Below are 72089 nucleotides of genomic sequence, written 5' to 3'. Positions count from 1 at the left end.
AACACAACCCACATGCTCATTGGCTACTGCAATTGTTGAACTATTTTTCAAATGAAATGAAAATAGTTTCCATGAATATACTGTGTATATCCTGTATTTTGTATATCCTGCTCTGGCTCCAGTTGTGTTTCTTTCGTGAATATATCTAAAACGTTTCTGAACAGGCTTTCGATCACCAGGGGTTTGCTCATCCTCACTCTGTTCCTCACTAAGCTTAACTTCAGCCTTCATCTCCAACCTTTTGAGCTGACTTTCTATTCTATGTGTCCATCTCTGAAGCACAAATGCTCCCTCTTTGTCTTTCTCTCCTGCTAAAACTAGCTGTTCTTTTTTCTCTTTCCTCTGCTAACCCTATCCATTCTCTTTCTTTCTCTTCTGATTTTAGTCATTACACAAACTGATTCTTTTGCGATTGAAGTGTAGTCATCTTTACAGATCTTTACTCGAGTTTCCAGCAAATTGGAATGATGAGCTACTGTTGCAATCATCTCATTTTTCCTCACATTAGGAGGTAGCTTCAACTCCAACTCTTCCACTAATTCCCGCAGCTTTGACTTCATGTGCATTCTGTAAAAATCCCAAAGTTAATTCTTCCACCCGTCAAAAAATGCTTGATGACTGCAAGTGTCTTTGTTATCCGAAGGTCTGTTTACTCGACCAAATCAACACCCAAAATAAGTATCACGAACACCTGCCACTAGCCGATTATATCCCATAAATAGCCCCCAATCAGTCATGGACCAGGCCCGGCCCCCCAAAACATTTTAAGCAGGTAGCCCAGACAGTAACTTTGCTATTTTTTGTAGGTTACTGTATCATGGATGTTCCCGGAGTGAATTAACTGGTCAAAATGCCGAGTTTTAAACAAACAGAATTTAATTACCAAATTACCGAATGAAACACAAGGAAGCGAAAATAGAATACCTGAATAACTAATCCTATCCAAACTCGACAGGGTATCCCGACTTAAGGATGCTGTTACAAATTCTTGCAAAATCCCAATAAACAAGGCCCTTAGCACAAGGAGTAAATCTGATGCAAAAAAGACCTTACAGTTATGAGGTCAGAAGAGCCGAAGAAGGGGGAGAGCATCCAGTTTCAACAGTGACCCTGACTCAAATAACCCCCAAACCGAACCAACCTGCCCAACTAGAAAGCTGACCTCATCCTCTTGATTATACAAGTCTTTTTTAAAGACTTGAACGCCTACTGCCAGAGGCATTACCTGCTCGGTATAAATAAAAGGCACCCAATGAACATTTCAAAATTCAGACATAATGGAATCATGGATCGTTTAGAACCTCTCTGGCAAAAATATGATCAAGGAAAACATAACCTTGTAAAGGGACCGGCTTTGTGACAACATGCAACATTTAACTTTGGACTGAATTTTTAAAAAAAGTTAGTCTTAATTCATTGAAGCAAATAAAGTGTATTAAAATGTTTGTGAGTTTATATAAAACAATGCTGAAGCACATTCTGTGTTGGATTTACTAAATTGCCTTATTAGATCAATTAGAGAAATGCCCAGACAGAGGCACACTTCCTCTGTATGATCAGGGCAAATATGTCCACTGTAAATCTACTGGTTGGCACCTGTTCTAGTCGAGGAGGGATCAGCACGGTAACTACATCTAGATTGTGGTTTTTGGGTGTGATGGTGGTGGGAGTTTCAGGCTGTTACAACATTGCAAACCAACAACACAGCAGATTCATCTTGCCTGCGATAAGAAACCATCCATCATTTTCCCTCACAACCAACGTCACTAGAGCAATTGGTAATGGGAGATGTGACCAATAACTAGCGATACCAACATTCAATGCAGGCCAGTTGTTATTGTGATCTGAAGGTACTATACGGAAAGGAGTTAACTGGATCTGTTTGTTCAGTGACTGTAATTGATGACAGTCTCCATGGATCCTAATTGTGTCACTGGATGGTTTCCCTCTTCTATTAGTAAGGGGCTTCTTCAATGCTTTGTCCCATTGTAGCAGTAGATGCATCACCTCCACATTATCAGGGATCAACAGCTGCAGAGCCAGGAAGAGGAGAGATAATCATCTGAGAATAGTCTGCAATGTTCCATTAATGGATCAGAATCTGAGAACAGTAGACTGGAATGCTGCAACGATAAACAGGAGTTTATCCCTTGGTCTTTTGTATCATTCCTGGGATTGGCCGACATTGCCAGAGCGGATATACTGTGTACTGTTGATTATCCAGGCAGGTTACTATCCCTTTCTCGCTATTGTTGGTGTTCCTGGTAAGTCTCTCCATCTGTATCCATTTATTAAGCCCATAAGCCATGGTGAAACTCATTGCTATTTCTGTTTTCTATATTTAGCAAAGACGAAACCTATTGTCTTCAGATTCAAATGCAAATTCTATTCATTACCGACAAATTTCAGAACCACCCACACCTCCAGCCTCACAAACATCTCAGAACAAGACTGTTCACAATCCCGATGTACCCTTTTCCCCTGAATTCATTAATGTCGCGGTATTCTATCCATCCCTAAATCTATCCACGACCAGCTCGATTCTACCCCCAGTCCCCACCTTGGCGTCAATGCTGATGTTTAATAAACCATTATCTGTGCCTTGGTAACATTCTGACTTCATGGTTCCAACTCTCCTGTAGGCACTCTTGCAGTTGCAACTATTTCGATAACAACCTTATTCTTGGCTCTAATGTAACTCATGACAAGGACACTGTGTCAGAGTATTGGTATTGCAAGAAATGTAATTCAGAGGCACAGGTTATTACACATAAAGGCACTGTTTCACATGCACCCATAGATGATGTCAGAACATATATTCAAATGTGTGATTTGGGAATAAAAACGAGTTTCACTAATAACATCCATAACATCACCAGCATTTTATCAATAATTTTATCTATTTCACTGATGTTCTTTGGTAAAGAAATCTAGCATTACAACGTGGTCTGACTCAGACCCACAGCAATGTGCTGGGCTCTATACTGCCTGAAAGAATGACCTCAAGTAAAAAACACTTGGCCTTGGCCAACAAATGCTTCCCTTGCCAGTGATGCAGACATCCCATGTAATAACAACATGAAAGGTTAAATAAAACAAAGAATGATGCTCGAGATCAGAAATAAAAATAACACGAAATTGCCACAGAAACTGAGCAGCATTAGCAGCTTCGGGTAGAGAGAAAAACAGAATTGGCACTTCGAGTCCACTGACCATACATCAGAACTGAACGTCACTGTCAAATAGTGTAATTGATGTTGGTCACAGGGACGTCTGTTGTGAGGAGCGAAGGAGTGATTCGAATAGATGTAGAAAGAGAGATATAGACAGAATGAAGCATACAACGGGATTGTTGATGATCAGCTGGAATGGAAATATAAACGAGATTAATCTTATTTATTTTTCTCCTGTTCCCATATTACTGAAAATCCTGTCCATTTAGGGTATACATCAATGTCCCTGTTTTAAGTGGGGCATGCCCCTTTGTCTCTCTTCATTGAGTGCGATCATCTTCCTTTATTCATTAATGTATACCGAGACAGTATTTAATTCCCTTTCCTCATTGCCCTTGAGAAGGTGTTGTTGATCTGCCTTCCTGACCCACTGCAGTCCGTGGGCTGTAGGAAGTCAGTGCTTAGTTCCGTACGGTTTCATTTCTTTGAGAGGTTGTAGTGAGTGATATAACTTAGCGGCTGGCTTGGACATTTCAAAGGCAATTGAGTATCAAATGCATCGCTGGAGTCAAGTGTGTGCCCGACCAGCAGAAGGTGGTAAATTTTATTCCTTGGAGGGCATTAGATTACCAGGTAGGATTTTCTGACGATTTACAATGGTTTTATAGCTGCATTTGATTTTATTAAATTCAAATTCCACCATTTGCCGTGGTGGGATTCGATTTCCCGTGGGGATCAGTACCTGGGTCACTGGATTAATAAACAAGAAATAATACCACAGAGACATTGCCTTCCCAGCATCTCCAAACATCAGCACTAGCAATAGTGGTATTGCTGTGGGCGTGGCTGTGCTTGAAGCACAAAAGTTCGCGAGGCTAAGGAATGATTTTGCAAAACACTCCATCCTTCGTAATTTTGTCTTTATTAGAAGTTTAGAACATCAGAAGGGCCCATGGCGAAAATGAGCTGGGTGTCTTTGGTCATGAGTCACTAACAGAATTCATATCAAGCAGCAAGTAATCATCACAGTAAATTGGATACTGTCTTTCATTGCAAAATGATTAAAGTATAGGAGTGAAGAAAACTTCCTGCAGTGCTACAATGTTGTTCAGAAAGTACTTGGGGCAATGTGTACAAATTATCCCTCCTTTATAAGGAATGATCACCTTGCCACAGAGAGGCAGTGTAAAGGGATTCCGCCAGACTAATCCGAGTGGTGATGGTATCATGAGGAAACAGTGAAGGAAATAATCAGTATCAGTACAAAAATAAGATGATTGTATTACAACTTGAGGTTTTTGGACAAGCACTCATTATTTTCAAACCAGGACATTTACAGTGTTATCTAAAACATGTGTTTTTTCTGCAATATTAGGCAAATATATAAGTGCAGGGAAATGAGGATAGCATGGATGGACATTTTTTTTTAGATTAGATTAGATTATATTAGATTACTTACAGTGTGGAAACAGGCCCTTCGGCCCAACAGGTCCACACCGCCCCGCCGAAGCGTAACCCACCCATACCCCTACATCTATATCTATATCTACCCCTTACCTAACGCTACGGGCAATTTAACATGGCCAATTCACCTGACCTGCACATCTTTGGAGTGTGGGAGGAAACCAGAGCACCCGGAGGAAACCCACGCAGACACGGGGAGAACGTGCAAACTCCACACAGTCAGTCGCCTGAGGCGGGAATTGAACCCGGGTCTCTGGCGCTGTGAGGCAGCAGTGCTAACCACTGTGCCGCCCACATGTCCATGGTCAGCATGGACAAGTTTGGGCTGAACGGCCTGTCTCCGTTCTCTAGGACTCTATGATAACATACTTACTAGAGTGTAGTCTCGTGTTAGCTGAGAGAGAGTTTCAGGCTTATGAATGAACTGTCACTGCCTCAATGTGCAGCTGGTGTGTGACCCTGTACTGAGCGTCATGTTGTTCACAAATCTGTAAGCAGCCACACTCCGATAGAGTTCGCCATTCCCACCAGCCTCTGACCTCCATACAGAACACGAGCCTGTCTTCTCTGCGATGGGAGATGCCTCCTTGAGACTTGGCACAAACCATCCGTTGTCCCTCCTCACTGTCAGCAAACCACGGTATTGTTCATGTAACACGTGTGTACCATTAGCAATGGAGCCAAGAGGAACACCATGGAGCAGCCTTTCTATGCATTGTATGCTTCATTGATTTGTCGTGTTGGAGCATCAATGACATCCTCCTTTGTGTTACAGTCTGGAGGGGCTGAATGGTCTCTTCTCTTCATGCATTAGTGTTTTGAGGGGCTGAATGTCTTCCTCCTGGTCCCACTAAAAAGGCTAACGGACATTATTGGGCGACCCTCGGTTCCTGCTTACCAGCATGATATACTGACTGGACTCATTATCTTCCAGTGTAATAGTAGACAGGCAGGGGCATAGAAGAACACAGCAAGCCAGGCAACATTGAGTTCTCCAATTTCAAATAACCTCCCTTCCAATCCGCCAACTCCCTTCCCAGCCCCTCCTCCTCCCTTCCATTCTTCTGATCAACCCTTCTTCCATCTGCCAGCCGGATTCAGTCTTCCCATCGTCCAACCCAGTGGTACCCCTTTACCTGTGTTTACCTATTCCGATCTCACCAACTTGCCTCCTCCTCTCTCCCCCTACATATTTATCTGTAGCTCCATCACCGCTAACCCCTGTCCTGAAGAAGGGTTATAACCAAGGCCTTGTCTTCTCCACCTGCTGATGCTGTCTGGCTTGTTGTCACCTTTAGCCTCCTGCCTGTCTACTTTGGATTCCAACATTTGCAGATTTATTTTCAAAATCTCTTCCTGTGTAGTCAGCCGGAGAAAGGGAATGGGCTGTGTTTCTTCTTATCCAATAGTTTTGCTGGCCGAATGGTTTTCTCACATTCCTGTGAAACTAGCTTGAAATGCTACATGAACTTCTTTTATTTTATCATGAAAATGTGCAGGTTCTGATCGCACTGTTACATGAATGCTGCCGACACTTTAACAGCTGAAGCTTAAATGTTGTCGAGGTTTGGTACTTTGGCACCTGAGGAGATTACACATTGTTCTAAACATTGTGTGATCTTCATAGAACATCCCCATTTTGATCGTATGATGGAGGGAAAGACATTGATGAAGGAGCTGACGTTGTTTGTGCTGAGAAAGTTTCCCCGAGAATTCCCCACAGAGATATCCAGGCACTGAGAGGATTAATCTCCACCTGTCACATTGTATTCTGAATGACCCAACCAGTGGGGAGTTTACACCTGCTTCCCATTAAGATAAATCTTGTTCAGGCGCCAGAACACCTTGATCATTCAAATTCTGCTGTGAGGTCAGGGCAAAGTCACTCTGACGCTGTGTTCATATCTTTTGTTCATGTCAATAGGTCAGGGTATATGTTTGGGGAGTGTTTCCTTCTCTCAGAGAGTAATGACTGTTGGTGCCTCTCTATCCCAGATAGCTACATCGATTCTCCTGCCCCTCCGCTGCTGCCTGACCTGCTGCGCTTTTCCAGCACCACGCGTTTCGATGTCTACCGGCCTGCCCTAGTCAACCTTCCTGGTCACGTTACCAAGGAACTTTAACAAATTCATCAGGCGTGAACTTCCACTCACAAAGCCATGCTTACTATTCCTAATCAATCCCTGTTTTCCAAATCCATGTACATATTATCCCTCAAAATATTCTCACATAATTTACCTACCACAAATGTTAAGCTCATTGGTCTATACTTCCCAGGCTTTAGTTTTCAGTCCTTCTTGAATAAGGGTGAACATTTGCTTTCCTCCAGTCTTCCAGAACCTCACCAATTGTAACTGATGATCAAAATTATCAGCGAGGGCCCCCGCAAATTCTTCTCTAGCCCCTTGCAGCGTCCTTGGATATATCTGGTGAGGACAATGTGATTTATCCAACATCAAACATTCTAGTACCTTCAATACCTACTCTACTGTGACATGGACTGCCCCTAAGATATCACCACTAACTTCCACAAATTCCCAAGTATTCATGTATTTCTGCACGGGAAACACAGAGTAGAATTTCTTTTTAGGACATTGTCCATCTCTTATGATTCCACACTTACATGTTCACATTGGTATTTAAGGAGTCCTATTCTCTTTATAGTTAATGTTTTTCCTTTAATATACTTAAACTACCTGTTTGGATTTATCCTGATCTCTCAGCCAAGGTTACATCATGTCCCCTTTTCAGCCCTCCTGATTTCCTTCTTCAGTAAACTCCTGTATCCCTTTTATACCTCCAGAGATTCCCTTGATCCCAGGTGCCTGGACCTAAGCTATGCCTCCACAAATTTTCTGGTCAAAGCCTCAATATCTCTTGTTTTACAGGATTCCTCATTCCTGTCAACGTTCCTTTCACCCTCACAGGAACATGTAGATCTTGAACTCCAGCTGTCTCACATTTGAAGGTCTCCTACTTGGCGAAGGTCCCTTTGCCTGCAAACAGACTACTCCAATTAACCCCTTCGAACTCCTGTCTAACTCAATCAAAATACACCATCCCCAATTTAGAACTTAAATTTGTGGACCATTTGTTTCCCCCTCTCCATAACTATTTAACATTAATAGAACTATAATCAACGATCCCAGAGTGTACATCTACTGTAACATTAATCACTTGTCTTGCCACATTTCTTAGAGTTGGTCAAATTTTGCTCCTTCCCGAATAGAACCCTCAATATGCTGCTTGAGGAAACTATCCTGACGCACGTTATGGATTCCATCCCATCAAATCACTTAACGCTCTGGCATTCCCAGTCTGTTACAAAAATTAAAACCCCTATTACAACAGCCCTATTGTTCCTGCAAGTCTCCCCAGTCTCTCCATATATTTTTGTTCGTCTAATTTCTACTGACTATTTGGGGGTGTATAGTACAACCCCAATCATGTCACCATCCACTTCATATTTCTTAAACTCCACCCACAAGCTTCACTGGTTGATACTTTAGTTATTTCATCGCCAGTTAGTGCTGTGATACACGAACTTAATCAAAAATGCATCTCCCCTTCCCTCCTTCCACCAGCTCTGACCGTCATAATGCACTTTATCCTTGTACATCAAGTTACCAGTCCTATGCATCCCTCAACCATGTTTTTGTAATAGCTATACTATCCCAGCACCAATTACCTATCCGCACACTGAGTTCATTGGCTTTACCTGTCAGTCCTCTTGCATCAAGACAGATGCAATTTAATCCAACAGGCATTCCTTGCTCCCTATCATGTTCCAACCTGACCTGTCTCTTCACTTTACTGTTTTTGATTACTGTACCTACTTCTACCCACGCACTTGCCTCCCTGCTGTTGAGGATAACTGCTCCCGCCAAGTTGGTTTGAAACCTCCCTTGGTGTAAGCACGAGCTCAATCACAAGCAAATCTGGCTGTGAAGATATTGATCCACCTCCATTGTATGTGCAACTTGAACAGGTCAACACTATCACAGAAACTATCCAAATGATCCAAAAATATGAATATCTCCCCCCGCACCAATTCTTTAGTCACGTATTTACCTGCCATATACTCCTGTTCTTACCTTCACTAGCTCATGACACTGGAAGTAATCAGGAGACTAACATTGTAGAGGTCCTTTTTTTAAACTTTTCTCCTCACTCTCTGTAATCACTCTATAGGACCTCATTCCTATACCTACCTGTGTCATTTGTGCCAACGTGCACAATGAATTCTAGCAACTCCCCCTCCCCCTTGAGAATTTTCTGCAGCCGCTTGGAGATACCCTGGACTCTGACACCTGCGAGGCAACCCAACGTCCTGGATTCCCATTTGAGGCCACAGAACCTCCGATCTGTCCCTTTAATAATTGACTCTTCTATCTCTAAGAATTCTTTTCTTTATCCTTTCCAGTTGTGCCCCAGAGCCAGTCTTAATGCGTCCAACCTGGCTACTGCTGCTTTCCCCTGAACTGTCATTTCCTCACACCCATCTCCCCACCCCACAAAATCAATATCCAGAATGGTATATTTGTTTTCGACGGGAATGGCCACAGGGTATCCTTGCACTCTCTTCCTACCCCCTTTGCCATTCCTGGCGGTCGCCCAGCTACTCTCTGCCTGGACACAACTGGAAGCAAGAATGCCTGTTGGAATAAATTGTATTTAGTTAAATGCATCAGCGGTGACAGGTAAGGCTGATGAACTCAGGGCCTGGGTCTTTACATGGGACTGGGATATGACAGTCATTTCATAACCATAGCTAAGGGAGGGACGTGGGTGTGACCACCTCACTAAAGCTCTTATCTATGTAGTTCTCGGTATCTCGGATGATCTGGAGTGCATCCCGCTCCAGCTCCCGAATTCGGTCTCCCAGGAGCTGCAGCTGGGTGCACCTCCCACACACGTGTACTCAATAAAAAGTTGAAATCTCCCTGAACTCCCCCATTCTGCAGGAGGGACATGTGACTGCCCTTTCTGCCATCTCAACTGCTGAAAGACGAGAGTTAAAATAAGTATACCTGAGTTTATCTGCACCTTTTGCTGAGCTGCTTCTCACTGATATCGCTCAAATCAAAGCACAACGACCTACTCTGTTATTGACAGCATGTCTATGGACCGCTTCACATTTAGTTTTGGCGAGGGAAGGAGGGAGACACTATAGTGATGAAGTGTTCGGGCCTTAAGCACTCTTTGACACCAGGCACATAATGACCTTTTCGTCAGTGCAGATCACTGCTTAACCTTCGAAGGTGTCTTGCTGAGGTCTTCCTTCTGGTAGTGGTAACTGTGCTGATGCAAGTACTCCCCCGACATCCAATCCGCTTTGTCGCAGTCCTCTGGTCTTTTCTGTCTAATAGTACTGCATTTCTGAATACCTTGAGTCTATTGATTGCATGCCAAACTGTGTCTCACTCCCCAGAGAGAGAGGTTGAAATTCCAATTAAAACAGGCTATTGGAAAAAAAAGTTTACCATTGGACATATGAGCGACAGTATGCCGATCCGCTCACTGATTCTGCTTTTCCTTTCAATTTACGCAACTTTATTCTGATAATCCATAATTCGAATTTCCTGCATTTTCCCCGTAACCCTTGTTTAAAAATCTGTCCATCTCAGCCTTGAAGATACTTAGTGATCCAGCCTCAACAGTCTTCACAATTTTCTACAATTAGATTAGATTAGATTAGATTTACAGTGTGGAAACAGGCCCTTCGGCCCAACAAGTCCACACCGACCCGCCGAAGCGCAGCCCACCCATTCCCCTACATTTACCCCTTACCTAACACTACGGGCAATTTAGCATGGGCAATTCACCTGACCCTGCACATCTTTGGACTGTGGGAGGAAACCGGAGCACCCGGAGGAAACCCACGCAGACACGGGGAGAACGTGCAAACTCCACACAGTCAGTTGCCCGAGGTGGGAATTGAACCCGGGTCTCTGGCGCTGTGAGGCAGCAGTGCTAGCCACCGTGCCGCCCTACAATTGTTGCGCTCCCACTGATGTGAGACGTGGTGGTCTTTAAACCCATGGCTTTTTTTTTCTACCATGGTGTGGAAGTTGAACCTACATTAAATGCTGTCCTATTCGATCACATCACCTCTGTGGCCAGATGCAAAATAAAAAAAAAACACAAAGTTTAGGAGCCTGAAATCTCTTTCCTCATCTTCCACATCAGCCTACGGTACAGTTCATCCGGATCTACGGATTTGCCCACTTTTTATCCTGCATAAACTTCCAATTCTTCCTCAGCTTGTGTGCCAATTTGCTTAAAGCACTCTATTTGGGATTGACAGTGAATTCAAGAACTGCTTCTACAAAGAGAAGACCGATATGTAGTATGTGTTTAAAATATTCTCTGGCTCTGTGCACAAGCTGCTTCCTCGGGCTCTAATACTCCCTGTTCTTTCTCTTGTTAACTTCTTGCCCGTAATAAACCGATAAAGTGTCTTAGGAGTATTGAAGCTATTGCCCGCTAATGCTTTTGTTAACCATTATTTTGTTCTGCTACGAACCTTCTTGAGTTTAGCCCGACACGTTCACTGTTCTTCTGGCATCCATTTTTGTATCTGCTACGTATTGATATGAGAAGTTCTCTGGAATAAATGTCAAGACATGTTTCCACTCTTAAAAAACATTTACTGTCCTAATAAATGGTTGGAGTTGAAATGCCTGAATACAATGATTCTATTATTGGATTTACAAAACTCAATGAATTGCTTACATGTCTGCTCCTGTACACTTGGGGTAGGGGCAGCAGTATAGCTCTGTAACAGCCTTGAGGGATGAATTGAGGAACTACACATGGCTTCGGGCAGCAGTTGGCCATTTGGCTGTACCATTCAGAATGCTCATGGCTAATCCGCGTTTGTCTGTCCATCCGCCTCCTTCTGTTCCCAATAAACATTGACTCGCCTGTCCAGCAAAGATCAGTCAAGCTCAGACTTATGCACTTAATGGTAAGGTCCTAGGGAGTTTTGCTAAGCAAAGAGACTTGGATTAGAGCTTCATAGTTCTTTGAAAGGGGAGTCGCAGGTAGATAGGATAGTTAAGAAGGCGTTTGGTATGCTTTCCTTTATTGGTCAGAGTATTGAGTACAGGAATAGGGAGGTCATGGTGTGGCTGTACAGGACATTGGTTAGGCCACTCTTGGAATATTGCGTGCAATTCTAGTCTCTTACCTATTAGAAAGATGTTGTGAGGCTTGAAACGGTTCAGAAAAGATTTACAAAGATGTTGCCAGGGTTGCAGGATTTGAGCTACAGAGAGTGGCTGAACAGTCTGGGGCTGTTTTCCCAGGACCTTCGGAGGCTGAGGGATGACCTTTTAGAGGTTTACGAAATTAAGAGGGGCATGGATAGGGTAAACAAGAAAAGTCTTTTCCCTGGTGTCGGGGAGTCCTGAACAAGAAGGCATAGTTTTAGGGTGAGAGAGGAAAGATATAAAAGAGACTTAAGGGGCAACGTTTTCACGCAGAAGGCGGTACTTGTATGGAATGAGCTGTCAGAGGATGTGGTGGCGGTTGGTACAATTGCAACATTTAAGAGGCATTTGGATGGATATATGAATAGGAAGGGTTTGGCAGGATATGGACTGGGAGTTGATAGGTGGGATTAGATTGGGTTGGGATACTAGTCGGTATGGACAAGTTGGACCGAAAGGTCTGCTTCCATGCTGAACATCTCTATGACTCTATGACTCTATTAACGAGTCTTTACTGCTCTCTGAGGATGAGGACACCACAGGTAGCACAACACTAAAGTAAATGGGACGTCCTTATTTCTTTGTCGGACCTGTTATTTTAGAACTGAACATCAAATCACCACTCTTTTCAGAAATAAGGAAAGAATAATTAGGAATAAACTTAAAATATTCCGGACACCAAACCTGCCCTACATTGCCACTGACCCTTTCCAATCGAATATGTATCAAACCCAGCCTTTGCTGCTATCTCAGGAAGACAATACACCACATGAGAATGAAAAAGGTAGCAGAATGAGGACATCGAGTCTGATATGCTATTAAATCATTTCTTATATGTTCCTCCACGTCATTATCCTGCCTTTCCCCGAGAATCCTTGATCCTCTTATAAACCAAAAACTTATCTATCTGTGTTTGAATGATACTCGTGTCTGTGTGTGTACATGTGTGTGGTGGGCACGCGTGTGTGTTTGTGTCCATCTGCTTGTCATCTGTATATGCGCGCCTACGTCTGTCTTTCTGTATATCAGCCTGTGTGTTGTATCTGCGTTTGTGTCTATTTGTGTGTGACTCTATATGTCTGTGTGTATTTTTATGTGTGTACCTGCCTATCCTCTTGTAAGTATTGTGTTTGTTCGTATGTTGGGGTGATTACCAATAATTCCGAGTATTTCTGTGTCTGCATCTCTGTGTAGTGAGGTACCTGTATTTTATTTTTGGAGGGGGGAGTGAAAGGACTGTCGTTCCAAATACCCGTGTGTTTAAAGTGAGAATTGTCTTTCACTGAGCACTGCTCCTTAATGTGTCAGTGGGACGTGATGTTTCAGAAACTCCACACGAGATAGCCCAGTCCACTCCATCTTGCACTAGTATCTTCCCCACATGGCGGGGTGAGGCGGGTGAGGGAATGGATATTCGGAACTCCAACACACAGCTTGCCCATTTCTGTACTATTCTATGCTGTTTTTAGAATGTGAGAAAGGGATGGAGGGAGTGAGGGCAGGAGTCGGTGGCCCTGCTGTTAATGCTGGTGTAGGTGGGGGGAATTGTGAGGTGTCCGGAATGAGTCAGTCGACAGTTTAGAATCCATATAGTATTATTAGTGTGGGGTGTATTGCGTAGCTGATAGAGAAAGTGTGGGAAGGAAGTTGCTGAATTAAATAATGAGAGTGGCAGTGCATGAGCCGTATTTGGAGATAGAGCATGAGGATTTTCCGAGGGTTGGTGCTATAACAGATATACAGTGAGTGTGAGGTAGCAGAGAGACAATGGTGACCTTTGTCCTGACAGAGCCGGAAATTTATTGATACTTGCCCTGTATTGCTGGGCATTTATTCAGATCATCTCAGTGTCAAGGTGAGCCTCCCCGAATGTCTTGTTCAAGTCTATCACTAATAATGACACAGAGTTGTCCATCAGACTCCACAGCATCAGTTTAGGCAGTGCTAATAAATAGCAAGGAGAAGCAAATATTGCTGTTATATATCAAAAACAAAATGGTTGCAGAAAATCTGAGCATCATATGCTGGAAATTAAATATGCAAGTATCATGGATACTGCAGTCTTATTGGTTAGTCTCAAGTTGCATCGAAACTGCATTAACTAAGTGACTGCTCAGGCTGTGAAAAATAAATTCTGTAAAGTGTATATGAGGTGGGTTGAAGAGTATGTTGTGAAGTAAACTAGAGAGCAGGCTATTTTAGATTTGGTGTTGTGTGATCAGAAGGATGAATTCATAACCTTGCTCTGAAACAGCTTTTTTAGGAATAGTGACATTAATAAGGTGCATTTTACACGGTGTCTGCATTCAACATAGAACGCTTGAACATTCTGGTCAAACATCATGGTAGCCTGGAGGGTCACTCTCACTCCAGTCAATTGGGAAAGTACAATATAACATTCAGTGGGACACAAGCAATGGTTGTTCGAGTCACAGATTCTGACAGTACGGAGACAGGCCCTTCAGCCCAAACTGGTCCATCCGAACAAAATGTCCATCCACGATAACCCCATTTCTCTGCTGTTGTCCTGTATCTTTCTAATACTTTCCTGTCCTTGCATTTGTCCAAATGCCTTTTAAATGTTGGGAATGTTCCCACCTCAACCTCTTCCGCTGGCACATCATTCCATATGCGTACCAGCCCCTGTGTGGAAAGCAGTTGCTCCTCAGGTTCCCTTTTAATGTTTCCCCTCTGACTTTTAACTGATTCCCTCTAGTCCGTGATTTCCCAACCTTGGGGAAAAATACACTGAGTGCATTCACTCTGTCCATACCTCCCATGATCTTATACACTTCTATCAGATCCCCCCTCAGACTCATACATCTTAAATAAAAACTCCAAGCTTGCCCAACCTCTCCCTACAACGCAGACCGTTGGGTCCTTTGCTACATCCTTGTAAATTTGTTCTGCACTCTTTCCAGTTTAATAACATCCTTCCTATAGCGAAGTGATCAAAAGTGAACATTACACGACCAGTATGGCCTCACCATCATCCTGTGTAACTGCAATGTAATTCCCTAATTTCGATACTCAGTGATATACACTGATGAAGGCCAGTGTGCCAAAAGCTTTCTTTGCTGCCATGTATTCCTCTGAATCAAATTTCAGAGTACCATGCACCTGAAATCAAAGGTCCCTCTGTTCCACTACACTCCTTAGGAACCAACCATTCACCATGAACCTCCAACCTTGATTTGATTTTCTAAAATGCAAGAACTTACACTGATCAGTATTAAAATCCATTTGCCATTTCTCAGCCACTTCTCCAGCTGATCAAGATACTGCTGTATTTTCTCTAATTTCTGATAACCTTCCTCACTTTCCATGATGCTGCTTATTTTCGTATCATCTTCAAACTTACAAATCATTCCGATACATTCTCATCTAAATCATAGATATATGTAATATGTAGTGATCCCAGCACCAACTCGTGAGGCATTCCACTTGTCACAGGCCGCCAGTCTGACAAGCATCCTTCCACTTTTACCCTCTGCTTCCTACCATCAAGACAATTTCATTCGATCTAACCTTCCAGAGCAGCGTACCACTTGGAACATCAGTGAAGGACTTAGTGGAATCCATATAGCCTACGTATACCACTCTGCCCTTCTCAACGTTGCTGGTCACATCATCAAAGAATTCGAACAGATTTGTGAGCCATGATTTCCCATGCATAAAGCCGTGCTGAGTTTGATGATGGGCTTTTGCCTGAAACATTGATTTTCCTGTTCCTAGGATGCTGCTTGACCTGCTGTGCTTTTCTAGCACCACTCTAATCTTACACCGAATAACACCCTGTCTTTCCAAATGCATGAATATGTTATCTCTCAGAACCTTTTCCAGTAAGATACCTACTATTAATTTTAGGTTTACTAATCGATAGTTCCCAGGTTTTTCTTTGTAGCCCTTCTTGAGTAAGGGCACAGTATTAGCTACCCTCCAGTCCTCCGGGACCTCACCCATTGGTCAGAAATGATGCAAAAGTATCAGCCAGTGCTCCCACAATTCCTTCTCTGTCCTCCTGCAGTGTTCCTGAATATATCCGATCAGACCAGGAGATTAATAGAAATATAAATTCTGAAAAAAGCGTCTATTTATTTCAGGTGCAAACACCAAAGTACGGGAAAGTGACACAATGGTGTTTAACGAAACAAATTCGAAAATGTATTAATCATAGGAAGTGGCTTCAGAAGAATTTCAGTCATTGTGGAAACCTGAGAATTTTCAGAAATTCATTATCCAGAAACAAGGGCCATGAAACTGATAAGGAAATCAGAAAGAGACCATGAATGCGAACAAACAGGAACAAAAACACTGCATAAACCTACAATCTGTATTTCAAAGGAAACAGAATAAAAGCAAGGTCAAATATGGAAATTTGGGAAATGGTCAAGAAAATAATCAATTACTATGCATCTGTCTTCATGGCTTAAGATCCACAAAATCACCCAGTAATACCAAGTGATCATATATGGCTTGCGCAACTAAAGACATAAAGTCAGTTTGTATCAGTAACAAGGTAGTATTTGAAAAAGTAACTGGATTGAGCATTGCTAAGTCTGACAAACCTGATGTTCTTCATATGAAAATGTCAGACATAAATCAGCAATAGAAATATTAATTGTACCGTCGATGACTGTGTTTCATTTTCCTGTGCATTCTGCAGAGGCTGGAAGCCATTGTGGATAAATGCAAGTTAGTGAACGTGGTCCAAGCACTATAGATGAATGGAAGGGATCCAAGCATCTATAAAGGGAAGAAGACATAGTTTAGAGAACTGCCGACCAATTAACTTGACATCTGCAGGGAGACTGTTGGAATCTATTATACAGCGTGTGATATTGGCTATTGAGAAATTAACTGCAACAATGGAGAGAATCCGTATGTATTTCTGATGGACGTCTAACAAGGTATGCTATTAGATGTTAGACCCCATCTACGACCATCTAACAAAAGCAACAGGAAGTGACTTCACCACAGGAAATAACATCACCACAGGAAATGACATCAACAACCCAAAGAAACGCAAACATACAAATAGAAAGCAGGAATTTTCAGCATTGCTTCGCGTGAGGTCCACTGAAGATGTAAGGTAATGAAACGTCTGGAAATGAACCTTCCAAACCTTCATCTATTGTGAACAGTGTTGGTGACCCAATATGAGAAAGAATATACTGACCACTAAAAGGTGCAATGGACCTTCTCCAGATTAATGCCACAGATGGCGATGTTGCCTGATGAGAAAACTCGGCCTATGTTCTCCAGAGTTTCAAAAAAATGAGAGGTGGGTCATACTGAATTTCAGAAAATTCCCAGAACATATGACAATTTGGAAATTAACAGAACACTTCCCTGGATGTCTAATCCACATTCTGGGCAAATAATGGCAAGATATAGGATTGGCCACTTAAGTCCATAATAATGAGGAAATTCATCACTCAGTGAAAACTGCCTAAAACAGGGACATAAAAACCTGCTAGCAGGGTAAGATTAGGGACAATCCCTAGATATTCTGCAAGTGTGTCAAGCAGAAAAGAATAACAAGGGAACAGGTAAGAGTCATTAGTGACTTGACAATTTGCATCCAAACCAACTTAGTGATAGGAGACAGAGGGTAGTGGTTGAAGGGTGTAAGTGTGGCACTGCTTGTCAAGGATAGTTTTACAGTGGTGGAAATGACGATAGAGATAGACTTGCCATCTGACGTAGTTTGGGCTGAGGTTAGAAATAGGAAAGGTGAGGTCACCCTGTTAGGAGTTTTCTACAGGCCTCCTAATAGTCCGAGAGACGTAGAGGAAAGTATTGCAAGGATGATTCAGGAGAAGAGTGAAAGTAGTAGGGTGGTTGTTATGGGGGACTTTAACTTCCCAGATCTTGACTGGGAAAGCTATAACTCGAGTTCGATAGATGGGTCGGTGTTTGTCCAATGTGTGCAGGAGGGTTTCCTGACACAATATGTTGACAGGCCAACAAGCGGTGAGGCCATACAGGATTTCGTTCTCGGTAATGAACCAGGCCAGGTGTCAGACTTGGAGGTAGGTGAGCACTTCGGGGACAGTGACCACAACTCGGCGATTTTACTCTAGTCATGGAGAGGGATAAGTGTGCACTGCAGGGCAGGAGTTATAGCTGGGGGCAGGGAAATTATGATGCGGTGAGGCATGACGTAGGATGTGTGGATTGGAAAAATTGGCTTCAAGGGAAGGACACAAGTGATATGTGGAGCTTGTTCAAGGAGCAGCTATTGGGTCTCCTTGATAAGTATGTACCAGTCAGGCAGGGAGGAAAGTGTCTTGTAAGGGAGCCGTGGTTTAATAAGGAATTGGAATCCGTTGTAAAAGGGAAGAGGGCGGCCTATGTAAAGATGAGGCGTGAAGGTTCAGTTGGGGCGATTGAGTGTTATAAGGTAGCCAGGAAGGATCTCAAGAGAGAGCTAAGAGCAGTGAGAAGGGGACATGAAAAGTCCTTGGTTGATAGGATTAGGGAAAACCCTAAGGCTTTCTATAGGTATGTCAGGAATAAAAGGATGACTAGGGTAGGTATCGGTCCAGTCAAGGATAGTAGTGGGAAGTTGTGCGTGGAGGCAGAGGAGATTGGAGAGACACTAAATCAATACTTTTCTTCAGTATTCACTCAGGAACAGGACATTGTTGCTGATGTGAATATTGAGTCACAAGTGATTAGAATGGATGGCTTTGAGGTATGTAGGGAAGAGGTCCGGGGAATACTGGAAAGGATGAAAATAAATAAGTCCCCTGGGCCTGATGGCATTTATCCTAGGATCCTCTGGGAAGCGAGGGAGGAGATAGCGGAGCCGTTGGCCTTGATTGTTATGTCGTCGTTGTCTACAGGAATAGTGCCAGAAGACTGCAGGATAGCGAATGTGGTCCCCTTGTTCAAGAAGGGGAGTAGGGACAGTCCTAGTAACTATAGGCCAGTGAGTCTCACTTCTGTTGTGGGCAAAGTCTTAGAGAGAATTGTAAGGGATAGGATTTATGAACATCTGGATAGGAATAATGTGATCAAGGATAGTCAGCATGGTTTTATGAAGGGCAGGTCGTGCCTCACAAGCCTTATTGAGTTCTTCGAGAAGGTGACCAAGGAAGTGGACGAGGGTAAAGCAGTAGATGTGGTGTATATGGATTTTAGCAAGGTGTTCGATAAGGTACCCCATGGCAGGGTAATGCAAAAACTACGGAGGTATGGCATTGAGGGTGCATTAGAGGTTTGGATTAGGAATTGGCTGGCTGGAAGGAGACACAGGGTAGTAGTTGATGGTAATGTTTCATCTTGGAGTGCAGTTACTTGCGGTGTTCCACAAGGATCTGTTTTGGGACCATTGCTGTTTGTCACTTTTATAAATGACCTGGAGAAGGGGCTTGACGGCTGGGTGAGCAAGTTTGCGGATGATACGAAAGTTGCTGGAGTGGTTGACAGCGAAGAAGGATGTGGCAGGTTACAGCGGGATATAGATAAGTTGCAGAGCTGGGCAGAAAGGTGGCAAATGGAGTTCAATGTAGTTAAGTGTGAAGTCATTCACTTTGGTAGGAGTAAAAAGAAGATGGGCTAATGGTAGGCTACTTGGTAGTGTGGATGAGCAGAGGGATCTTGGTGTCCATGTACACAGATCTCTGAAAGTTGCCACCCTGGTAGATAGTGCTGTGAAGAAGGCATATGGTGTACTGGGCTTTATTTGTAGAGGAATTGAGTTCCGGAGTCCTGAGGTCATGTTGCAGTTGTATAAGACTCTGGTGCGGCCTTACCTGGAGTATTGTGTACAGTTTTGGTCGCCATACTATAGGAAGGATATGAAGGCACTGGAACAGGTGCAGAGGAGGTTTACCAGGATGTTGCCTGGCATATTAGGAAGATCGTATGAGGAAAGGCTGAGGCACTTGGGGCGGTTCTCATTGGAGAAAAGAAGGTTTCGGGGAGATTTGATAGAGGTGTACAAGATGATTAGGGGTTTAGATAGGGTTGACAGTGAGAACATTTTTCCGCGTATGGAGTAAGCTGTTACTCGCGGACATAGCTTTAAATTACGGGGAGGTTGGTGTAGGACAGATGTTAGGGGTAGATTCTTTACTCAGCGGGTTGTGAGTTCATGGAATGACCTGCCAGTATCAGTGGTGGACTCTCCCTCTTTCTGGTCATTCAAGCGGGCATTGGATAAGCATATGGAGGTTATTGGGCTAGTGTAGGTTAGGTAGACTTCGGTCGGCGCAACATCGAGGGCCGAAGGGCCTGTACTGTGCTGTACTTTTCTATGTTCTATGTTCTATGTGTGATTGGAGACCGGTGTCCAATAGTGTATCACAGGGATCAGTGCTGTGTCCCTTATTATTTGTGATTCGGAGGTGTTGGTGTTGGACTGGGGTGGACAAACCTAAAAATCACATAACACCAGGTTATACTCCAGGAGGTCTATTCAGAGGCACGAGCTTTCAAGTTGCACAACACCTAATGAAGAAGCAGCACTTCGAAGCTCGTGCCTCCGAGTAAACCTGTTGGACTGTAACCTGGTGTTGTGTGAACTATAACCTTATTGTTTCTGGTACTCATAAATGATGCAGCTGTGAATACAGATGGGGGTGGCGGGAGTATGACAACTGTATTTGTGTTTGATAGAAAGATTGGCCGGATGGTTCGCAGAGAGGAGGAAGGCCTTATGTTACAGGAAGATACAGATGGAATCATCAGATGGACAGATCAATACTTGATGGAATGCAATCGGATAAATATGAGGTGATACACTTTAGAAGAAGGAACCAGACAGGGGAGTACTCATTGAATGACAGCACAGGAGGATGCTCAGAGGGTGCTTCTCCACATATCCCTGAATGTAACTAAACAGGTTTATACATAATTTGAGAAAGCATCGAGACCATGAACATAACCAATATACATCAGGGCATAGATTATAAGAGTTATGCGGAACTTTGCTTTGGCCAAGATGGAATACTGTATGTAGTTCTGGGAACCACATTCCGGGAAGGATCAGATTGTGGTGGAGGGGGGCTGAGAGGAGATTCACCAGGATGTTACCAGGGATGGAGCATATCAGCTATGGAGAGTGGCTTTATAAGCTCGGGTTGTTTAGTTTGGAGGAGAGAAGACTGAGTGGCCCGTGATTCAGAAGGATAGTATTCCGACGGACATGGACAGGGTGGATAGACTGCAGCTGTTCTTTTTAGTCAAAGGACCAAGAACAGGGGAACACATTTTAAAGAGAAGAGTTTGAGATTTGGAGGGAATTGAGGTTTGTTTTTTCACCCAGAGGGTGTTGGGGTCAGGAATGGCCTTCTTGAGGGAGAAGTTGTCATGGTTACTTCACAACCATTAGAAAATACACGGCTGTGCACTTTACATGCCATAAGATTCACGGCAAAGGGTCTTGAGTCGGAAAGTGGGGCTAATGTCGACCATTCTGTATTGTTGATGGTACAAAGTCTATGCTTCTGTGTTTGCAGGTCTGTTGAAGGTCAATCATTGAGTAGCTTAAGATAGGAATTGATGGGTTTCTGAAGAGTATATTTACAAGGGTTTTAAGATTGAACTTGTAATATCTTCTTAAAATATGTCAATCGCAAAATTAAGGAAAAAAAGGAACAGCTTTCTAACAGTCTGTTACCAGAGAATTGAGGAGAGGGAAAAGGCAGACCTATGGAGCAAATACTTCAGTTATGTCTTCACAGAAGAAAAGAAAACAAAAAACAAAACTTCCCAACAATACTAGCGAACATTAGTCTGTTGAAAAAAAAATAGAATAGAATGAAATTAGCAACAGAACAGTTTTAGAGGAAGTATTGGACCTGAAAGTAATGAGCACAGACAAAGTCAACAGAGATTTATCAAATGGGAATCATATTTGAGATAATGACTTTTAGCATAATTATGGAGAAGCAATCAATGCAAAACGATTCGATTTTCAGGAAATTTTTGATAAAGCTCCAAGCCTATAATGCAAATTCAAATCCAGTGGGACTGGCACTAATATGGTTTTAGAATGGGGGAGCTGGCAGGAAGCAGTGAGTAGAAATAAACAAGTTTTGTTTCGAGCGGAACGCTTGGCAGATATAGCAGGACTGGGGCTTGGGCCCCAGCTATTCCAAATAGGCATCATATGTTTAGTTACGTATATCAAATACAATATTTCCAAGTCTGCTGATGGCACTAAACAACATCGGATTGTGAGTGGGTGAGCAGGATGTCAAAAAACTGCAAGGTGATTGAAACAAATGGCATGTCTGAGCAAATACGTGGCAGATGAAGTGCAATGGCCGGGCGGGGGATATGTGATGTTGTGACCTTTGATAGGAAAAACAGAACGGGAGCCTATTATTTGAAAAGGGATTGGTTGAAAAACGTTAATCTATAAAGGAACTTAAGCTGCATTTTTGTTTCCTTCTGTGCAGCCATCCGAGTTCAGTGCAGGGCAGTGAGATCTGAAACCAGAAGTCAATACTGGGAATGGCATTGGCACTTTCACCAGTGTACACAGACCCAACAAATGGGGACCTGTAACATTGAAAAGAATCTGGATCTCCCTTTACACCAGTCACTGAAAGCAATATTGCAGGAGCAGAAATCTGGCAGGCAGATAAATTGTGTATTCACCTACATTTTAGGGGGATTTGAATACAGGAGTAAGGGTGTTTTACTGTAGCTATACAGGGCCTTGGAGAGACCACATCTCGAACATTATGCAGTTTTGATCTCCTTACCTTATAAAGGACAAACCTGACATTGAGGAAGAGCAGCGAAGGATGACCAGACTTATCTCTGGGATGACAGGCTTGTTCTGGGAGCAGAGTCTGGTGTGGCTGGGCCTGTATTCCTTGGGGGTTAGGAAAAAGAGTAGAGATCTCTATGAAATACGTAAAATTCTGTCAGGACGAGACAGATTGGAAGCAGGGGTGATAATTTCCCTAGGTGGGACATCAAAAACATAGGGCCAAAATATTAGATATAGACAGGCAACACTGTATTGAGATGAGAATAAATGTCTGCACTCAGAGACTGGTGAACCTGGGGAATAATCTCGCAGATCAGGCTGTGTAACCAAGGCACTGAATATAAGTAAGGATTTCTATACAGTGAATGGATAGGGAGAGAGCAGGGATATGGTATGAAGTTAGAGGATCAGATATCTTTACTGTGATTCACCAAAATCACGGTAGCTGTGTTCCTGTGCGATACTGTGTTACAGAAAATCATGCAATGTTAATAATGGGGCCATTGGGAAAAAATGGGGAAGGTGCGAACTGCAAAATGTCAGTAAAAACCAAAAATTAATGTTAGTCTAACACACACACACTAGCACAGTCTAAGTAAACCTTTAAATCATATGTTGTAATGCAATAGTTGTCTTAATGTAACACTTTCACACCACAGTCACTGACTACAGCCCTGTACCTTCCACCAAAAGCTCTTCACCAGAAGACACGCAGGGCTGACTGACCACGTGATACTGATGGGGAATCCCAGTTCTACACAAGATTCTCTCCCGGTTTTAAATAAAGTTCTTTCTAAATATAGACTAATATTCCCAGTTTTAGGCTCAGTTTCAAGGTTTTCGGAGCCGATTACATTCCTGTTTTCTGAACAGATTGATTGTGCATTTTGCAGAAAGAGGATCGTGTGGCTGGGTTTTATTGGTCAGCTGGTGCCTGGCAAGGAATCGCGTCACTGCGAACGGGAGTTTATTTTATAGAAAAAGGTGCGCAATTCACGAATCACATTGCAGCGAAGTCATATTTGATAAACACGCGCTATCAGAGAACTGCCTGTATAGTGAATCGAGGAGCAAACTTGATGGACCGAAGGGACTACAGCAGTTCTTATTTTATATTTCACAGTGTTTAAACATATTGTGGGATATGAACACAGTGTCGGGAAAACTGCATTCAGGAGATTTTCTAGAATGGGGACGGCTCAATTTTTTGAATGGATTACTCCTTTCCTGGTGTTTCTGTGCAAATTGTGGTAAAGCTCTGTAAATGTTGTCACAATCCTCAGATGTGAGGAACAAGGCCTCTACAGGGTCAACAGGTCTGTGTTTCCCATTCCCTTTTCCAGTACCGAGGTTGGGGCCGGGTATTCTGTCCGGTTTTATCCTTTAAGAACTCGGAGCAGTTTGATACAATAGAGTGTCTTGCTTGGCCGATTCAGAGACCATTGAAGAGTTTATCACATCTCTCTGTGTCTGGAGTCACTTTTAGGCCAGACCAGGAAAGCACAGGAGATTCGCTTCCTGAAAGTACGATGGGGAAGGAGATCAAGTTTACAATCAACATTGGACACAAGGTCACTGTTACAATCACCAGATTCTCGATCTTGATATTTTATTAATTATTTTTAACTTACACCAGCTGCTAGAGCATTATCCTGTATTGGAGTAGTAATCCAGTGACATCTTCACAGCAGCACCATCTCCATCTAGGAACCTATTGGAAACCACATTGCACAGGCTATTTTTGTACTGCTTGACAGCCCTGTCAAAAGGAACTCCCAACAACTTGATTATCGTGAAGGCACTGAGGGAGTGTTAAATGGTCAGAATGTAATTATTAATCTATTAGTGGACAGGACATAGTTGAGAAATTTCCCACATTGCCAGGGAGATGTCAGAGTTGGAGCTGGAATGGAAAAGCTTCCCCAGGGTCACGGCTTGTTGTGCAGCACAAGTCTTCAGTTCCATTCCAGGAATGCATTCGTCGTATCTATTGTGTTCAGCTGTTTCTTCATGTCACGTGCAGCGTATCAAATTGGTTGAAGACTGCCATCTGTTATTCTGTGGGCATCATGACGAGGGTGACGTGGATCATCCACTCAACACCTCTGGCTGAGGATGGTGCAGATACTACATCCTTGTCTTTTTCATTGATGTGCAGGGCTGTTCCATTATTTATGATTGAGATATTTCTGGTGTCCTCTCCTCCAGTAAGTTGTTTAATCGTACACCGACATTTATGTCTGGATGTGGCAGGAATGCAGAGCTTAGATCTGATCTGTTGGTCTTGGGATCATTTCGTCCTTTCTATCAGATGTTAGTTCTGCTGTTTGGAATGAAACCACTCAAGCACCGTATCTTTGATGGTTTGTCATCAGCTTTAGGTACACATGGTTCTGACTCTGGCATGTTCACCCACACTCGTCACTGAACCATCACTCGGTTTGATAGTAATGGTAGACTGATGGAATATCCTGGGGAAAATGATACAGATTATGTTTAAATACAATCCTGCTTCTGTTGCTGCTGTTGTCAACAGCATCGCATGAATGCCCAGTTTGAGCTGCAATATCTGCAATTCAATTCTACTGACTGTCCCCCAGTTCACATAGAGACCCATTCACCCATCAGCCATGAACTCAGTGACCGCACCTGGTTTCTGATGCGGTAATATTTCCATTTTCATATTCTCATTCTGCTGAGGGCTCTCCATGGTGTCATGCTTCCAATTTGTTACATTACTCAAACGCTTCAACATATTCATCTGAATCTTTTCCTTGCTCGTCGTGCCATTTTCTGCATTTGAATTGAATGTGTTTTTCTTTGGTTTTCTCCCTGACCATGATTAAGAGCTCTGTGGTGTCTGTGACGCCAGCCTTATGCAGTTTCTGAACCAATGAATGTGTGCACTTATCATTATCGTTCAGTTCCCAGGGTACGGCGCTCCGTGTTGGACAGGGTGTTTGAGAAGCTTTCACGCACGTCAATGGAACTTGTTAAAACATTGCTGAAGAAACAAAGCAGGTCTGCGGGCGTCTTTTGTAGTGCATGCAGAGTTAATCTTTCGGGTCAAGTGACCCTTTTACGAAGCTCTCAGTTTCTCCAGCAATTTTTGTGTTTTTAGTTCCAGTATCCTTCGCTATTTCTTTAATTGAAAATGTGTCCTGTGCCTATTCGTTTCTGGAGAAACGCAGCAGGTCTGGCAGCATCTGCAGAGACAGAGAAGCAGAGTTAGCCTTCCAAGTCCATATGACTTGTTCAGACCTGAAAAAGTTTGGAAACCAGGCTTTTTAATCCCTTGCCGGAGATGGGGGATGCATGACAGGGCATGCAAAACAGATGGAAAACAGGGCATGGCAAAATATAAACGGGCTAATAGCAGTTGTGAACATGAAGATGATGCAAAATGGGTTTCAATTAAGGTGTGAATGGGAGAGAGGGGTTCTCTCTAACTGAGTGTAAGATAAAGAAAACACAACCACACAAGGTCACAGGGAGAACAGGAGAGAGAATGTTGACCATGTGGTATTATATAGATCTAGCGAGAAATATGTTTTCACTGTATAGATCATGACCCCCTTCACACTAAGGAATTCAGGTGCTTGATCTCTTATTGGCACTAGTAAGAGTTTCATGCTGCCTTAGTTTTGTAACATAGAGCAAAACGAACAGTATGAAGTTTGGGCTGTTTTCCTTACCTGTCATTTTAATAAATCTTTCAAATTTGCAGTGCTTATTGTTAAACATTTCATCTTGAAGTTAGTATTAGATGGAGTGTAGAAGGTTGAGGGGTGACATTATCGAAGTGTATAATGTCATGAGAGGCATGCTTAGGGTGAATAGCCAAGGTATTTTCTGCAGGATGGGGGAGTTCAAACATAGATGCATAGCTTTAAAGTAAAAGAGGGAAAACTTGAAAGGGACAAAGGGGCAACTTTATTTACACAGAGGGTGATGTAAGTATGGAATGAGCTGCCAGAGGAACAGCTGACAGATGCAAGTATAGCTACAATATTTCAAAGACATTTGGATAAGCATATGAATGGGAAACGTTTAGAGGCATATGGGCCAAGTGCAAGCAAATGATTCTAGTTTAGTTAAGAAAATCTGGCCAGCATGGACAAGTTGGACCATATGGTCTGTTTGTGTACGATATGGCTGCATAAATCTAGAAAGGGAGGAAGATGTATGAAAAGATATGATGTAATAAATTTGCAAGAAATATAAAAGCAAGCATCACCAGCTTTTTCGGCTATATAAAAAAAAAACTTTAAAATGTGTGTGTGAGCTGAGGCACAAGTGAAGTGAGGAAAGTACATTGAGGCCATGAGGAGGGTGTGATGGAGAACTGGCCACAGGGAACAGGCGCATAATTTACACTCGTACTTTAAATCATTCCTCATGGGGAAAGTACTATAAGCATTTCAATGGTGTAAACAAAATGGTAATAGGAGAGAATTTCTTGAACTGTCTGTAACAAAAGTAACAAGGTTTTTAACTAACAGGTAAGAATACGGGTAGGCAGGTCAGCAGTAATTCATAGTTAATTTTAAAAGAAGTTTTAACAGAGTGACTAGCGGCATTGTGTGAAATATTCCATAGCTCTCTGGATTACAGGAGTGTTTCAGCGAAACTGGAGACCCTCCAATGTGGCACTTGTCTTCAAGAAAGAAATGCGTCAGAAAGCAGGAACCATTTAGCCGAATCTTTATTGCTGGGGATCTGCTCGAGTCTGCTATGAATGAAGGAATCGCAGGGCAATTAGAAAAGCTTAATGCAGAGTTGGCATTGTTTTCTGAAAGGGAAACTGTTTTAGTTCTGTAAAATCATACATTTTTCTTCTGGAGATCCCTGAGAATGTCAAGATTAGAGTCATGCTGGAAAAGCACAACAGGTCAGGCAGCATCCAAGGAGTAAGAAAATCAATGTTTCGGGCAGGAGCCTTTCATCAGGAACTCCTGAGAATGTGACAAGCAGACTTGATAAAGGGAACTGATCAACATAAGGCTTTCCAGAGATTTTAAACAAGGTATCACAAAATAAACGTGCTGACACAAGACAGAGGCTTTTAGTATGATGGATAATACATCAGCATGGGATGACGGTTAGTTAACACATAGAAATCGGAGAGTCAGGATTAATGGATCTTCATGATAAAGGGTCTCTGTTGGATTAGCAAAAATATCAGTCCGATGGCATCAGTTATTTACAATCTATACTGAAAGCCTGACGGCGGGAGCTGAGTGCAATGCACATCCCAGTTTGTAAATGACACTGAGAACCAAAGTGCAGGCTGTTATTTAATGGAGAGGACTCCCAAAAAAAGGAGCACGACAATGGGATTGGAGTGTCCATGTGCATGAAACGTAACGTCAGCATGCTGATGATGCAAGTAACTAAGTTGGTTCATGAAGTGGATTCCTGGGATTAAAGGGTTGATTTATTGACTGCATACAAAATGGTGAGGCGATTATTCATTTTGGTTGAAATGAATGAGGGCGATATTACTGAAATGTACAAGGTACAGAGGAGGCTTGACAATTAGATGCTGAGAAAGTGTTTCCCCTGAGTCTCGGACTCGAGATGGTGACAGCTTTCAGGATGACCTATGACCCTCCCAGCTCGCAGTAAGGTCTGCCAGACCCAGGGACTCACAAAGACCATGCAGGTGATAAACCCAACAAGGAACAAGACAGAGTCCCTTCTGGTACAGAGAGTCTATTAGCATAAACTGTCTCTTCAGAATGCTGAATCCATTCCCAGAAACAGACTCCAGTCCAGTGTACAGAGTGCATTGTCAGAGATAGAGTCTACAACCAAAGGCAGAGTCTACTCTTGAAGGCAGCAAATGCAGAATCCACAGCACTCACACCAATGTGTCCAGTTTCCATAGAGGTCTGGTGTGTCCGGAGAGAACCAGGACCAAGCATTAGAATACAGTTCATTGTAAAAGGTGCGGTTAACTCACTGGGGATGGTCCACTCAACAGGAAGAGGCAGATGCAGCAAATGCTCACCTCCCAGCACACACACAGGTGTTCAATCTTTACAAAGGCCTAACCTACCCAGACAATCTGTAGGGGCTCTATGACAATGACATCAAGTTTAGACTATGCAAACACCCAGTGGGTATCTAGTTGATTCACTCACCTCAAGGCTTTGTATGTTTCAATAAGATCAGCTCTCATTCTCAGGGTAACCTGTTAAAGTCTCCATATTGTTAACCCTTCATCCATGTAATAACTGAAGCGAAACACCTCTGAACTGCTTCAAATGTTACTATATCCTTTCTCAGATAAGGATACAAAATTAAAACTAATCTCACACACCAATGTGTTTATGTTTGTTTTCTTAGCGGGTAGTGAGTCTTTGAAACACACTTCCCTGCAGACCATTCGAGGCAGAGATATTTTTGAGGCAAGGTTCACGAATCACAGATGAGTCAAGGATTATCGAGGAGAGGGCAGCAATGTGCAGTGTTGGGGAAAATGTAGACAGTGGTACCGAATGATACGGCTCTAGAATATCCAGGAATTAAACGAAATGATAGCATCGTTAAAGTTTTAAGGGGAAACAAGATGGCAGCGATCTGAAAGGTCTGCGTTGCTGGGCTATGCATCACAGTAACGCTCGAACGCACCCCACCACAGTCATTCAGTTAAAATTCAACACTAAAAGAGTGATAGAGTCCTTACTAATCCCATTTTGTCAAGTGGAAATGACAAAATACGGGAAAGGATCGAGTAAGTCCCAACACATGGGGCACCCGTCAGAAGCATTCAGCATGCCTGGGGCCGCACCTGTAACCCCCTCTGCTCGTTCGACGGACTCAGTTTCTCACCAGTCCCCGAGTTCACCAAGTTACGGGAAATGATTGAAGCCATGATTGAAGAAAAGTTCAGCAGGAGGATGGAACCACTCTCAGCAGTGCTCCAAAAACATGAACAGCAACTTGAAAACCTTGGAAACAGAACGGATGATGTCGAGCGCCAAACTGCAGGGACAGAGACAGAGATCGATTCCTGAAAAACATTTCTGTACCTTAACTGAACAAGGTGACGTCCTCGATAACAGGGGCAGAATGAAGAAAATTCATATCATCAGTCTGCTGGACCGGACATAACGTGATCAGCCAGTGAGTTTTTTGTGAGAACTAGCTGCAGCAATTCCTTCACTTCGAAGCTGAAGAGGAACGGGTGAAGAGTGAGACAGTTCATCGGGTTACCGTGCGCAGCTCAGGCTCAGACCAACGCCCTCACCCTGTCCTTGTGCGATTACATAGTTGCAGAGATAAACAAAGACTTATGGAAACTTCCTGAACACAGGGAAAAGACCCGACGAGGGCTCCAGGATTACGTTCTTCCAGGTCTTTTCAGCGGCAGTGATAAAAGAAAAGCTTTTGATGATATCAAGAGAAGATTAAGGGAACTTGAGATTCAGTATTCCTTAATGAACTCAGCGGTCATCCTTATTCTTTCAAAAGATCCACGCATTGATGGATCTTTCAATAGATCCACTGACTCTCCAGAGTATGCAAAAAAGTTGTGGACACTTTATAGTAGGCTGAATGCTTTAATGGAAATCGAAAATCTTGTTTCTATTTTTAAAAGAAAGTTTATTGAATGTTTCTGATATTAAGCAGTGTTAAATTATAATCGGGGATGGGTAGAGTACATATTTTTAACATCTTCCTTGGTAATACTAGTCGTTTTCTCTTGCTTAGTTTGCATATCGGGTTCTGCTCAAGCTGGAGGGAGTTATGAAGGTGAGCATGATGACTGAATGCCTACCGAAGGGCAGTTCAATCCCGACATTTGTGATTAATTGTCCTGGATGCAGTAGTGATAATTGGACAGAAGATAAACATTTGTGACGTGCAAATGCCCCCAGTGGGCGGAGGGTAAATGCCCTTCCTGAGTGCCATTGACACTTTGTATCCTTTTGTTCGTTTCTGTATATATTTAGTTTTGGAACTTTTTGAGAGCTTGTTATTTGTAGTTACTTTAATTTGTATGTTTTTTTTAGGCTATATGATTCTTTTTTCATTGGTGCTCAGCGATTTGTAATTCGAGTTCTTCCTCTTTGGAGTTCAAATATTGTATCAGTCTGTAATGGTTAATGTCGTGCTTAAATGGTGCATCTGGAACATTAAGGGGATCCATTCGCCAGTTAAGAGGGAAAAAAAAACATACTTGTCTTAAAAAGGAGAGGGTGGACATTGTTGTATTGCAGGAGATGGGCTTTGATGACAAGGAACATTTGACATTACAGCAAGGTGGGTTTGATCGGGTTTATTTCTCGTCTTTTTTTTAACTAGGAATAGGGAAGAAGCCATACTGGTGAGGAAGAATCTTTCGTTTAAATTACTAGGTTGTATTAGACACCCACAGGGGGAACATAACCATCAAAGATATATGGGGAAGAAAGCGGTATTTTGAATGTTTATTGCCCCCTGGCTCACTGCCTTAAATTCCGGATAGATGCATTTTCCAAATTAAGTATAATAATTGTAAAACGAGATTTCAATTGTCTTTTGCACCCACGGTGGACAGTATGCCCAAAGGCTCCCAGCACCATCTTTCCAATGTAAGCAATTCGTGGATTTTTGTGTGGAACTGGGGCTGGTGGATGTTTGGAGGCAAATCCACCTCATAAATAGGGATTTTATTTTCTTCTTTAACCGGCAGAAATGCCGCATCGTGGTTGATCTCTTCCTCACCTTGCAGCAATCTTCGATTCAGTGGTGTTCTGTACAATTAGGAATATTACCATTTCTGAGCATGCAGCAGTATACTTATTGGTTAAGATTAATGGCAATATAGCAGGCTCAAGACACTGACGAATGAATCCCTTTATTCTTAAGGATAGTAAGTACATTGAGTATTTCTGTAATGAATTCAGATCTTTCTTAGCCATTAATTCAGATTCCAGCAGTAACCCATCCATTCTATGGGAAATTGCTAAGGCTTATGCCAAGGGAATAATTATTCCTTAGGATGCGGCAGAAGTTGGAGAAGGAATGCTTGCTCCAGGCACAGTTGAAGGCAGCCGAGAGGGCATACTGTGATAGACCCTCGGTGGCGAGACTGCAGAGGATCACAACGCTTCGTTCTGCAGTGAATTCTATGCTCACACAGACAGATAAGAAGGAACTTTCTTTTGCAAAACAAAGGCTGTTTGAGCATGGTGATAAGCCATGTAAGTATGTAGCCTATCTTGCGAGGGAAAAGAAAGCCCCAAAGCCATTATCTCAATTAGGGAAGGTACTGGGATCCTTACCTGCGATCTGATAAAGATACAAACAGCATTTCGGAGATTTTACTACGAATTATATCAGACTGAGCATTATGAGGATAAATGGATTAAGATGGAATCTTTCTTCAAGAACTTGTATCTTCCAGCGGTAACCCCCAAATAAGTTTCTTGCCTTAACGCACCATTATCAGTGCAGGAAGGTGTAAAGCAGCTTCAGGGTGGAAAGGCGCCCGGTCCTGACGGATGTCCAAGTGAATTTCATGAGGAGTTTATAAACCTATTGTCAGGGCCGATGCTTGCCATTTTAGTCACTCACACAGTCACGACTGCCTCCCACTACCCATACGAGAGGCTCGTACTAATCTTATTCTTAAGAAAAGGAAGATACCGAAAGAGTGTGCTTCTCGTAGGCCCATGTGGCTTCAAAATATTGCTTTCAAAATTCTGTCTGAGCCCCTTGCATTAAGCATGGAAACTATTTATCCTTCCATTGTCAAAGTGTACCACACCCACTTATAAAAGGCTGCAGATATTCCAACAATGTTAGGAGATTACTCAATATGGTCCAAGCGTGTCAAAAGCAAATTATACAAGTATTAATGATCTCTTTAGATGCAGAGAAGGCATTTGCTTGGGTTGAGTGGCCGTATCTCTTCGATACGTTAGAATGGTTTGGTCCAGGCAAAGTTTTTATCAAATGGGTGAGGGTGCTTGAAAGTGATCCTCTGTGTGCGATCCCGTAACATTGATATATCTTGAGGCAGTCGACAAGGTTATACCCTTTCACCAGTGTTGTTTACGATGGTGATTGAGCCACTGGCGAAGGCTATCTGCAGGGACCACCACAGATCTGCCCCAGAAGTGGGATAGAAGTCATGTAAGATTACATTGTCTGCAGATGATGGTCTTAAATTTTTGCTAAATCTCACAGTTTTGATACCTTACCACATGCAACGCATTAGTTAGTTTTGTGCCTTTTCTGGCTTTACCATTGATTATATAAAATCGGAGGCCATATCTATGGGTTAACACAGGGAAATACCTGATGCCGTGGGAGAATCCTGTTTCCTTTTCAACATTCCCGGGGGTAATGGGGACGTTCCCTATTGTGGTATATTAGAACATAGAAAATAGAACAATACAGCACAGAACCGGCCCTTCGGCCCACGATGTTGTGTCGGCCACTGATCCTCATGTATGCACCCTCAAATTTCTGTGACCATATGCATGTTCAGCAGTCTCTGAAATGTCCCCAATGACCGTTCTTCCACAACTGCTGCTGGCAGTGCATTCCACGCTCTCACAACTCTCTGTGTAAAGAACCCGCCTCTGACATCCCCTCTCGACCTTCCTCCAATCAGCTTAAAAGTATGACCCCTTGTGTTAGTCATTTCTGCCCTGAGAAATACTCTCTGGCTATCGACTCTATCGATGCCTCTCATTATCTTGTATACCTCAATTAGGTCCCCTCTCCTCCTCCTTTTCTCCAATGAAAAATGTCCGAGCACAGTCAACCTCTCCTCATAAGATAAGCCCTCCAGTCCAGGCAGCATCCTGGTAAACCTCCCCTGAACCCTCTCCAAAGCATCCACATCTTTCATATAATAAGGCTACCAGAACTGGACGTAGTATTCCACGTGCTGTCTAACCAAAGTTTTATCGAGCTGCAACAAGATCTCATGACTCTTAAACTCAATCCCCCTGTTAATGAAAGCCAAAACACCATACGCTTTCTTAACAACCCTATCCACTTGGGTGGGCATGTTAAGGGATCTATGTAACTGCACACCATGATCCCTCTGTTCCTCCACACTGCCAGGAATCCTATCCTTAATTCTGCACTCAGCTTTCAAATTCGACCTTCCAAAAAGCATCACCTCGCATTTATCCAGGTTGAATTCCATCTGCCACCTCTCAGCCCATCTCTGCATCCTGTCAATGTCCCGCTGCAGCCTACAACAGCCCTCTATTCCGGCAACGACACCTCCAACATTTGTGTCGTCTGCAAACTTGCTGATCCATCCTTCAATCCCCTCATCCAAGCCATTAATAAAAATTACAAACAATAGAGGCCCAAGGACCGAGCCCTGTGGAACACCACTCACCACAGACTTCCAGGCAGAATATTTTCCTTCTACTGCCACTCGCTGTATTCTGTGGGAGAGCCAATTCTGTATCCAGACAGCTAAGTTCCCCTGTATCCCATTCCTCCTGACCTTCTGAATGAGCCTACCATGCGGAACCTTATAAAACACCTTGCTGAAATCCATATACACCACATCCGCAGCTCGACCCTCATCAACTTTTCTAGTCACATCCTCAAAGAACTCGATAATGTTTGTGAGGAATGATCTGCCCCTCATAAAGCAATATTGACTGTATTTAATCAGGCCATGCTCTTCCAGATTGTCGTAAGTCCTATCTCTCAGAATCCTTTCTAACACCTTGCAGATGACAGATGTGAGACTTACTGGTTTGTAATTGCCAGAGAATTCCATATTTCATTTCTTCAAGGGAAGAATTATATTTGCTTCTCTCCAGTCCTCAGGTACGACTCCAGTGGAGAGCGAGGATGCAAAGATCTACGCAAGTGGCGAAACAATTGCATTTCCCGTTTCCCAAAGCAGCTGAGGACAAATCTGGTCCAGGCTTGGCGACTTGTCAATCTTAATGTTTGACAAAATTTTGAGCAAATCAGCTTCCTCTATCTCTGTCCATTCCAGCATGCACACCTGCTTCTCAAAGGTTTCAGTCGCTACAAAGTTCGTTTATTTCATAAAGACAGAAATAAAAAAAAATCATTTAGGGCTTCCCCTACCTCCTCAAACTCCACATACAAATTCCCTATGCAATCCCTGATCGGCCCTAATCTATCTTTGACGTTTCGCTTATTCCTCACATAAGTGTAAAATGCCTTTGTGTTCTCCCTCATCCGTTCTGCCAAGCCTTTCTCAAGCCCCTACTGGCTCTCCTCAGACCATTTTGACCTTCTTCCTCGCCTGCCTGTAATCCTCTAGAGCTGAGCTTGACCCTAGCTTCCTCCACCTTAGGTACCCTACCTTTTACCTTTTGACGAGAAGCTCCACCGCTCTCGTCATCCAAGGTTCCGTTATCTTACCACTTCTTGCTTGCCTCAGAGGGACATATTTATTCATCATATGTAACGACTGCTCCTTAAATAGTCTCCACATGTCTATAGTGCCTGTACCATGGTGCAATTGCTCTCAATCCATGCTTCCTAACCCATGTCGAATCGCATCATAGTTTCCTCTTCCCCAATTAAATATCCTCCCATATTGTCTAATCTTCTCCTTCTCCATAGCTATGTGGAATGTGAGGCAGTTGTGGTCACTATCACCAAAATGCTGTCAACCACAAGATCTGATACCTGCCCCGGCTCGTTTCCGAGCACCAAGCCTAGAATGGCCTCTCCCCTCATCGGCCTGTCAACGTACTGAGTTTGGAAACCCTCCTGAACACACCTTACAAAAACAGATCCATTCAAATCTTCTGCTCGAAGGAGGTTCCAATCAATATTGGGAAAGTTAAAGTCACCCATTACAACAACCCTACTACGTCCACACTTTTCCAAAATTTGCCGACCTATGCTTTTTTCTATCTCGCTGCTGCTATTGGGGGGCCTGTGTTAAACCCCTTACGAGGTGACTGCCCCTTGCTGTTCCTAATTTCCACCCATATTGACTCGGTAGGCAGATATTCCTCGACAATGGAAGCTTCTGTAGCTGTGATACTCTCTCTGGTTAGTAGTGCTACACACCCTCCTCTTTTACCCCCTCCTTATTCTTTTTAAATGCTCTAAACCCCGGAATATCCAGCAACCATTCCTGCCCCTGAGAAACCCATGTCTGTCTTATGGCCACAACATCATCGCACCAGGTACTGATCCATGCTCTAGGTTCATCACTTTTCTTCCTGATACTTCTTGCATGAAAGCAAACACACTTTAACTGATCCTTTGGTTCCTTCCAAAGGAAAATTCTTCCCACAGCTGGTCTAACTCTTGGTATTACCTCGTCTGCATAAACTCTCACCTCCAGTATACAGCTCAGGTTTTCACCCCTCTGCCATACTAGTTTAAACCCTCTCGAACTACTCGAGCAAACCTTCCACACAGGAAATTGGTCCCTTTCCAGTTCAGATGCAACCCGTCCTTCTTGTTCAGGTCCCACCTTCCCCAGAAGGCATCCCAATTATATACATATCTGAAACCCTCCCTCCTACACCAGCTGTGCAGCTACGTGATAAGCTGTGCCCTTTCCCTGTTCCTCGCTTCGCTATCTTGTGGCACCGGTAGTAAACTAGAGAACACTACCCTGTTCGTCCTGCTTTGCAGCTTCCATCCTAACTCCCTGAAATCACTTTTTATATCCTCAATCCTTTTCCTGGCTATATCATTAGTGCCAATATGTAACACGATTTTTGGATGTTCACCCTCCCGTTTTAGAACCTTATAAACCCGATCGGAGATGTCCCGGACCCTGGCACCTGGGAGGCAATATACCTTCCGGGAATCTCGATCCTGACCACAAAATCTCCTGTTGATTCCCCGAACTATCGATTCCCCTACCACGAACACTTTTCTCTTCAGCCAACTTCCCTTCTTTGCCAGTGTCAGGCTCAGTGCCAGAGAACTGACTGCTATGGCTTTCCTGAGGTAGGTCATCCCACCCAGCAGTATCCAAAACGGTATACTTATTGCGGAGGGAAATGTCCACAGGGGATCTCTGCACTGTCTGACTGTCCCCTTGTCCTGAGCCGTAGGAGTGACCAACTCCCAGTAACTCCTCTCAATTACCCCCTCTGCCTCCCGAATGATCCATAGTTCATATAGCTCCAGCTCCAATTCCCTAACACGGTTTTCAAGGAGCTGGAGTTGGGTGCACTTCCCGCAGATGTAGCCAGCGGAGACGTGTGCCATGTGTCCCACCTGACACATTCTGCAGGAGGAGCAAGCAACTGCCCTAGCAGCGATACCCGACTTATCTGAACACCCACTCATTACTAAAGTTCAAAGATTAGTTCAAGTTGCTATAAAATTAGTAACAAATTTATATACAATAGAGGAACTTTAGAATGTACCTTACCTCATTAACTAGGTTAGAGGAGCAGGGCGGGTGGGAGACACTACAGTTGTAGAGTCTCTGGGTTATCCTGCTTGCTAATACATATGGTTACTGCTTTCCTTCCCGGCTGCACCTCTAGTCCTCGTCACTTCCTCCACAGCTTCCGCTCCTTCTGTGAAAGGGTAAACACCGCTGTCCGTTACCCATAAGTAATTTTTGGAAAAAACTCCCTTTCCTTAGCTGCAGTTTTTCGGGTTCGTCTTACTCCGGTGATGCTTGCACTTAATCAAAAAAATTCATTAATCCTATCTTTGAACTTATATTTAACGTGGGATTTGTCCATTTGTTTGACAAAATTAAACAAGACCATCGAAGATGGGAGGCACTTCCAATATCCTGGCTAGGTCAGATAACTCTTCTTAACATGAATTCCCTCCCTTGTTTGCTATACCCCGTGTGAATGCTTTTTTAAATGATTCCCAGACAAACATTTAGGAGACTAAATGGATGATGTAGCTCTTTGACTTGTCACCAAAGCGATCCCTTATCAAGTTAACCAAGTTACATCGACCCCACAGTTTGTGGGGAGTAGATCTTCGGATATTAAAAGCTATCAATTAAGATCTTCTTCACCCGATGTTAATGGGGTCTCGGCGTCAATATGGTTAGATATTGAAGCTTCTCAGGCTAACTGCTCCCTTATTGGTCTGCTATTCATAGACAAAATGAGGACAGTTACGAAGCATTGCAATTTCCCAGTAAGTATCAATAATTTTAAAGTAGGGAGGGCAATGTGTCTGATCAAGGGCAAGATAGCCAAACCTCATTTCTTACCCCATAAATTGGTGTACCGTGTTTCCGACGGGGGACTCTGGATTCGATGTTTGAACTATGGGCAACTCGGGGGTATATGTTGCTTTGATGATTTATCTGAGGGAGAAACAAGGATGTCCTTTGATCAAATAAGTCGTAACTTCAGACTACCAAGTAGAGAGCTCTTCTGTTTTCTTTTTATCAGATCAAAGATGTTATTCAAAAAAGAACCACGCTTTTAACAGATTCATACAGATCCGATACAGAGAAGAGGGTGCTTATTGCTAAGAACACACTCTCTGTCAGTATCCTTTATCATTTGTTGGAGAGTGGCCCCTCAGACGAGACTTTGTGCCTTTATGAGGTCTGCAAAGAGAGTTGGGGGTTCAGATCACTTCCCACACATGGGGAGGATATTTGTGAAAATGCAAGAAGTATTTCAATCTCTAAGAAGACTCTTGCCATTTAGTTGAAGATTCTTCACAGAGTCTATCTGGCCCTAGATCCTCTCTCAAAATTCAAAATGGGAGTATGTCTCAAATACAGAATGACTATGGGCAGTCTTACTCATTGCTTGTTGACCTTCCACCGTCGCTATAGGAGCGGTATGTTCGGTGGGATGGAGAGCATCCTGGGGACCGAATTGGAGATGGATCAGTTTTCCCTTTTCCTGGGCCTGCCCAGTCTACCTTACTCAGATCTGCATAGGAAAAATACTTCAATATCCTCACTCTCTGTGTTCATAAAAATGTTCTATTGTGTTGAGTGTCTGAAAACCACTTGGGTCTGTTGGGTTGTCATTACCTCGTCATGGAGCATAGCCCTTTGGACTTTTTAAAGGTATGTTGCACCAGAACATAGAGGACTTTTATAAGACATGGCAGCCCTTTTTGAATTACCAAGGTTCAGGCTGACCTGCCACTCTAGTAAGGACTTTTATACAGCTATGACGAACTTGACTAATAAATCTAATGTCCACAGAGGAAGACTGACGAACAAATGAACATGTATTACTTAAAGCTCTTGAAGGAAGAGAGCATTAGTCTTGTTACACTGATTTCTACTGTTCGTTTTTTATGTTTTTTTAGTTTTCTTCAGTACGTTGATTTACCTTGTTTTTATTTATGTACATGCACATGGGTGTAATTGTGTTCAATTTGCATTGTGTTTTGAGTTGGGTACTGATTCGTTCATTGAAGCATTAAAAAGACTTTCGCTGAATAAAAATATTTTGAAAAAATTAAAATGTTAACATGGATAGAATAGAGTCCCAAAGGATCACTTTCTCATTCGTGAGACCACAAATTATGGTTTATCTTAAGCGTCATCACACCTCGGGTGACAGGATGATGTTGAGAGAGCGTCCCCTTCATGGCAACCTATGTCTGTGTGGGGAATTGAACCTGCGCTGTTGGCTTTACTCTGCATCACAAGCCAGCATTCCAGCGAGCAGATTGCGAGACTGTGTAACTACAAAAGATAGAAATAACCAAAGTCAAAGTAAAATATAAGCATTGAAAAGAAGGAAAAAAGGTACAATTCAAATAAAGGTCAAGTTAATGACTGAGAGAAAAAAAAAATCTCCGCTGGAAATTGTATTTTATAACGATGCAGTTGATTAAATGATATCCTTGGTTGAATATAATAAGGTACCCAAGCGACATAACCAGAATTATTAATTGTGATTAGATATCAATAACTATAAACTATGAGTACATTTATGATTGGTCTGTGTGAAGCATGCTAACCATTGTATGGAAGTAAAAAGCTGATGGAACATATTTTTGGAGGGTTGGGCCCCATGGGAAATACCTCCCAAACACGTGCTTGAAGATACCCAGGGTAGAAAGTGCGTGAGTGTCGTCTGGTTTGTGACAGGAAACCAGGGGGCAGAATGATTGAAAGTTCCTGCAACGTGAAGCTCAGGAGACAGTCAGATCATACCCGATCTTATTAAACGGTACAGCACATTTGAAGGGCTGAATGGACTCATTATGGATTTTGATTGCATATAATTTTTAAAAACACACTCTGTTCCTTCATCTAATGTTTTAAAAACTGGGGCACTGCCATTTTCCTGAAACTGGGAATTATTTGGAATATTGTCTAGAACATTCCATAATCAGCATTATCCGGAGGATTCTACAATCTGTCGGGATATTAAAAAGGCAAGAGACACAGAGGGAGAGAGGGGGCACTGCATGCAGGAGTGAGAGCGGTGGAGCATGAGCCTTGTTCGGGTGTCGGTGCTGGAACAGACATACATTGAGTTTGAGAGACCAGAGAGCATACGATGACTCCCTCCTTGCAGAGTGGGGAATGTTATGGATGTTTGTTCTGTATTGCTGGACATTGCTAAAGATCGCAGTTACTGCACTGAGCTGGGTAGTGAGCTCAGATCATGCTCGGTGGGTCTGATGGTGTGGCCTACACTGGGAAGAGATGTACTAACTCATCCACTAGGATATCTGTGACCCTGTTGACAAACCGTGGTGTAATTGTCCCTTATCTGCGATCCTCTTGGTTATCTGTACATGGCAGCTCCAACCTCAGGGAAGCTCAATCGAGTGCCCATTATCCTTTTGAAGATGGTACCAGTGCCAGGGATAATAGAATATCCAGGGGCATCCGGATGATGGTGGGTACCTCCAGCCAAGATGGGTGGGAAAATCGGTTTATCATTGAATGAGAGGGAAACCATGGGGTAGGGTGGGTAGTTAATGACGTGCGTTCGATAAGATTGCACCAGGAGACTAGCTCGGCCTCGATGCAGACAATCCCCTGTCACACTCAATGAAAATCACTCAAAGATAAATTATTGTTTGATTCAGACGGATGAGTTGAAGACTCTGCTGACCCCATTCACACTTACAGAGCTGCAGAACAAATCCTCATCAAAATCTCTCCATCATTTGAACTCACACCGATATTCTTTTCACCATCATTCCTGGTAATACTGGCTTATTTTGCCTGATGCTATCGAAATGTCTATATGTCAGCATTCTGAAACCTGTGAACACATCCTTCCATTACATTGTTGCTCAATCTCACCCTCTCTGTCTATACCAAAAACCACTTTCATTTACATTTATGCACGGAGACAGGCCCTTCAGCCAAAACTGGTCCATACCAACCAAAATGTCTGTCCACATTAACCCCATTTCCCTGCACTTGGCTCATATCCTTCTCTGCCTTTCCAATTCATATATTGTTCGAACAAAGTGCAGCGAGGTTTTGTGACATCAAGAAAGACCTCAGGAAAGATCTCGTTGAATCTACCATTCATCTTAACCCAGCAATCAAATAACAGAGAAACAATTTGACTGGAGGTTATAAACAAAACGTACAAGCAAATACTTGTGGGAGATGTGTATGGAAGTCAATACTGCAGGGAAAGATGTATACGTTCAAAACAGGAAATTCGATATACAAGCGTTTGCAGGCTCAACGGGTCTGGTACTATTTGAAGGACGAAAGTCGAAAGTTTGGCCCTCGAATAGCACAGCAGGTCAGGGCGCATCCAAGGAGCAGGAGAGTCTATGTTTCGGTCATAAGCCCTTCATCAGGAATTCATTTCAGAATTAACTTTTTCCTAATCCTCTGTAGGAAGAGAGTGAGTCAACATTTTTAATTTGGGGATTCTTCATCCGAACAGCTTTTGTTTTCGATCTGCAGTATATGCAGCTCTTTGTTTTATTTTAGATAATCAATTATTTGCATGCTGCAGTATTAATAGATAACTTGATTTGGGAAGAAGGGGAAAGGGAGAGGGCAGAAGAGCAGGCAATGTGTCAGTCACAGCTTAAGGCCCTGACATTCAGAATGTGAATCCTGGGTTGAAGGTAAAAGAGTGCTTTTCGGAAGCACCGCACTGGAATTCATCATCTTTTGCACAGATGTGACAGATCCAGAGTCATCCTTTGGGTGATTCTCTTTACGGTGTTTGCACCTTCTCCCATTGCGTGCGTGAGATTCCTCTGTGTGTTTGGTTTTCCTCTCACAGCCAAAGATGTCCAGATTACATTCAGTGACCTCACTAAATTGTTCTGCAGTAACCAGGGATGTGCAGGTTCATTGGATTGTCGATGGGAAATATAGAGTTATCGTGGTAATGTTTGGGTTTGTTGTTCGGGATGTTATCTGGAGGATCAGTGTGGACTTGGTGGGCCAAATGGCCTGGTTCCACTCTTCAGGGCTTCTATAATTTCGATGTAGCTGTCTGTGTTTGGAAAACCTGCCCAGGATCCTACCATAAGTGATGGCATAATTTGCCTCAACAAAATGTTACACATTTCGTTTGTCTAACATGAACTCCATCAGCCACTCTTCGGCCCTTTAGCATATATAATCAGCATCCCGTTTTATTCTGAGTAAACCATCTTCACCCTCCACTACCTCACCAATTTTGGTGTTATCTGCAAACTCACTAACCATTCCTATTGTATTCACATTCATATCATTTATATAAAATGACAAAATCCATTCGATTCTTGTGGTACATTGCTGGTCACAGGCCTCCAGTCCAAAACAATATAACAGTTCACAAACATTTCCTTCGTCTATTACCTTCGAGCCAATTTCCCCCGACTCTCCCTGTATTCCATGTGATCTCACTATGCTAACCAGCTTACCATGCGGAACCTTTTTGAATACCTTACTATAGTCTATATTCTATTCCACCGTTCTATTTCTGTGCCTTCGCCAATCTTATTCGTCATTTCTTCAAAACGATAAATCAAATTAGTGGGACGCGATTTCCACACACAACGTCATGTTGACTATCGCTAATCGGAATTTACATTTCCAAACACAAGTAAATGCTGTCCCTCAGAATCCCCTCCAACAACTTACCCACTCGTGACATCAGGCCCACCGGTCTATAGTTTCCTCACTTTTCCTTGCCAACTGTTCGTAAACAATGGCACAACCTTACCTGTGACTGTCCATGATACAAATATCTCAGCCAGAGACTGAACGATTACTTCCTTAGCTTCCCAACAGATTTGGGGTGCATCTGATTAGTTCATGGACCATAGAACAGTGCAGCACAGTACAGGTGTTGATGTTGTGCCGGTAGTTTATCCTACTCTAAGGTCAGACTAACCTTCATGCCATTCATTGTACTAAAATCCATGTGCCTAACCAAGAGTCAGTTAAAAGCTCAGAGCGGGTTATCCACCTTAATGCATTTTAAAGTATCCAGCTCCTCATCTTCTGTAATGTGGAATTTTCAAGATATCACTATTCATTTCCCCAAGTTCTCTACCTTCCATATCCTACCCCACAGTAAATACTGATGCAAAATCTTTATTTAGTACCTCACCGATCTACTCTTCTTCCACACATAGGTAACTTTGCTCATCTTTAAGGGGTCCTGCTCTCTCCAGAGTTACTCTTTTGACGTTAATGTATATGTAGAATCTCTTTGGAATATCCCTTACCCTATTTTTGAAAGACATCTTATGTCCCCATTTTGACCTCCTGATTTCCCTCTTGGGTATTATCCTACAGCACTGGTACACCACAATGGATTCACTCGATCCCTACTGTCTGTACCTATCATATGCTTCCGCCTTTTCTTGAACAGAGCCTTAATTCTGCTCGCCATTCAGCATTCCCTACACCTTCAAGCTTTACCCTGCTCATAGTCAAGAACATGCTGTCGCTAGACTCTGTAACTCATTTGTGAAGGCCTCCCACTTTCCCACCAATAGCTACTCCAAAGCAGCTTTTCAAAGTGCCACATATATCGTTTAATGTTGGCCTTCATAAAACATTAAAATTATATTTGGACTATTCTTCTCCAAAGGGATTTTACAACTGATAGTTCCTGCATAACAGTCTCGAGAAGCAGAATGGCCTCCTCCTGTCCCTCTGTAACAGATTTGAGAGGCTGAATGACCTCCACTGTCCCTTTACAACAGGGGTGTGGGGACAGAATTACTTCCTCCTGTTCCTGTGCTGCAATCTCGATGCTCTGAATGATGTCCCAAGGTTATGGAAGAATTTGACAACAGTGCACATAAACGAGAAGCAACATTACACAAAGTAAATGGACAATAAATATATACATTGGTTTATTGGCTCTGGAAATTACCCCACCAGTTACCTTATGCAGCGGGTCTGTTACTTTTTCACTATCGCCCTTTATAAACCGATGTAATATACACAGTCCTGCAGTGTACTCCCACATACAAAAGGAGCAATAAGAATATTGACAGATTTATGGTCCATCCCTAAGCAATGCCCATCCATTCCACCCACACCGAGTAAAGGTTCCCTTTTATTGGGATACGAAAAGTGATGTCAGAAAGGGGTTAACTGGACCTGTTTGTTCAGTGATTGTGATTAATGTTAGTCTCCATGGGTTGCAATTACCCCAGTGGACGGTTTCCATCTATTAATGATAAGGGGGCTCCATTCAATGTGTTATCCACAGTATGGTGGGAGCATCACCAACAGTGTTAATAGGAATCAGCAGGTGGTACTCCAGGTTCCTGAAGAAGGGCTTAAACCCGAAACATCGATTCTCCTGCTCCTTTGATGCTGCCTGACCTGCTGCGCTTTTCCAGCAACACATTTTTCAGCAGGAATCAGCAGCTCCAGAGAGAAAGGGTAGAGATTTCAGAATCTCAGCACAAGAGTCTGGAATGTTTCAATAATGAATCAGAATCTGAGAACATTAGACTGGAATGTTACAGCAATGGATCACAATCTGAGAACATTAGACTGGACTGTCCCAAGAATGGACAGGCGTTTAAACTGGAATGTTTGGTTTCTTTCTACATATTATGATCGAAGGTCAATATCGTGGCGGATCAAATATGTACTTTACATTATACAATATTTTTTATTATTCAATCCTGGCTTTTGTTGGTGTTCCTGGTAAGTCTCACTGTTCACTCGTTAATACTATAAATCATGTTTGACAGTAATACTGATCTTTCATTCAGTCTCCCCTCCTTGACACTGTTAATGTTCCTGCTAAGATTCTAAATCCAGATATTTACTTGACAAAGAAATACTAAATTGCTAATTCACTCTCTCCCTCCTTGCTTCTGGCAGCAGTACTCGTGGGTTGCTATGTCAACCTGCTCAGTTTCAGCTGTGAACAATGTTCCGTTGTATCACTGCACTTGCTATCGAAATATTGAAAACATTGAGGTCACTATCTTCTGTTCTGGTTACAAACTGCATTTTCTTCGTCTGACTCCATTTCATCCCCGGCCAATATCTGAAGCTGAAATAGACGAATGACCACAGTGATGATCCCTTTGCCAATGAACCAATTCCTGACACTATACCCTGACCATGCCTAATTATAACTACTGATAAATCCGGTATATACTCCCCTGGCACATCCCATCTGTTATTTGAACCCTGAGCTGTGAAATACAGTCTTAAAGATGACAATCGTCTGTTGCTGACACTCATAGCTGCAAACCTGCAGAAACAACTCTGAGTCAATACTCCATAGCTCATATCTGATATCACACTGAACTCCCCATCCATCCATCATTCCTGTGCGTACTGATCTATAATGCTATTAGGTCCGGCAATGACTTTACTTTAATATTCACAAGCACGTCACTATCAGCTGCCCATGAACTACAGTTTCCTCATTTCCTCTTCCACCACCTCAACCCAGTTCCAAACTACCAGCTCAGCAATGTCGCCATGACCTGTCCTACCTGCCTATCTTCTTTACCACCTATCCACTCCACACACCCGCCGATCTATCACCTTCGTCCCCTCCCCCACTCACCTATTGTACTCTATGCTACTTTCTCCCCACCCCCAGCCTCCTCTCACTTATCTCTCCACCCTTCCGGCTCTCTGTCTGTATTCTTGATGAAGGGCTTTTGCCTGAAACGTCAATTTTACTGCTCCTCGGATGCTGCCTGAACTGCTGTGCTCCTCCAGCACCAGTAATCCAGATCTATCTCTTTCTGTCAATTATACCAAGCCCTAATAGTTGTTCACATTTCAACTGATTTCCGCCATGTGTGCTCTCTCTTAGACAATGACGTTCACATCTAACACTGCCCCAGAACCACACACACACACGCACACATATAACTTCTTACCTTGAGCTGATGCATGAAGATACAGAGCCATTAATTTGTGGGAGCCCATTTACTGTCACTCGCAGTATAGGCAGCAAATTGTCCCGTGTTAGGCAGTTACGTAGTGCAAATGTTGCAGCAATGTACCAGCAAAGTTTTACAATACTGCCATGCTGGGCAGCTGGTCCAGTGGACTGAGCAATACACTCGCATAGTTTGCACAAATCCCATGCTGGGCAGATAGTCCACCTTAATGAGTAATACACTAGCATAGTCTGCACAGCTCCCCATGCAGGCCAGATAGTCCGCCTTACCGAGCAATACACTAGCATAGTCTGCACAACTACCCATGCTGGGCAGATAATCCACCTTATTGAGCAATACACTTGCATTATCTACAAAGCTCCCCATGCTGGGCAGATAGTCCAATTTACTGAGCAATGCACTGGGATATACAGCACAGCCCCCCATGTTGAGCAGATAGTCCAGTTTTTACTGAACAATACACTGGGATAGTCTGTATAGCTCCCCATGCTGTGCAGATAGTCCAGTTTATTGAGCAATGCACTGGCATAGAATGCACAGCTCCCCATGCTGGGAAGATAGTCCAGCGAACTGACCAATACACTGGGATAGTCTGCACAGCTTCCCATGCTGGCCAGATAGTCCAGCAAACAGAGCAAAACACTGGGATAGTCTGCACAGCTCCCCATGCTGGCCAGATAGTCCAGCAAACAGAGCAAAACACTGGGATCGTCTGCACAGCTCCCCATGCTGGTCAGATAGTCCGGTTTACTGAGCAATCCACTGGCATATTCTGGATTAGTGGCGCTGGAAGAGCACAGCAGTTCAGGCAGCATCCTAGGAACAGTAAAATTGACGTTTCGGGCAAAAGCCCAAAACGTCGATTTTACTGCTCCTCACGTGCTGCCTGAACTGCTGTGCTCTTCCAGCACCACTAATCGAGAATCTGGTTTCCAGCATCTGCAGTCATTGTTTTTACTTAATACACTGGCATAATCTGCCCAGTTCTCCATGCTGGCCCGATAGTCAGACTTACTGAGCAATACACTGGCATATGCTGCGCTACTCTGCATGCTGGGTTGTCTACTTGTCCCAGTTCATAGTTTCTGCGTTTGTTCTGTGAGGCAAATTCAGAATTCAGTGGAGCAAATTTTGTCAGCTGATCTGGCAATGCCTTTATTCAATGTTTTCATTCTTGTGACCTGAGCCGCCAAGGTCTCACTGCTCCAGATATAACCACTCCCTTGTTTTTATTCTCATATTTCAACATCATGCTCAGTTTCTGTCCTAATTGTCCGTTTCTATCTTTAATGTGATTATCTCTGTCCATCTTTATCTTTCCCTGATCTTGGTTTTTGGTTGTGTATTGTATCGAATACTGGCATTCTGAAGTTCAGAAATAATGTCATGGTGTGTGTCAGGCTATTGTTCACTTTCCACTGTGCCCCATTTGTTACTGCTTGGACAGGGGAGTGTGTACAGGTCTGTTGTTCACTTCCTGGTGTTTCCCTTGAGGTGCTTCATGAACAGGTGTGTGTGTGTGTGTGTGTGTGTGTGTGTGTGTGTGTGTATGTGTAGGGCAGCTGTTCCATTCCCGGTATGTCCCATATCGTGCTCCATGGTGGACAGCGGTGTGTGTGCTGGGCTATTGTTCACTTGCTGGTGTGTCCCAAGTTGTGCTCCATGTTGGACAGGGAGTTTCAGCATATTTGATTCAAGTCTTTAAATCTTCGTCTGGGCGTGTCCACTGAAAGCCTGTGTTTGCCCCTCTCAGCTGATCATGTGGTCTGAAACACGAGGAGGAACTTGAAGTATAATTATAAAGGAGTAGATATCACACTTTTAGTGGAGGGAAGCCTGTTTTTCTCCTGTTATTGAAAAGTTAGTGGAGGTGCTGGGGATTGTTTGCTGGAGGTTGTTCTGTGAAATGCCTCAGACATTCAGGGAGACCAGAGGATTTGGTGACCCAACTCTGGATGGAGCATGTGGTTTGTAGTTACAGAATCTGGGTCTGTAACATGAACAACAATTGGAGCAGAGACTGCAGAGTGTGGAAGCTCTGAAACCAAGGACTGAGTGTGCGTGGGGGAAGGGATCAGAAGAAACTGTCTGTGTCTTAACGTGAGCACAGGCTGTCACTCTCATCCTTAAACATACATACACACACCCTCTTTCTCACACACATGGACACAAACATACACATCCTCTCTCTCTCACTCGCACACCACCCGCCCCCCTCCCACTCAACACACACACACACACACGCACACACTCCGCATCTCTCGCACGGACACACATATAAATCGGGGAGGCTAATTTGCGTTTACAGATTTATATTTGTGGATAGATTGTATTTTGTTCAAAACAACATTCAATTTGTACGCAGCCAATCATTGTGGCATTTTATAAAGTCCTGTTTTGGAAATAAAACCAGTATGTCTCCAGGGTAAAACAAGTCGGACTCCACACAAGACCTTCCATGGTTTGTACAGGGAAGGTCACATCTTAGCAAACGTAATAGAATTCTTTGAGGAATGACAAAGTTGATCGTGGAGAAAAGGCTGGAGTTGTCATATACATGAACTTCAGTAAGGCATTAGATGAGATAGACTGATGGAGAAGGTGAAGTCGCAGGGGTCCAGGGTGTACTAGCTAGATGGATTAGAGAACTGTCTGGGCAACAGGAGACAGAGAGTAGTAATGGAAGCGAGTTTCTCAAAATGGATAACTGTTCTGTGTGGTGTTTCACAGGGATCCATCCTGGGACCACTGTTTGTTGTGATATACTTACATGATCTGAAGGAAGGTATAGGTGGTCTGATTAGCAAGTTTGCAGGTGACACTAAGATTAGTAGAGTAGCAGAAATATGAGGGGACGTTCAGCGAGCAAAACTGAATGGAGATAGATTGGAGAGTTGGGTGGAGAATGGGCAGATGTGAGGCGATGCATTTGGGAAGATCCAATTCGAGAACGAATTATACGGTAACTGGAAAAATCCCTGGTGAAAATAGATGGACAGAGAGATCTGGGTGTTCAGGTCCATTGTTTGCTGAAAGTGGCAGGTCAATAGAATGCTGCCTGACCTGTTGCACTTTTCCAGCAACATATTTTTCAGCTCTGATTTTCAGCATCGGCAGTCCTCACTTTCTCCTGGTCGATAGAATGACCAAGAAGGCACACAGCATACTTTCTTTCTGAATTCTAACAATTTAAGGAGTGGAGAACTACAGACCAGTTAACTCGTCACCCACAGGAGGGAATCTTTTGGAATCTATTGCGTACAAGAGTAGGCAGGCCATATTACAGTTGTATAGGACTTTGGTTCGGCCACATTCAGAATACTGCGAACAGTTCTGGTTGCCACATTCCTGAAAGGATCTGGATGCTTTGAAAAGAGTGCAAAGGATTTCCTCCACGTTATTGCCTAGTATGGAGCGAACCAAATATGAAGAGAGGTTTGGTAGAAAGGGATTATTTTCATTAGAAAGACGGAAGTTCAGGGAGGACTTGACTGAGGTCTACAAAATCATGAGAGGGGTAAACAGGGTGAATAGCAAGAAGCTTTTTCCCAGATTGGGGGAGTCAGTTACATAGGGTCAAGAATTCATTACGAAAGGGGAAAGGTTTACTGGAGATATGCTCAAAAAGTTCTTTGCGCAGAGGGTTCTGGGTTCTGGAATGCATTGCCAGCGGAGGTGGTAGAGGCAGGGACTAAAGCATCATTTAATATTTATCCGGACAGATACATGAATGGGCAGGGAGCAGAGAGATACAGAACCTTAGAATATAGGCAACAGGTATAGCTAGAGGATCTGGATTGACACAGGCTTGGAAGGCTGAAAGGTCTGTTCCTGTGCTGTGATTTTCTTTGTTATTTATAAATACTGGCGAAAAGCGTCTGTTGATACTTGAAAAGAAAATGAAACCAAGATCAAATGTGGCACAGCGAATGTGTGGATACGAGAATTTATTGTAGAGAACAGAAAAATGACAAGGAGATGAAACAGTGACATTGTGCCTGTCTTCAAAGAGGAAGATCCAGAAAATCCCCCAAAAATATCAAGTCACCATGGGTCCATTGTAACTAAAGACTAAAACCATTCATATACAGTTACAAGGTAGTATTTGGAAACAGATCTGGGATGAGTATTGAGAAGTCTGACAAACCAGATATAATTCCAACTTAAATTTTTGTGAAGAGCAATATAAATATTGATTGCAATAGGGGCCACTGTATTTCTCTGTATTCACTTCGGAAGGTTATAAATGCATTCTAATGATTTACGAAGGGAAGGAATGGGAGAGTGGAGGACTACAGGCCAGTTAGTTGTCATCCACAGCAGGGAAACTGTTGCAACCTATTGGACACTGAGTAAGCAATAGCAAATTTCAAGAGAGTTGTTCTGAATTTATGAAAGGGACGTTACAAATTACAATTTTCTTTGAAGATATCTCTTGTATCAGTGAATGTGGTACAGTCAGATATTCAGGAGGAGGTTTAATCAGCACACACAGTAAGTTATTAGAAAACATTAAAGCAAAGTGTATTGGGAGGATCATATGCAAACGGGGAAGCTAAGCATTAGAGAAACTATTGGACAAAAGGGGTGGTGGTAGAAGGTTATTTGTTTGACTGCTGACCGGTGTACGCTGGTGTGCCGCAGGTGTCAGTGCTGTGCCCCGTTAAACGCCTTCATTTAAAGGGAATCCAAATACAGACGATGGAGAATCAACGAGACTCAAAGTGTCAGCTTGCTCTCTCTTTACAGTGCTGTCTGACTCACTGTGATCTCTAGCATGTGTTGGTTTAGTACAGATTCAGCTTCTGCAGTGATTTGCTCCTACTAGAAATAAAGACATTCTGCACTAGTAACACAGAGAGACGGTGAAATTATACCTGGACTGTACCTGTAGAATTTTGATGTCTTGATTTAAGGAAAATATACTGATCACATATACTGAATGCGTATTATCCAGATTAATCTCTCAGATGGCACAATGGTCTGCTGAGGAGACTTGGTCTGAGATCAGGGCGGGAATCTATGTGTGAAACTGGAGAACGCTGATTGATTGTTATATGAGAACTTCACATCTTTTTATTTGGGTAAAGGAGGTGGCAGGGACAGAATTCAAGAAGATGGACAGGGAAGCTCTTCAACAGATTGATGTAAGATGTGAGCAGGGATTCATGGTTTTGGCTGGTCTAAAACTGGACCAATTCCCAGGTCTAGATCAGTTACATCTCAGGCTGCTTTTGGAGACAAGGGATGAAAGGCGCTGATAAAAATGTTTAAATAGAATCTGGTCACAGGTTAGGTGCCCGAGGACTGGAGAGGACCCTTTATGGGAAGGGTTGTGGAGATAGAAGAGGGAACTATAGACCAGTGTGTTCAGATCAGTGTTAGAGAAAATTTTGCAAAAAAATAGGTTGGTGGTAGAAGGCTGTTTGTGTGACTGGAACGGTGTCTCCTGATTTAACACAGGGATCAGTGCTGTGCCCCTTATTGTTTATGGTATATATAAATGATGTAGGTGTGACTGTGGAGGGGGAATGGCAGCGTGATAAGGAAGTCTGTGTTGACACAAATATTGGCTGGGTGTTTGGCAGAGAGGAGAAAGTTCCTATGTTATATGAAGATACAGATGGAAAGGTCAGATTGGTGGATCAATGGCAGATGGGATGTAACCCTGCTTAATATGAGGTGATGTACTTTGGAGGAAGGAACCAGGCAGGAGAGTACACAATGAATGGCAGCACACCAGGAAGCTCAGAAGGTGCTTCTCTACACATCCGTGAACGTAACCGGGGAAGATCAAAGGTTGTGAAAGAAATAATTGGAAACAGTAGGCATAGCGTTTACTTATTGAGGCATAGATTACAAGAGCTGTGTAGCACTTTGGTTAGGCCAAGATGGAATACTATTTGGGGTTCTGGGAGCCCCATTACATGAAGCATGTGATTGTTCTGGAGGGGGTACAGAGATTCACCAGGATGTTGCCAGAAATGGAGCATATCAGCTATGGAGAGAGGTTTCATAAACTCCATTTGTTTACTTTGGAGCAGAGAAGGCTGAGGGGGACGTGATTCAGAAGGATAAGATTACGAAGGACATGGACAGGGTGGATAGACAGCACACAAACTGGTCTATAGTTCCTTTTAGTCAAAGGGCCAAGAACAGGGGAGCACACGTTTAAAGGGAAGGATTTGAGGTTTAGAGAAGATTCAGGGATTGTTTTTCACCCAGAGGGTGACGCGGTTCAGAATGCACCTCCTGAGGGGGGGGGGGGGGCGGTGGTTGGGAGCTATCGCGGGTCACCTCACAACCACTAAAATGTATTTTGGCGAGCACTTGAAGTGTTAAACCATTCATGGCTATGGGATTGATGTAGTAAGGTTGGAATAATATAGATCATGCTGTACTTTTGATGCTACACAGGCTATGCTTCTTTGATTGTATGGATATGGAAGGTCAATCAGTGAACAGCTTAAGACAGGAAGTAATAGATTTCAGAAGAGTATATTAAACAAGCGTGAAACGTTAAGCTTCTCAAAGTACAATATATCAAGATGAAATGTTGGCAAAGATAATTGTAGCTTCCTTACAATCCAAAACCAGCGAATGGAGAACAGGAGAATGGCAGATTATGAAGCAATCACTTCAGTTCTGCCTTCATGAAAGAAAAAAAATAAAAAACCTCCAAGCAATTCCAGGTCTACTGAGAAAAGACAGGAAATATAATCAAATCAGTAAATAATCAGTTTTGGAGAAAATATTTGGACTGAAATCTGATAATCTTTATCTATGATTCCTAAAGGAAGTGGCCATTGTATTAATGAATGCTTTGCTTACTCTCTACCAAATTCCTGATGATTGAATTGACAGATTTGAGTGCAGCAAATATAATCCCAGTATTTCAAAAGGAGGCAGGGAGAAAGTCGGGATTTAGAGTCTGCTTAGCATCAAAGATGCAATCAGGACAAAACAAGCGTCTATTAGAAAGAATGCTTTGTCAGGGAACTTTGAGAATTAAATTAATTTGAAAGTAATGAGCATGGATACACTCAATGCCAATTTATTAAAGGTGAATCATGTTTGAGAAACCGACTGGGAAATAAATTGTGGAGAAGCAATAGATGCAGTGAATTGGCATTTTCAGAAAAGTTTTGATGAAGTCTCATGTCGAGTGTTGTGAAAATGCTACTCATTTAACAAGGTCATGCTGTCCTTCTTTCTTTTTCAAAGATGAAAAAGCAGTGAATCCAAAATGTCTGGGTTTGACTGCTCTAAAATAAAAGCACGTACAATAAGGAGCAAGCTGTGCTAGTTCTGGTCCTGTGTAATGAGACAGAAATAATTAATGACCTCGTAGTTAGAAATCAATTTGGAAGGAATGATCACAGTATGGTTGAACTTAAATAACAGATGGAGAGTGTGAAGATAAAATACAATCCCAAGGCCCTGTGCTTAAACAAGGGAGACTGCAATAGAATGAGGGCGGACGTGGCTATCGTCGATTGGAATCAAAGACTTTATAGTGAGAGTTGACTAGCAGTGGAGGATTTTCAAAAGAATTTTTCGAAGTCCTTCGCAAAATTATATTTAGTGAAAAGGAAAGACTCTAAAAAAGGGAGTAATCTGCATCGGGTGTCGAAGCAGTAAGCGACGCTATCAAGTTTAAAGAGAAGGCATGTAAAGTGGCCAAGCACAGCAGGAACCTACAAGATTGGAAACACATTAAAGGTCAACAGAAAGCCAATAAAAGAGCTATAAAGAAAAATAGGATAGGACACAAGAAAAAGAAAATTAGCACAGAACAAGAAAAGAGATTGCAGATGATTCCCTAAATATATAAAAAGAAAATGAGTGGCTAATGTAAATGTTGGTCCTTTGAGGACGAGAGGGACCATTTAGTTCTAGGATATAATGAAATGACCGAGGCATTGAGCAGGTATTTTGTATTGATCTTCCTAGTGGAAGACACTTACAACATGCCAGTAATTGACAAAGAGATGAGGGTAGGTGAGGACATATCCATAATCATTATTACAGAGGAGGTAGTTTTGGGTAAGCTAATGGATCTAAAGGCAGACAGGTCCCCCAATGAAATGCATCCCAGGGTACTAAAAAAGATAGCGGGAGAACTATCAAGTGCAATTGTGGTAATTTTCTAAAATTTGCTGAACTCTGAGGCAGTCCCAGCAAATTGGAAAACAGCAAATGAGACGCCACTGTTTAAAGAAGCTGGTAGATAAGAGATGGGGAATTATAAACCAGGTAGCTTAATCTGTGTAATGGAGAAGATACGTGAGTGTATTATCAAGGGGGAAATACCAAGTCATTTTGATACAAATCGGCCCAATGCGCAGACACAACATTGGTTCCTGAAGGACAGGTCATGTTTAACATGTCTTTTGGAAATTTATGAAGACATTATGAGCAAGGTAGACAACGTGGCCACAGTGGAGGTGATGTATCTAGGTTTCCAAAAGGTCTTCGAAAAGGTGCCGCACAGTAAACTGCTGCAGAAGATAAAGATGGAAGGCGTTATGGTAAAGTAATTGTATGGATAGAAGATTGGTTGACTAACAGGAAGCAATTGGTAGGTCTAAACGAGTGCTATTCACATCTAGCAATCAGTGACTAGTGCCGTGCTTCAGAGATCAGTGTTAGGGCTGCAATTATTCACAATTTGTATCAATGATGTGGAGTTGTGAGCATCTGCAGTTTGTCAAAGTTTGCAGATGACACGACGATGAGTTGCAGAGCAAAGTGTGCAGAGATCAATGAAACTTTTAAACAGGAACACAGATACTTTGAGTGAGTAGGCGAGTGACTGGCAGACGGATTACGATGTCAGTAAATGGGAATGCATCCATTTTGTTACGAGTATCATTAAAAAAGGATTATTACTAAAATTGTAAAACGTTGCAGCATGCTGCTCTGCAGTGGGACCTGGGTGCCCATATGCATGAATCACACAAGGTTGGTCTGCAGGTACAGCAAGTACTGAGGAAGGCAAATGGTATGTTGTCTTTCGTTGCTGAAGGGATTCAATTCAAAATCAGGTAAGTTATTTTGCAGCTGTACAGGGTGCTGGTAAGGCCACACCTGGAGTATTGTATGAAGTTTAAGCTGCCTCACTTGCGAAAGAATGTACTGACACTGGATGAGGTGCAAAAGAGTTTCACGGAGTTGAGAGATAATTTGTTGATTTTTCAGATAGTTACGTTATTCTGTCTGTTATCCTGTTGTGTTTGTGTTATATTCAGTTGCATCACACCTGGGATATCCTCCTTGCACCTGCTTAAGTGAATGAGCAAAGGTTGGGTCTGCGGTACTTCCTTGAAATGATCTGAGGATGTCTGTCCTGGTCCATATCAGTGTGTGACAGCTAGATCGAATATACTGGCATGGGTTGAGAATGGGAGAGTTTAAAGGAAAAAGTGAATCAGTATAAACAGTTCTATATATTTTGGAGTGGAAATCAATGACTCGCATGATAATTCAGGAATTGGTGTGTGGACCCTAGCTATTCAGAAAGCATGTCAAACATTTGTTCAAGGGCATTGTATGTAATCTTTACAAATATGCTGATGGCCTCAAATCGAGATTGTGACTGGGTGATCAGGTTGTAAAAAAGTTCAAAGGTGATTGAGAAAATTGGAGGGAATGGGCAAATACGTGGCAGGTGAAGAACAATGTGGATAGACGTGACATTGAGCACATTGCTTGGAAAAATAAAATAATGGTTAACATTTCAAAAGGAATTGATGTAAACCTGTTGATCTGTGAAGAGACTTATGCGTATACCTTTGTTGACTTCTTCACCAAATTGACGGACCTCAGTGCCTATTTCATGTTTTATCCAGATAGTTTATCATTTCAATGGATATAGAGTATACAGTGTTTGGGCAAAGTCAATTGAAGAGATGTTCGGCCAAAAACTAGAGTGGGCAATGCTCAATGTTTTGGATGACCTACCCCTTTCCTGATGGTTCTGTGCAGTATGTGGGAAAGCTCTGTAAATGTTGTTACAAACTCTCAGATGTTAGGAAGGAAGTCTCTGAAGGTACGACAGGACAGTGTTTCCCATTCCATTTTCCGATACACAGGCTGGTGCCCGGTGTTCTGTCCGAGTTCATCATTTAAGATCTTGGAACAGTTTGATACAACGGCCTTGCTTGGCAGTTTCTGAGACGACTGATGAGTTTACCACATGGCTTTGTATCTGGAGTCACATTTAGGCAAGACCAGAAAAGCACGGGAGATTCACTTCCTGAATGAACAATGGGGAAGAACATTTGTGTTGACAATTGACATGGGCTTCAATATCAGAATTACTGGCACCAGATTTTACATCTAGATATTTTATTAATTGTTTCTAACATCCACCAGCTGGCAAAGCATTAACCTGGTCTAGATTAGCAATCCAGTGACATTTCAACAACAGCATCATTTCCACATGGGGACCTATGGGAAACCACACTGATCTGGTTATTTCTTTGCTGCTTGACATCTCTGGCAGAAAGAACTTTCATCAATTTGATTGTTGTTATGGGACTGAGGGGCTGGTTAATTGGTCCAGCTTGTAATTATTCCCCTCTTCGTGGATGGCACATAGCTGAGTAATTTTACACATTGCCAGGGAGATGTCAGAGTAGTAGCTGGAATGACACAGCGTCCCAGGGACACGGCTTGTTGTGCAGCACAAGTCTTCAGTCCTTTTGCAAGAATGGTGTCAGGGCCCATTGTTTTTGTCGTATCTATTTTGTTAAGCTGTTTCTTCATGTCACGTGCAGCTGTTCGAATTGGTTGAAGACTGGCATCTGTGATTCTGTGAGCGTCATTCAAGCAACACTTCTGGCTGAGGATGGTGCAGACACGGCATCCTGGTCTTTTACACTGATGTACAGGAAGGTTCCATTCTTTCGACAAATGGTAGAGCAATAGTCTCAGCAATAGCTGCTGAGATGTTAGTCTAACAAACCCAGTAATGCTCTGGAGACCTGAGTTCGAATCCTATTACATTAGATGGTGGAATTCAAATCCAATACATGTTTGGGATTAAGAGTCTAATGACGAGATCATGAATCAATTGCTGATTGTAGGACAAACGCATCTGGTGCACTGATGGCCTGAAGGAATGGAAACTGCCATCCATACATGCTCTGGGCACATGTAACTCAAGACCCACAGCAATGTGATTGACTCGTAACTACCCTCTAGGCAATAAATGATGGCCTGAACATGACGCCCTAATCCCATTGAACAATGTTGTTTTTAAATAATATTTTTGGAGGCCTCTTTAATCGTCAGTTTCATAGTTCAACTCCATTTCTGTCTGGATGTGGCAGAACTGTAGAGCTTCTATCTGATCTGTTTGCTTTGTAATCATTTCGCCCTCTCTGTCAGATATTAGTCCTGCTGTTTGGAATATAAGTACAGTGGTCACGTGCGGTAGCTTTAAATGGATTGTCATCAGTTTTAGGCATACATGGTTCTGACCCTAATACATTCCCAACTCGCCTCTGAAACATCGATCAGTTTAATGGGAATCGTAGATTGAGGGATTATCCTGGGCATACAGTTATAGATTATGATTCAATACAATTCTCCTTCTCTCCAGCTGTGATCGACAATCCCAATTGAATTCCCAAGTTTGAGCTGCAATTGCTGCATTGCAATTCAGCAGTCTATCCCCCAGTTCACACCAAGACCCATTCACTGAGACCGCTTCACCATGACCTACTCTTGTTTCGGAAGTGGCAACACTTCCCTTTTTGTATCCTCATTCTTCTGAGCGTTTGTCCATGATGTCACACTCTTAACTGTCATGATTCTCAAAACACCAAAGAATATTCCGCCAGGAAGCACCGTACATCCGTGATTGGTGTGGCTGCCTCACAACACTACGGACCCAAGTTTGATTCCATCCTTCGGCGACTAAGTGCGTGGAGTTTGCACGTTCTCCCTGTGTCTGCGTGGGTTTCTTCCAGGTGCTTCAGCTTCCACCCACAGTCCAAAGACATGCAGTTTAGGTGCATTGGCCTTATTAAATTGTCCATAGTGCTCAGGGATGCGAGGTTTGGGTCCATTAGTCAGGGGTACTTGTAGGATATGGGAATGGGTCTGGTTGGTTTATCTTCAGAGAATCGTTGTGGACTTGTTGGGCCGAAGAGCCTGTTTCCACACTAGCGATTCTAATTCTAACATTCATTTGAATCTTTTCCCTTCCAGTTGCGCCACCTTCGGTGTTTAGATTGAATGTGTTTCCCTCTGTTTCTCTCCATGGTCTTCATTAAGAACTCTGTAGCGTCAATGATGCCAGTCTGATGTCGTTTCAGAACCAATGAATTTCTGCATCTTGCGTTATTGTTCACTCCCTGGTGTTTGGCGCTCCATGATGGACAGGGCATTTGAGCGGCTTGGACACACCTCTTTCAAGATGTTCCAAACCAGAAATTGCTGGAGAAATTCAGCAGATCTAGCAGAATCTGTGGGAAAGTAGAAACAGAGACTGTGTTTCATGTCCAGCGTGACCCTTATTTAGAACTGAAAATAACTCCTTAATCCTTTGACAAAAGTGGATGAGGGATGATGGGATACAGAGCATGTGGAGATGCAATGCCACAATGGAATGAGCTTTTAATTGTGGTGAAAGAGAAACAGATGTAAAATGGGTGTAAATTAAAGTGTAAATGGGAGAAATGGCTTCTCTCTATTGAGTGCAAGATAAACAAGTCACAGAAAAGGTCATATGGAAACCAGGAAGCAGAATGTATGAAAAATGGAGAAAAGCCATAATGGAGTCAGGCTTTTTATTTATGGAATTGAATATTAACTCCTACAGGCTGTAATGTACCAAAGTGTAAAGTGAGGTATTAGTAAAGCTTGGGTTGTGCTTCTTTGAAACATTACAGCAGCTCAGGAACGAAAAGTCAACATGAGAACAACGTAGGTTATTGGAATGGGAAGCAAGGTGAAGGTCAGGATTATTCCAACAGACAGAGTGGAAGTGTTCCTTAAAACAGTCTCTGTTTGGTCTCCCAAGTGTAAGGGAAGTTGTGACTGGGGCCTTGGACATTGAGGAGTGAAGAGGCTAATGAGCAAGTGTTGCACCTTCTGTAATTGCATGAGTAGGTGCCATGGGGGTGGGGGGAGTGGGGTAGTATTCAGGGTGATCGGGGGTGTCACAGAAGGAATGTTTCCTGTGAAATGCTGGCAGTGGACGGGAGGGGAATATGCGTTTGATGATGTAGTCCTGCTGGAGGTGTTGGAAGTGGCAAAGGATGATTCCATGAATGTGGATTGTAGTGCAGTAGGGAGTGATGACAATGGGAGATATATCATTGTTCTGGGAAGGAGGGGATGGACTAAGGGCGACACTGTGGGTGATGGGAGAATGACACCTGAAGGCCCTCTCCACCGGAGTTAGGGGATTTCTGGTTTGAAGAAAAAGGAGGACACGTCAGAGGCAGTTCACTGGAATGTGACATCATCAAACAGAAACAACGGAGATAGAGAAACCGGGAGAATAGAGTCAGCCTCCGCAGATCATGTGTTCATCCACATACAGAAGTTCCTCCTGAATGATTGAAAAGAACCAAACATTTAAATTGAAGTTTAAATTTCACATCTGGTCTGAAGAGGGATGTGGAAATAGACCCAGAGGAAGGTCTGTGGACATACAGGAGCAGACATTCAAGCAGATATCCCATAACGCTCAGCAATTATTGTTTCTGTTAAAAAAGAAGGACTCGGAAGGAGATGAACTGCTCGTGGTTGACAAAATCTGTCAAGGATACTATTCAATTGCAAATTAACGAGCATTAGTGTGTGCCCAGCTTTAGGGCGTATATTTCAGGGACCATGAGCAGATTCGGGACATGAATTTCAGCTGTGCTTCCTGAATTACCCCCAGAAACCCCAGCCATTGCTGCTCCATCTTTTTCCCTGCTCATCTCCCCTTCCTTCTTCCAGGTTATCAGTCTCCAATTACAGAACACATTCTCTCATATAATGGTTCCTATCTGAGTCTGCCTTACCTGCACGAGCATCAAGCTGTGTTTTGTGCTGTCACTTTGCCTCTGGTCTCAGTGCGACTCGGCCTCTCCATTCATGTTGTTTTACACCTCTCATTCACATCTCACTTCGGAATGTTTCCTCCTTGGAGTTTCGTTTTTGAAATCATCCCCCCCCCCCCCCCCCGCCTTTGCACTGAATTCATACTGTGATCCAAATTTCAACAAGTATACTTTGCCTTCATCTCACACTGCTAAAGGAAACTGCATGCTTACCGTATGGTATAAGAATTCCGTTTCTTACTTGGATTTGGCCAGAGATACGCTTTCAGTGTAGGGATTATCACCCTCTTTCGACAAACAAATTCAAGTGTTTGACTTCCTAATGTCACTGGTAAGGATTTCACGCTGTCTTAGTGTTGTTACTTTGAGATAAAACAAATCACAATATGAAGTTTTGTCTGTGCTGTTTACCTGTCATTTTGAATATTGTTTCAAATTTGCAGTGCTTGTGATTAAATGTTTGCTCTTGAAGTTAGTATTAGATGGAGTGGAGGAGGTTGAAAAGTGACGTTATAGAAGTTTATACAATCATTAGGGGCATGGATTGTGTGGAGAGCCAATGTATTTTCACCCGGTGGGGGGTGGGGGGGTGGTTTGGAGGGATTCAAACATCGCTTTAAGGTGAAAGAGAGAAGATGCAAAAGTGCCAATGGTGCAACCTTTTAACATATAAGGTGATGTGTGTATGGAATGAGCTGCAAGAGGAAGAGTGGTAGATGGAAGCATAGCTAAAACATATAAAATACATTTGGGCAAATATAAATGGGAAACGTTCAGAGGCATATGGGGCGCGTGAAAGCGGATGGGACTAGTTTAGTTAAGCATGAACAAGTTGGACCAAAGGGTCCGTTCGTGCGTGATGTGACTGTATGAATCGAGAATGGGAGGAAAAGGGGGGGACAAAAGATATGATGTAAGTAAATTGGCAAGAAATATAAAAACAAGCATCACAAAATTTTCTTAATACATAAACGAAGTTCAAAATGAGTGTGTGACCTGAGGTAGAAATGAAGTCTGGAAAGTATGTTGAGGTCCTTTGGAGGATGTGACTGGGGAACTGTCAATAGGGAACAGACAAAAAATTACACCAGTACTTTGCATTGTTCCTCACAGGGGAAGGCACTGTAAGCATGTCAATGATATAAACAAAATGTTAATAAGAGGCAAGTTTTTGAACTGTCTCTAACAAAAGGAACAATGTTTTTTGACAAACAGATAAGAGTAAGTGTAGACGGTCAGCAGTAATTCACAGTTGATTTTTTTAAAGTGGTGACAGAGTGACTGGTGGTACTGTGTGAAAGATTCCATAACTCTCTGGATTTCAGGAGTATTCCAGCGAAACTGGAGAACCTCCAATGTGGCGCCTGTCTTCGAGAAAGGAGCGAGACAGAAATCAGGAACCATTTAGCCTAACCATTATTACTGGGAATCCGCAAGAGTCTGTTATTAAGGCAAGAATTGAAGGGCATTTAGAAAAGCTTCACGCAGAGTCAGCATGGTTTTGTGAATGGGAAACTATATTCTGCCTGCAAAGTTATTCTGACAGCCCTGAAAATGTAACATGCAGACTTGATAAAGGGGAACTAATAGGCATGCGGCTCACCAGAGAACTTCCACAAGGTATCACAAAACAAAGCTTCTTACACAAGATAGACGCTCATAGTGTTACGGACAATGTGTTAGCATGGGATGACGGGTGTTTAGCACATAGAAATCGGAGCGTCAGGATTAATGGATCGTTATGATAAAGACATATCTACTGGGGTGTCACAAATACCAGTTCAATGGCATCAGTTATTTACAGTCTATTCTGACAGCCTGACGGTGGGAGCTGAATGCAATATATATCCGAGTTTGAGAATGACACTGCGAACCAAAAGGCAGGCTGTTATATAATGAAGAAGACTCCCAACAAAGGAGCAGTAAAAAGGGATTGGAGTGTTCCTGTGTATGAAACATAAAGTCAGCGTGGTGATGCAGCAATTAACTAGAATGATACAATACGCAGGTTCCTGGGATGAAAGGGTTGAATTATTAAATACATCTAAAATGGTGAGGCGATTATGAATTGTGCTTAAAATTAATGAGCGTGATATTACTGAAACGTAAAGGATACAGAGGGGGCTTGACAAGGTAGATGCTGAGAATGTGTTTCCACACTTGGGCAGAGTCTCAAACTCAGAGACAGAATAAGGGATATCGACTTTAAACTGAAATACAAAAAAAATGTCTTCTTTCAGAAGGTCGTGAAGTCTGAATTTCACTCACCAGAGAGTTGTGGAGGCTGGGTCATTGAATGTTTTTACAGATGGGCTGGATTGATGTTTGACATATCAGTGAGTTGTGGGATATGAGGGGTGAACAGGAAAGTGGCGTTGAGCCCTGGAGGCTGAGAGAACGTCCCTATCATGGTGACCTCTGTCAGTATGGGGAATTGAACCTGCGCTATTGGCCTCCCTCTGCATCACAAACCAGGGGTGAACAGGAAAGTGGCGTTGAGCCCTGGAGGCTGAGAGAACGTCCCCATCATGGTGACCTCTGTCAGTATGGGGAATTGAACCTGAGCTATTGGCCTCCCTCTGCATCACAAACCAGCCATCCAGCCAACTGAGTGGGAGCCTGTGTAACTGTTTCAGACAGAAACAATCACAGACAAAGGGCAAGAGAAACTTTTATAACAAGGAAAAAGGTACAATCCAGGTAGCGGTCAAGGTCCTAGCCGAGGATAAAAATGTTCTCTGCTGGAAATTGTGGAAACAAGTGTTTAGATGTTATCCTGAGCTGAATGCAAAAAGGTGATACAAACAAAATAACCATAAAAATAATTGCGTTTAGATATCGACAACTATTAAATAACAGTAAGTTTCTGATTGGTCTGTGTGAAGCATGCTTATTTTTGCATGAAAATAGAAAGCTGATGGGACATATTAGATTACTTACAGTGTGGAAACAGGCCCTTCGGCCCAACAAGTCCACACCAACCCGCAACCGACCCATACATTTACCCCTTACCTAACACTATGGGCAATTTATCATGGCCAATTCACCTGACCCGCACATCTTTTGACTGTGGGAGGAAACCGGAGCACCCGGAGGAAACCCACGCAGACACGAGGAGAACGTGCAAACTCCACAGAGTCAGTCGCCTGAGGCGGGAATTGAACCCGGGTCTCCGGCGCTGTGAGGCAGCAGTGCTAACCACCGTGCCGCCCATGTTAGTAGGTGAGTCCGCCCCCCCCCACCATGGGAAATGCCTAAGGAACACATGCTTGAGAAAACCCCGGATAAAAATGCCTGAGTGTCATCTGGTCAGTGACAGGAAGCCGGGCGCTCAATGACTGAAAGTTGTTTTAACATTGAGCTCAGGAGACAGTTAGTTCACTCCCGATCTTATTAAGTGGTAGAGCACGTTTGAAGTATGGAATGGCCTCATGATGGATTTCAATTTCGTGTGCATGTAATTTTATTTTTTAAAAAAACACGCTGTTCCTTCCCCTCATGTTTTCCACACTGGTGCACTGTCATTCTCCTGAAACTGGGAATTGTTTGGAACAATAATCAGCACTCTCCAGAGCATTCTATAAATTTGTGGGGGTATAACAAAGGCTTGAGAGAGAGGAGGAGGGGGATGTGCTGACTGCAGCAGTGAGAATGTTGGAGGATGAGCCTTCTTCTGAGGTAGGTGCTATAACAGATATACAGTGAGTGTGAGGGAACAGAGAGAATACGCTGTCCCTTATCCTGACAGAGTGGGGAAGACTATTTATGCTTGTCCTGTATTGCTGGACAATTCTTCAGACCACATATACTGCACTGGGCTGGGTGGTTGAGCTTGATGGGTCTGGTGGTGTGGCTCCCTTTGAGAAGAGAATGGTCCCCCTCTCTACTACCCCGTCTACGAGGACATCATTGCCCCTGTCGACAAACCCGTAGTGTAATTACCCCTTATGGATGGATAGAGCTCGAAAAGATGGTGGAATCAAGGGTTACAGGGATAAGGTAGGAACAGGATACTGACTGTGGATAATCAGCCATAATCATAATAAATGTTGGTGCTGTCTCGAGGGGCCGAATGGCCTACTCCTGCGCCTATTGTCTATTGTCTATTATGTATTGTCTTATCTGCCATACTCGGCCTAAACTGGGCAGGGCAGTTCCGAACTGAGAAAGCTCAATTACTTGCCCACTGGCCTTTACTTTTGGCATCCGTGCTAGGGATCACGGAATATCCAGGGATTTCCGGCGATGGTGAGTACCTCCAACCATGATGAGTGGGTGAATCAGTCTGGCATTGAATGATAGAGACATCATGCGGTGGGGTGAGTAGTAAATGAGTTGAGTTCGATCAGGTAACACCAGGAAACTAGCTCAGTCTCACACAGACATAACCTCTGTCACTCAATGAAAATGACACTGAGAGAAATTAGTGTTAGATTCAGCCCAGAGTCAAAGACTCTGCAGACCCCACTCCCAGGTACAAAGTTGCAGAACAAATCCTCATGCAAAACTCTCCACCATCTGAACTCACACCAATATCCCATTCACCTAGCATTCCTGGTAATGTTGGCTTATGTTGCCAGATGCTATTGACACGTCTACATTCTGAAACCTGTGAACATATCTTTCCATGACATTCGGTCCACATTCACTCCATATCCCTGCACTTGGCCCATATCCTTCTCAGCCTTTCTGTTCCATGCGTTTTTCGAACAAAATGCAGTGAGATTTTGTAACATCAAGAAATGCCTCAAGAAAAATCTCGCTGAATCTACCATTCATCTCACCACGGTGCTCAGTTTATACAGGAAGTTTGACTGCAGCTTAGAACCAAGAATGAGAAGCAAACACTGGTGGAAGATGTGCATGGAAGTCAATACTGCAGGGAAATCTTTGTTTATGTTAAAAACAGAAAGTTAGATACCCAAGAGTTTGCAGGAAAAACTCAACGGGTCCGGTTGCAGCTGAAGGAAGGAAGTCGAAAAGTTTGGCCCCCGAAGAGCACAGCAGGTCAGGCAGAATCCGAGGAGCAAGAAAGACTATGTTTCAGATAGAAACCCTTCATCAGGAATTCACTTTCGAATTTACTGCATTTGCAGTTGTCACTTTCTCGCAATCCTTTGTCAGAAGAGAACAGAGTCAATGTTTCAAATCTGGGGAGTCGTCATCAGAACAGTACTGTTTACCGATCTCCAGAGTATACAGCTCTTTGTTTTATTTTAGATCAGCAATTATCTTGCATGCTGCAGTATTAATGGAACACTTGATCTGGAAAGGAAGGGAAGGTGTGAGGGCAGATGTGCAGGCAATGTGTCAGTCACAGCTTAAAGACCTGTCCAGTGGAATGTGAATCCTGGGGTGAAGGTAAAGGTGGGCTTGACAGAGGCACCACACTGGAATTTGACATCACCTGATGTGACAGATCCAGAGAAAGCTGGAGAAATCAATCACTCTCTCTGATGGTCGTTAGGTGGCAAACCCGCTCTCAATACTGTGTCAGGACACCAATGACCTGGGTTCGATTCCATCCCTTGGTGACACTCTGTGCGGTGTTTGCAATTTCTTGCCGTGTTTGTGTGGGTTTCTTTCGGGTGCTTAGTTTTCCTCCCACAGTCTAAAAATGCACAGGATAGGTTCAGTGGCCTCACTAAACTGCCCCACAGTATCCAGGAATATGCAGGTTAAGTGGATTGTCTAAGGGAAATGTAGAGTTACCGGGGTAACGTATGGGTGTGTTGGTCAGCATGTTATCTGGAGGGTCAGTATGGACTAGATGAGCCAAATGGCCTGTTTCCACACTGCAGGGTTTCTATAGGTACTATTTAGCTGTCTGTGTTTGGAAACACTTCCCAGGATCCTGATTACAAGTGCTGACCCAATTTGGCTCAGAAAAATGTTACACCATCCGTTTGTCTGACATGAACTCCATCAGCCACTCCTCGGCACTTTGGCTCATCTTATCAGGGTCCCGTCTTACTCTGAGTTAACCATCTTTACTGTCCACCACCTCACCAATTTTGGTGTTATCTGTAAACTCACAAACCATTCCTACTTATATTCACATCCAAATCATTTACAGAAATGACAAAATTCATTAGATCCTTGTGGTACACTGTTGGTCACAGGCCTCCAGGCCAAATAAAGTATGCCGCACCAGCAATACCTTCATCTTTTACGTTTGAGCGAAGTATCTACAACTCTCCCTGTATTCCATGCGATCAAACCATGTTTAACAGTTTACCATGTTGAACCTTTTGGAATGCCTTATTAAAGTCCATATTCTATTCCACAGTTCTATTTTTATGCCTTCATCAATCTTATTCGTCACTTCTTCAATAAACTAAATCAAATTATTGAGACAAGATTTCTCACAAGCAAAATCATGTTGACTATCGCTAATTGGAATTTACCTTTCCAAACACAAGTAAGTCCTGTCCCTCAGAATCCCCTCCAACAACTTACCCACTAGTGACATCAGGCCCACCGGTCTATAGTTTCCTCACTTTTCCTTGCCAACTGTTCGTAAACAATGGCACAACCTTACCTGTGGCTGTCCATGATAAAAAATATCTCAGCTAGATATCAAATAATGGCTTCCCTAGCTTCCCAACAGATTCTGGGGTACACCTGATCAGGTCATAGAACACAGAACAGTGTAGCACAGTACAGGCACTTGAGCTGTTGATGATGTGCCGGCAGTTTCTCCTCCTCTAAGATCAGACTAACCTAGGTGCCCTTCATTGTAATTACTTCCAGTTGACTATCCAAGAGTCACATAAAAGGTCAGAGGGGGTTGTGCACCTTCATGCATTTTAATATGGAAAGCTCCTCATCTTCTGTAATATGGACACTTATCAAGATATCATTATTCATTTCCCCAGGTTCTCTACCTTACATATCCTACTCCACAATATTTACTGATGCAAAATATGGATGTAGCATTTCACCATTCTCCTGTACTTCCACACATAGGTCACTTTTCTGATGTTTAAAGGGCCCTGTCCTCTCCCTAAATACTCTTTTGAGCTGACTGTATTGGTAGCAATTCTTTGGATTGTCCCTTACCTTATTTTCGAAAGATATCTTATGCCCCAGTTTACCCACCTGATTTCCCTCTTGAGTATTAGCCTACAACCTTGGTACTCCTCAATGCATTCACTCGATCTCTATTGTCTGTACCTATCATATACTTCCGTCTTTTTCTTGAACAGAACCTCAATTCCGCTCGCCATTCAGAATTCCCGACCAGCCTTGCATTGCTCATGAACCGGAACATACTCTATCTATACTCTGTAATCTCATTTGTTGAAGGCCTCCCACTTTCCTGCCACGAGCTCCTCCCAAACAGCTTTTGAAATTGCCCATATAAAATGTTCAAAGTTGGCCTGATTCAATTTAGAACTTTACCATTTATGTCAGGACGGTTCTTCTCCATAAGTATTTTAAAACTGATAGTTACTGAATAACAGGCTCACGAAGCAGAATGGCCTCCTTCTGTCCCACTGGAACAGACTCAATAGGCTGTATGGCCTCCTCCTGCCCCTCTGCAACAGAACCAAGAGGCTGAATGGCCTCCTTCAGTCCATTTACAACAGACCCAAGAGGCTGAATTGTCTCCTCCTATCCCTCTGCAACAGACCTGAGGGGCTTTATGACCTCCCACTGTTCATCTGTAACAGGGTCGAGAGGCTGATTGTCTCCTCCTGTCCCTCTCTGACAGACATATGGGGACAGAATTACCTTCTCCTGTTCCTGAGCAGCAGTCTCAATGCTCTGAATGATGTCACAAGGAGCAGCACTGCACAACGCCAATGGGCAATAAATAGTGTACACTGGTTTATTGTCTATGCAAGTGTCTCCACTGGTCACCTTACACAGCCGGTCTGTTTATTTATCTCTATCTTCCTTTACAAACAGTATGTAATATAAACAGTCCTGCAGTGTTCTTGCACTACTCCCACATACACGGAAGAAAGAAGAAGAAGATTGAAAGATTTATGGTCCATCCCTAAGCAACGCCCATCTATTCCACCCAGACTGTGTAAATGTTCCCTTTTACTGGGATAGTAAAAGTTACAGATGGAAGGGGTTAACTGAGCCTGTTTGTTTAGTGACTGTGATTAATCCCAGTCTCCATGGATTGTAATTATCCCAGTGGAGGGGTTCCATCTTTTAATGATAAATGGGTTCCGTTGAATGTGCTATTCCACAGTATGAGTGGGAGCACCACCGACAGCATTAACAGGGATCAGCAGCTCAAGAGATGCAGTGGGGAGAGATCAGAATCGGAGCACAAGTGTCTGGAATGTTCCAACAATGAGTCAGACTCTGAGAACATTAGACTGGAATGTTCCAACAATGAATCAGAATCTGAGGACATTAGGCTTGAATGTCTCAAGAATGGACAGGAGTTTATATTGGGATTTTTGGCTTCTTTCTACATATTATGATCGAATCCCATTATCGCTTCAGATCAGATATGCACTTTACATTATTCAATATTTTTATTATCCAATCCTGGCTTTCGCTGGTGTCGCTGGTAAGTCTCAATATTCAGTCATTAATTTCATAAATCATGATTGACTGTAATACTGTCCTTTCATTGACTCTACTATCATTGTCGCTGTTATTGTTACTGCTGAGACTAAATCGAGATGTTCACTTTACAAACCACTACTAACTGCAGCAATGAACTTGTTAATTCACTCGCTCGCTTCTTGCTTCTGGCAGTGTTACTCATGGGTCACTATGTTGACCTCTCCAGTTTCAACTGTGAAACATGATTCATTGCATCACTGTCCTTGCTGTTTAAATATTTAAAGCATTGCGGTCACTGTGTTCTGTTCTGGTTACAGGTTGCATTTCGTTCCTCTGACTACATCCCATCCCCGGCTAATACTGAGGCTGAAATACACTGGAATAGTCTACACAGCTCCCCATGCTGGGCAGACAGTACAGCTTACTGAGCAATACACTGGCATGGTCTGCACAGCTCTCCATGCTGGGCAGATAGTTTACTTTACTAACTAATACATCGGCATAGTCTGCAGAGCTCCCCAGTTAGTCCCACTGCCCTGCCTTTTTCCCCATATTTCACCAATATGGCCTATTTCTGCCTTAATTATCTGTTTCTATCTTTAATGTGAATTTTTCTGTCCCTCCGTATCTTTCCCTGGCTTTGAGTTTTGGCTCCCTAATGTATCGAGTGCTGACATTGTGAAACTCAGAAGCAGTGAAATGGTGTGTGTGGGCTGTTGTTCACTTCCCCGCGTGCCCCGTGTTCCATGTTATATATGCAATCCTGCAGTGTTCTTGCACTACTCCCACACACGGAAGAAAGAAAAATTGTTGACAGTTTAATGATCCATGTTGGACAGGAGGGATTCAGCCGTTTTGACTCACGTCTTTGAAACTTAATCTGTTCCTGTCGACTGAACGCCCGTGTTGGTTCCTCTCAGCTGATCGTGCTTGCAGTAACACGAGGAAGCCCTCGAGTATTATTGTAAAGGGGCAGGCATCGAACTTGCGTCGGAGGCTGAGGGGTGACCTTATAGAGGTTTGCAAAATTATGAGCGGCATGAATAGAGTAAATAGACAAAGTATTTTCGCTGGGGTCGGGGAGTCCAGAAATAGAGGGCAGAGGTTTAGGGTGAGAGGGGAAAGTGACCTAAGGCGCAACTTTTTTCACACAGTGTAGTACGTGTACAGAACGGACTGCCAGAGGAAGTGGTGGAGGCTGGTACAATTGCAACATTTAAGAGGCATTTGGATCAATGTATGAATAGGAAGGGTTTGGAGCGATATGGGCTGGGTGCTGGCAGGTAGGACTAGATTGGGTTGGGACATCTGGTCGGCAAGGACGGGTTGGACCAAAGCGTCTGTTTCCATGCTGTACATCTCTATGACTCTCTGATTCTATGAAAATCTTCTGACTGACTCCTGTTATTCAAAAGTTAGTGGAGGTGTTGGGATGGTTTGCTGGAGGTTGTCTGTGAGCTACCCCAGACATTCAGGGAGACCTGAGGATTTTGTAACCCAACTCTGGATGGAGCATGGAGACTGTAGTTCCTGATGAAGGGCTTTTGCCCGAAACGTCGATTTTGAAGCTACTTGGATGCTGCCTGAACTGCTGTGCTCTTCCAGCACGACTAACCCAGACTGTAGTTACAGTGCCTGGGTTTGTAACATGAACAACAAATGGAGCAGAGGCTGCTGAGTGTGGAAGCTTGGAAAGCAGAGCGTTAGTCTGTGTGGGGAAAGGGATCTGCCAAATCGGTCTGTGTCTTAACGAGGACACACGCACCTGCCACCCTTGCATGCACATGTACGCTCACGGTCTTTCTCTCTCTCACACACACATACACGCGCTCTCTCTCTCATTCTTCCCCCACCCCCGTGCACACACACTCCGCATTTCTCACATGCACACACACATAAATCTGGGGGGTGAATTTGAATTTGCAGACTTGTATTTGCAAATGCATTCAATTTTGTTTTAAAAGAACATGCATTTTGTAGGCAGTCAGTGAATGCAGCATGTTATAAAGTTCTGCCTTGGAAATAAAACCCGTCTGATTCCAGAGTACAACACAGATAGACTCCAAACAAGACCTTCCCTGGTTTTGTTCCGTGGAGGTCACATCTTCGCAAACATAGTAGATTTCTTTGTGGAAGTGAAAATTGACAGTGAGGAAAAGGCTGCAGATGTTATATGATGGACTTCGTTAAGGTATTTGATGAGGTAAGCTGATGGAGAAGGTGAAGTTGCAAGGGGTCCAGGGTCTACTAGCTAAATGGATGGAGAACAGGCTGGGCAGCAGCAGACAGAGAGTAGCAGTTGAAGGGAGTTTCTCAAAATGAAGAACTGTTCTGGGTGGTGTTTCACAGGGTTTAGTGCTGGGACCACTATTGTTTATGATACACATAAATGAACTAAAGGAAGATAAAGGTGATCTGATTAATAAGTTTGCAGATGGCACGACGATTGGTCGAGTAGCAGAAAGTGAAGGGGACTGACAGAGAATGCAGCAGAAAATAGATCGATTGTCGAGTTGTGCAGAGAAATGGTAAATAGTGTTTAATCTGGACAAATGTGAGATGATACCTTTTGGAGGATCAAATTCAAGAGTGAACTTTATGGTAAATGGAAAAAGCCCCGGGCAAACTAATGTACAGAGAGATCTGTGTGTTCAGATCCATTGTTCCTTCAAGGGGCAGGTCGATAGAGTGGTCAAGGATGCATACAACATACTTTGCTTCCTGCATTCCACCATTTTAAGAAGTGCAGAAAAGAGAAAGTGGCGAAGTACAGACCAGTTAACTTGTCATCCACAGGAGGGAATCTGTTGGAATCTATTGTGTACAAGAGATGACAGGACATGTTACAGTTGTGTATGGCTTTGGTTCGACAACATTTGGAATAGTTCGCACAGTTCTGATCGCCAACTTACCAAAAGGATGTGGATGTTTTGGAGATGGTGCAGGTGAGTTTCAGCAGGATGTTTCCTGGTATTGGAGGCAACTGGCTATGAAGAGAGGTTTGGTCAATTAGGATTATTTTCATTAAACTGACGGAGGTTTGGGGGACCTGGTTGGGTTCTACAAAATCATGATAGGTATAGACAGGGTGGATAGCAAGACACTTATTCCCAGGGTGGGGTACTCAATTTCTAGTGCTCAGGAATTCAAGATGAGAGGGAAAAGGTTTATGGAGATATGTTCAGAAAGTTCTTTACACAGAGACTGCAGATGCCTGGAATGCATTGCCAGCGGAAGTGGTAAATGTGGTCACGATAGCGACATTTAATATGTATCTAGACAGACACATTAATGGATAGGGAGCAGAGGGATACAGAGGCTTTGAAAATAGTTGACTGGTTTAGATAGAGGATCTCGATCGGTGCAGGCTTGTGTCTACATTATGTCTGCCTTCAAGGACGAAGATCCAGAAAATATCCCAGAAATACCATAGCCGTTTGTAACTAAACACTAAAATCATTCATACTAGTGGCGTGGTAGTATATGACAACATACCTGGATTGAGGATTGATAAATCTGACAGTCCAGATGTACTTCACACTGAAATTTCAGAGAAAGCAGCAATACACTGATGGATTGGATTGTGGATGACTGTATTTATCCGTATTCAATTTGAAAGGATATAAATGCATTCCAACGATTT

The sequence above is a fragment of the Chiloscyllium punctatum genome, chromosome 34, assembly GCF_047496795.1.
Source record: "Chiloscyllium punctatum isolate Juve2018m chromosome 34, sChiPun1.3, whole genome shotgun sequence".
In the NCBI taxonomy this organism is placed as follows: domain Eukaryota; kingdom Metazoa; phylum Chordata; class Chondrichthyes; order Orectolobiformes; family Hemiscylliidae; genus Chiloscyllium; species Chiloscyllium punctatum.
Note: the sequence above shows the minus strand (reverse complement) of the source record.